General features: G+C 42.8%; 2 protein-coding genes across 4 annotated transcripts; both read left to right on the top strand.

Moving 5' to 3' along the window:
- Positions 1–285: 285 nt before the first annotated feature.
- On the top strand, positions 286–28,955 carry LOC139464321 (glycoprotein-N-acetylgalactosamine 3-beta-galactosyltransferase 1-like). 3 transcript variants are annotated; one of them, XM_071245842.1, is made up of 4 exons: positions 286–342; positions 22,445–23,292; positions 25,893–26,545; positions 28,079–28,955. In XM_071245842.1, exons 2-4 carry the CDS (start codon positions 23,076–23,078, stop codon positions 28,208–28,210), a joined length of 1,002 nt encoding a protein of 333 aa, XP_071101943.1. In that variant the 5' UTR covers positions 286–342; positions 22,445–23,075; the 3' UTR covers positions 28,211–28,955. The 3 variants fall into 3 exon arrangements, with proteins under 3 accessions (XP_071101943.1, XP_071101942.1, XP_071101944.1); XM_071245841.1 differs by lacking the exon at positions 286–342 and adding an exon at positions 418–614; XM_071245843.1 differs by lacking the exon at positions 286–342 and adding an exon at positions 21,589–21,638.
- Positions 28,956–40,035: 11,080 nt separating this feature from the next.
- LOC139464320 (lanosterol 14-alpha demethylase-like) lies at positions 40,036–52,605 on the top strand. Its single transcript, XM_071245839.1, has 11 exons — positions 40,036–40,294; positions 40,762–40,863; positions 41,713–41,889; positions 42,156–42,282; positions 43,926–43,982; positions 45,383–45,500; positions 45,776–45,895; positions 46,497–46,626; positions 47,256–47,417; positions 49,345–49,454; positions 50,320–52,605. The coding sequence occupies exons 1-11, from the start codon at positions 40,151–40,153 to the stop codon at positions 50,555–50,557; spliced, it is 1,485 nt and encodes a 494-aa protein (XP_071101940.1). The 5' UTR covers positions 40,036–40,150; the 3' UTR covers positions 50,558–52,605.
- Positions 52,606–60,948: the final 8,343 nt, after the last annotated feature.

Below are 60,948 nucleotides of genomic sequence, written 5' to 3'. Positions count from 1 at the left end.
CTCGAGGCAAGCTGATGAATTTTCATCGTACTGTAATAAATCTCATGTACATAAACATATTGATAACGAACTGCCTCTACTAGCTGTACACAGGCAACACAGGGGGGATAATGTTTGATAAATGTTTAACTACTTGTGTAAATCTATGGGATGCCATATGGTCAAAAGTAAATCAACCGATGTATAATTTGTCATTATCATCCTTAGGTGGCCATTTTATCACGCGTTGTAAATACCCTCCGTGGCAATAAGCAGCGATGTTATCAGCGCGCGGATCAATACTCAGTCAGCGTTCTTAGTAGGATGGTCCCCTCACCTGGTCGGATATACGCCTAACTACAGGTGAGACAATAAAGGAAAGGTATACTACTTAATTACAAGCGTACCTGCTGTCACTGTCGTTATCCGCAACACATGTTGCCCGTGTAAGTGCATTCAGATTTACTCGGGTTTTTACGCCACGTTTTAATATGCCGGCCCCTTTCGTGGAGGACGGTGTGCAGCGTGTGAGGGACATTCATCTCGGAATTTATTGCGTGCACTCGCATGGCACTCCCTGTGAAGCGATTTGAAAAGTGTGGTTTATAGCTGGAATAGTCAGGGCAACAGTCAAGGTGAGTTGTCTTGGGACTTTATGTTAGAGTCTATAAAAGTGACAGTTATATCTAAACTGTCGGGCAAAAGAAAGTATACACCCATGGTTGATGGTCGCTAAAATGAAACAAACAAGAAATGGTTTCTAGTATTCGATAGAACACACACACACACACACACACACACACACACACACACACACACACACACACACACACTCACACACACACACACACACACACACACACACACACACACACACACACACACACACACACACACACACGCACACACACACACACACACACACACACTCACACACACACACACTCACACACACACACACACACACACACACACACTCACACACACACACACACACACACTCACACACACACACACACACACACACACTCACACACACACACTCACACACACACACTCACACACACACACACACACTCACACACACACACACTCACACACACTCACACACACACACACACACACACACACACACACACACTCACACACACACACACACACACACACACACACACACACACACACACACACACACACTCACACACACACACACACACACACACACACACACACACACGCACACACACACACACACACACATATATCTATCTTTCTTATATGTGGCCACGAGGCCAATAGTAAAATAACATTTCGTTGCAGGAAAATTCGTCGTGGAGCACCTCTTGTATATTGTAGCTGAACAGATGGACAGATTTTATTAATATTCAATGTAACATCTTTTTTTCAAATATCTTACAAGGACGTATACCATTGTATTGATTAAAAGACTATTTGATATTGTCTCCCAAATCGTTTTGATATCGCCCCCTTTTGTTCACGTTGTATGTTGAGTGAATGGGTATGAAATCAAAAATATTTTAGGGGGCCGTATCAAATTGCAAAGTGTTTTGAAACAAGATCCAGAGGGCAACAATCCCGAAGTTGTGTAACAATAAACACTGGGTTTAACTTTTGTGACGCAACCCGAGGTGCACGTTATTGTATACCTGTTGTATTCTATCTACCTATGAAAACCCGTGTCCCGACCACGTCGGCTCCTTATCAGCGACCTCATAACTCAGATATCGCAGGCCGTGGTAATATCCCACACTGGAAACGCCCCGCTACCTATATCATATTATTCATAACTTCCAGACCTCAACAAATTAATCATTTTCTAGCCGGGTCATGTTTCGCAGGGCCATTTTCCAAATGGAAAAATAAGAACTATGAATGTCAGTGCGTCTGTGCATATACGTCTGTCCATCTAGTTGTCAGTCAGACAAACCTGTGATAAATGCATATGTGATGCGTGTGCAAGAATAGACAGGGATCTGTCTTCGTAATCAGAATGAGTGAGTGAGTTTGGTTTTACGCCGCTTTTAGCAATATTCCAGCAATATCACGGCGGGGGACACCAGAAATGGGCTTCACACATTGTACCCATGTCGGGAATCGAACCCGGGTCTTCGGCGTGACGAGCGAACGCTTTAACCACTAGGTATATTCTCTTCACCGTTGATGTGTTCTGAATGCATGAATATACCCAATATGGCATTTTTTATATTATACAGTTGGTCCCTTGGGAGGGTAGATATATAGGTATAACAGAATTAATATTACCAGAGTAAATTACTAGGGCTGGAACGGGTAACTCGGGTACTCGGGTCGGTTGGGTACTGAGTAGGCCTCGGGTACCCACAGGACTACCCGGGCCCGTGGCTAGTCACGTTATATATATTGTTTAATGACAAAAATTATCTGAAACTCAATGGTTACAGTACAAGTCACTCATGTTCCCATTTCTTTCTGACAATGCACCCATTCCTTCTGACTTTTATAGGTTTGAATACAGATAAGACTTCACGCAGTAAACTTAAGTGTTTGCATGACCAAATCGTTTTACACGTGTATCTAAATACATTTTGCCAGGGCTGCGGTCAATTTTTTCCAAATCGGACACTTTGTACCTATCTCTAAATATCTACAGTGGGTACCCGGGTAGGGTCGGGTAATAGGGTGGTGGGTACCAGGGTAGTAAATTTGGACTCGTCCCAGGGTAAAAATTACCTTGTGACACACCATAGCCGTGTCACCCCCTGGACGCTATGACTGCATTACAAACTGACATTCTTCAGTTGTAGATAGGATTTCAATACGTCCTGCAATCTGGCTGCAACTTGCGCAGACGCTATGTCTGAGTTGCAAAATCCCCGAGAGTCTTGAACGCTATTTTCTTACACATACAATGGTGTACATGGATACATAACATGGACCCCACCCAGGAACAATATACTGACTCCGTACCCACCAGTTTTCATTTTATCCCCTTAGGCAGGGCAACAACAAGTGCCATACTTTAACGTCTTTTTGTATAACGCGGCCGGGGATCGAGCCACCGACACCTTACGCTATCCTATCCAGCTGAGAAAGGAATAAGCATATACTCCGAAACGTTGTGTTCCTCATTCTACAGAAGTTGACATTCTTAATTGCTCTCTCTTAAGACTAATGCTTATTGTTATGTACTGTGAATTTGAACATGATTTTGGGACTGGACATTTATTTATGATAGGGGAGAAGGGTTGGTTGGGGTGGGGTCGGGTGGGGTGTCATGGGAAAATGTTACATGTATTTGTTGGAGGCGGTGGTGGTAGGGAGGGAGTGCATGACAAAACGTTACGTAAAATGGGGCAAAGTCGGCAAAATATGATACAGTCTTAAAAACAATCCCATCAACCCCACATGAATCGATGATAATTATTAAATATAAATACACATTAATTAATATAAACAAGTTGAATGTTTTCTCCACAAAGACTTCCTTTGTTATTGCCTTTTGAAACAAATTGATAACTCATATACTGATGTACGTACACGCACATGCCTCGCGCACACACAGATAGCTATGAAGTCAGCTGAATGTGTCAGCTAAATACGATTTCCGTACATGGTCAAATTGGGTTCATGTGCAGAGAAATAATCATATTATTGCCCAGGTTCACGTTCAGTCACGAGCACCAGTACAGGCATCGACATACACACACGCACTTACCTACGTACGCGCACGCATACATCCACGTACGCGCATGCATACATCCACGTACGCACACGCATACATCCACATACACGCACGCATTCATAAGCACATACCTAATTGTATGCACGCACTCGAACACACAAGGTCGCTACATCCATAGATACTCAACATGACACCGTGTCATTAGCGCCGGGGAAATCTACACGAGGTATCTTCATCAAATCACAGGGGCGGTCGGGTAGCCTAGTGGTTAAAGCGTTGGCTCGTCACGCCGAAGACCCGGGTTCGATTCCCGACATGGGTACAATGTGTGAAGCCCATTTCTGATGTCCCCCGCCGTGATATTGCTGGAATATTGCTAAAAGCGGCGTAAAACTATACTCACTCACTCACTCACTCATCAAACCACACAGCAAGTCTTTGGTACGTACATACTTCGTACAGGCATGTTCTCCATTGTTAAACAACAGCGAATCCTCCATAGTGGAGTGTGACCACTAATTGCACAATGGTATTCTAATAATAATACAGTAAACTACGTCTCTAACGAGCATACTTATATCGAACTGATGGATATAACGAACTTATTTTAGTCCCGGTCATTTGCTGCATATATACTATATATATACTTATAGCGAACTACGGTTAAACGAACGGAAATTAGCCGTCCCTTTGAGTTCGTTATAACCGTAGTTAACTGTATATATAAATTCGTGAGAAGCGAAGGATTACATCAGGAGATGATGATATACCTATAAAAGCCAGTAATGAGCGACATCCTGCAACAATGAGATGGAAGATGCGGAGACGATAGTGTGGGAGGGCGCGACATCTGGCTTGCAGCAGGGCGTTCTATGCGGACAACGCAACGGCCATTGCCATTCTGGAAATGGCTTGAATATCCGGTAAATCCTGGAACAAATAACTTGACCCAGGTGTCACAAGAATGTTAAATAGTTGCGCGCCAAGACCACGTCGAAATGTATATTTCTGAAATTATTGTTTCTTTAAATCACACCGTGTATTCCACATGACACCCTGTTCCTCCTGGACTAGCTGACAAAGATAAACAGGATTAGCCTCTTAAGCCTTGTTTTGGATTTCAGATATGTCAAGGCTACTCCGGAAAATTATTATTTGTACCATGCTAGGTTGTTTTTAAAATTGTAAGCTGACATGGCAGGTTTTTGTTTGGGTCTGTTTGTTGTTCAACGCCGCACTCAGGAATATTTCAGCTATATGACGGTAATATTTAATTAATCGAGTCTCGATCGATGACATACATCAACCAAGTCAGCGAGCCTGACCATCCGATCCCGTTAGTCGCCTTTTACGACAAGCGTAGACACACATTTACAAGCATCCTAATGTTGACGTATACTTTTTTTTAAATATATAGAACTAAATCATTTGTTGACATATTTTCAACAAATTTAGTGACTTTTTTGCTGACAATTGTATTGTTTTGTTTTGTCCAACCTTCATATTTTCCTGACATACAAAATAATTATAGATTTGTCTGTGTGTTAACTTATGACGTCACATAGTTTTTAGTTCACTTCCGGCATTGTGATTCGAGGTTTGCCCCATAACTTCTGAGCCACTCATAGAAAAACCTGACCTAAAGACATTAAAATGACTCATTTTTCAACATAATCCCCTTCCACATTGATACACTTTTGCCAACGATGTTGGAGGGATTTTATCCAAATTTCGTAAAAGTCCTTCTCGTTGTTGTCCAAAAAAGGTTCTTCACAGCTGCTATGACGTCATCGTTCTAGTTGAAATGTGTAGGTTAGAGTTTTCTTCATGTTTGGGAACAGATGGAAGTCACGGAGATCAGAAGAATAAGACTGGTGCTCAAGGAGTGTTCAGAGCCAAAGTGGATTGTAGGCATGGCAACGACTGGTTTTCGCACAGGTTCATTGTCCCGATGAAAGAGAAGCTTCTCACGTCCCCTAGTTTTAATTTTATCCAGTAATTGCCCCAGTAGTGCAGCATATTACGATCTGTTTTTGTCTGGCCTTTTGTTAGATAGTCCACCGTGATGACACCCTCGGCATCACAGAACACAGAGGCCATAAGCTTTCAGCTTATCAGACAGTTTTTGACTTCTTCTTTGGTGGTGACGTCAAATGGTTCCAGTGTGGGTATAGGTGTCTGGCTAGAGCAAGAACCTTTCTGGATCAGCTTCAACCAGAGGTAGATTATTACGAAGCAAGTTATACCTGCACGTCGGTATATTAGTGAAATCTATGACGCGACGTTAAACCCAATTTCAGATCAGCTGAAAAAGTGACAGGACCACCTAAACGGAATCCCAGATCAAATGCAAAACTGACCAGGTTTCTAACCGTGATGACCATGAGTGTTGAGCAATGTTATAACTACACACCAATGTCTTACCAAATGCAAAAATACATATTGTTATCCAGGAGCACAGAGGTTGAAACGACAAGATTTCACTGAAAGTTCTGCATTGCGTTTAATGCAGATATGTGTTCATATCATACAAACACCCACTCATAGGTTAAGACGCATCATTTTGTATGTTTTTGACAATTATGAGTGAGTGGTTTTATGCCCCTTTTGATACTATTCCAGCAATACCAGCATTTACACCAGAAATGGATTTCACACATTGTGCCCATGTGGAGAATCGAACCCGGGAATCGAACCACTAGGCTAACCCTCCGCTCCTGACAATAAGGATGCAATGATGGTCGACATACTAATACTATTTGTGTGCGTTAAAACCTTGTTTGATAGAGCAAGGGATAATATGTTTTGAATGTTAAACCTTCAATATATCTGTTTTGTATCAAGACTAGAACTGTGTTAAAAGGGGGACTGCATGTACCTACCACTGGACTTCCTATAAGTCATGCCGAGGCGACGTTAGACTATAACTCACTCACTCTTATCAGTCTTTACAATGGTGACAGCTCAGTTAGGTTTTTTTCTGAAGATGTGTGGCAGGCAATTTCTTTTTTCAGCGGTCTGAAGCATAATAATTATTTCAAGAATTTTCGGGGACAATTTATTTTATAACATCCCTACACCCCCTCCCCACCCATACCCCTACCCCCACCCCCAGTTTGAAATTCGGTCCCTTAGACGGTTGATACGATATTGAAATATAAAAGTATGTTTTTCAACTTTGAGAGAAATTATGTAGGCATATTAAAAGAACTTTTATTCTCTTTCTTTCTTCTCACTTCTCTCGGCTTCTAACTTCTCTCTTCTTTTCACTCGGAAACAGTGAGTTGATTTTTTTGTGTATTGTTGCTTAGCGATATACGTCTGTCTTTGGAAATACGTTTCTGTGATTGATATAAAAAAACCTAATTGTCTCAACACATTTCAGTATCAAATAGGGGACACGTGTGGCCCAGTCGTCTAGGGCGCCGCGGTTCGCTGTGCAGAGTTGTGTCCCTTGGGCACACCAGAAACCTACGATTGTGGGTTCGAATCCCGGTTCGCCCCAAATATGTTTCTAGGTTTGTCAGCACCATACCCGTGCTCATGGGTTTCACCGAAGTGGTAAATGTCTGAGACCTGCATCATTTCGGGCTTTCCTCCCACATTAAGCTGACACGCCGCGATATAACGTGTTAAAAGCGGCGTTAAACCCAATTCACTCACTCACTCAATATCAAATATGCATATTGTACATTTGTATAATTATTTTTGTTGTTCGTTTGTTGTTTAACGCCACATTTAGCAATATTCCAGCTCTATGACGACGGTCTGTAAATAATCAAGTCTGAGTCAGACAATCCCGTGATTGACATCATGAGCATCGATCCACGCAATTGGGATACGATGACATGTGTCAACCAAGTCAGCGAGCCTGACCACCCGATCCCGTTAGTCGCCTCTTACGACAATACAGCAAGCAGTATATTCAGAAACATTAACCATTGTGTAACCCGCGTTAATGTAATTGCTGAACTTTTACGAACGTTTAACCACACAGACTAATAAACTGTTAATGTCTTTACAAGTAGTTTATGCTGTAGTTATTTGTTTACATTGTCGAGAGCGTATTATTGAGAGCGTCTAGCAGAGTCATAGACGAGCAACACTCAGATCCGGGTCAACTGGCTTCGTGGCAACCCATGTAAACAGACCGACCGTCATGTAGACGTGTGCTTTCTATATAATGTATCACCCTCGCTTAACCAGACTACCGCTTAGTCGCTGAAAATATATTTTTTTTGCAGATACAATCAACTACATTTAGATTGAAAAGGAGCCGGGGCGGTGGGGTAGCCTAGTGGTTAAAACGTTTGCTCGTCACGCCGAAGACCCAGGTTCGATTCCCGACATGTGTACAACGTGTGAAGCCCATTTCTGGTGTCCCCCGCCGTGATATGGCTGGAATATTGCTAAAAGCGGCGTAAAACAATACTCACTCACTCAAAAGGCGCCCCAATGAGTTGGGGGATTCCGAGCCTATAGAGAATCTAGACTTGCTTCATTTAAGGCTGTTGCATTACAGTTAGGGCTGGACGGAAGGGAAATAATATGGTTCGGGGACTGTGCGGCAGGCTAGCGTTTAACATTCGACCTCTTTCCAGATGAGTGAGAGTGATTGAGTGAGTGAGTGAGTGAGTGAGTGAGTGAGTTTGACTTGTCTTACTCACTGAAAATAAGCTGCACCCGCGAACAGACATGATTCTTCTTTATTTGGCAATCCCTCCACTCCTACTTCCTGACTAATAGATATTTCTTCAATCTCATGTATTAATAACGCGTTATAAAGAGGTATCTCCTTTATCCAAACATCATCGTCTCTACTCCTGGGGTTTGTGTACAATACGTTTCTCTTTGATTTTCCACTTAAGAAAAAACAGGTGTTTGCATTTTTGTTATAAAGTTTTTCCACCAACGACGTGCCAAATGTTTGGGCACGTGGTGAATGCCCCGTGAAGTATTGCCGATCACAGGTGCTCGTATCGTTGCTCTATGGTACCGCCAGCACCTACCGATTATATAACCTTAGACACATCCGAACCCTCCGATCGTTTTCATCGCTTGCACGGTACTTTGATAGCCTAGTGGTTACAGTGTTCGCTCGTCACGCCGGAGGCCCGGGTTCGATTCCCCACGTTGGTTAAATATGTGAAGCCATTTCTGGTGTCCTCCGCCGTGATATTGCTGGAATAATGCTAAAAGCGGCGTAAAACAATACTCTCTGACCATCGCCACAATAAACCCCTGTATGTATGGTATCCTTTATGATTCTGTTACCTTTCGTGTACATTATATATCTTGAAAATGAGCATATGTATTTCCAAGCCATGTCGGAACAAATGGTTGTCAAGTCTTTGATAGGTTGCCGCGACCCCGCACCAAATGAACGAAATCAAGCCGTATAGCCGATATCCGCACAGCTGTTTCCAGGCAATTTGTCCCGAATTTTTCTTGTCTGGGTTAACGAAACAAATTAATAATTCAACATGCGGGTGATGAGGTACGTCCAGCTGAACGTGTCACTTCCGGGCTGACGAGCTGTTGTATATCGTGTTTTCCCAATCCGGGATCCTCGGCATATGAGGTACAAATTTGTAAACAGTATATACATAAGATGGGCGGGTGGTTTACAGGGAATTTTTTAACAGTTTTCATGAAGACATTACAATTTTTTTTGTCAATAACATTTATTTTTTTTTACAATAAAAAAGTTCTTTAAATTTATACATATTTGGGTTTTTAGCATATGAAATGGGAACATATATTTTCCGTTGGTGTTTAAAAAAAAGGCAAAGAAAAAAAATATAATGGAACTCATCACCAACATCGCTCATGTAGCAGAGTTTACACGTTCGTTCATTGACAGGACGTTTGTGTCACCTACCTAGTTCAATAGGTACTTTGCACATTCGCAGCTCTGTCTCGTGATATGTCAAAGTTCAGCAATAAATCGTTAATTAACCACTATAGTATGCATGACGTGAAGGTGTTTGTTTTAGGCACAGTAGTGAGAATCAATGGCAATATCTCATAAATCAATTGTCTACGTGTCCAAACAACGGTTTATAATGTCGGTGACATTGTATCCCATAGCGTCTAGGTGTGCTTGCTAATCATAAATGGATTATTATAGAATGAACTGAACTACCAGGGTCAGCAAAAGTATGCCGTTTGAGATTTTGAACTCGATACAACACAAGTTGCCGAATAGTAACATGCACCCGTCCGTTTCGGTGGACACACAAGGTCCGGTTAACTCCGTTGAAAACACACACAATGTCCGGTTATCTTCGCCGGACATACAAACAATGACCGGTTATCTTCGGTGAACTTACAAACAGTCTTCGGTTATCTTCGGTGAACATACAATCTTCGGTTATCTTCGGTGAACATACACAGAATATTCGGTTATCTTCGGTGAACATGCAAACAATCTTCGTTTATCTTCATTGAAAATACCATCTATAATTGGTTATCTTCGTTAAATACACAAGCAATATGCGGTTATCTTCGCCGAACACACAAACAATCATCTGTTATATTTGCTGAAAAAAATAAAAATCTTCGGTTATCTTCGCTGAACATACAAACAGTCTTCGGTTATCTTCGCTGAACATACAAACAATCTCCGGTTATCTTCCCTGAACAGGCAAACGTTTCTACCAAACACTCTGTTCCAGTTGTAGCCATTCCCTTATTTCTTTCCGCCAGTATATAACTGATATAAAGACATATTCATGTCTAGCACAGCCGCGTTATAATAACACCTAGTAAAAATCATTATCATTCATAAGCATGGGAGTAACAGCCAGCCAGCTTGGAATAAATTAAACAAACCAGAAATTGACCGGTTTATTACCTTGTTTGCCTGTGTTCTATGTGAACAGCTTTATGATCCATACTGTTTCTGTTTAAGCCTATTTGAATAACAGACAAACAAACACCAGTAACGCCTAATGGAGACGGGTACACAGAGAGAACTTGTTTCTTTGTCAGCATTGGGACATACTGGGGGGTGAGGGTGGGGGTGGGGGTGGGGGTGGGGGGCATGTTTTACTGTTATACCTCGGACAGACAGGCCTTTTTTTGAGATTAATCAATATTTTCTCCGAAAATGCTGCAATATTAAATTGTCTTTCTCCAAATGATAGATCCTGGTTATAATCAGGTGTGTCGTATGTGGAGATACGTACGGAATAATGTGGATAACAACTTCTTTGTTATATATTACTCGAAAGAAGTTAAGAACACCCGATTCTTTTCATATTATCATTTTTATTGCACGTGGATCGAAACGCGGACACCAATGGGAGTACTAAAGAGGGATTATATTCTTTGATATTGAATGGCGTAGGGAGGCGGCCGGGGATCGAACATCGACCTTACGCTCACCAGGCAGGCGCAGTATCCACTGGACCAGGGAGGCGATCCGTGAAGTGGAAGGACCCGTGTCTAATTGTTGAAATGGTTACTTGGACCCATGTTATGTTTTGTTTGTTTGTTGTTTAACGCCGCACTCAGCAATATTCCAGCTGTATGACGGCGGTCTGTAAATAATCGAGTCTGGACCAGACAATCCAGTGAGTGACATTATGACCATTAACCAAGTCAGTGAGCCTGACCATCCGAGCACGTTAGTTGCCTCTTACAAGAAGCATAGCTGCCTCTTAAAACAAGCATGGGTTGCTATAGATCGTATTCTAACCATGTAAGCTAGCCTGACCAACCAATCCCGTAAGTCGCCTTTCACGACAAGAAACGTCTCCTTTCACGACTCGCCGCGGGTTGCTTAAGACCTATTCTAACCCGGATCTTCACGGGTGAGGACCCATTTCAACTAGATCAGGTCTATATGTCACCATGGACCCATGGGGAATCCAGGCTAGAATGGGGCCCCAACCTATACTGGGTGTAAGAGGCGACCAAAGGGATCGGGTGGTCAGACTTACTTACTTGGTTGATGCATATCATCGTACCCCGACGTCATGGATCGATGTTCACAATATCAATCACTAGGTTGTCTGGTCCAAGCTCGATTAATTACAGACTCGTCTTATAGCTGGGATATTGTTTAGTAAAGCGGTGAACAAGAACCTCACAAACTAAAAGGTCTGATATTCAACGAAGATATACTAATCGTGGATCATTCACGTGGACATTTAATCTTGATTCTCTACGTCGCCATTCAACAAATATACTAAACGTGATAGTAATGCTAAGAGTAGATTTGGGTTTGAATGTGGAGCTGAAACGTTGCGACTTCACGTGAGTCTGTATTGACTCTCACAAATGTTATATTTGGGATAACACTTGCTAAGTAAAGTACAGATTCTATTACTTTTTGGTGGGTTGGGTCCATGCGGGATTCGAATCCACACTGCCAGAGTGAAGTACCTGATCGCCAGCTGTTTCTAAACGTTCTAAACGTGTACCTTCAGCAGGTAAGCAGTTTAGTAAAGCACGTGCTTAAAAGAAAGCCAAATTTTGTCTCACAGCAGACTGTTTGTCCATACCTTAATGTCTGTTCCATAATAACACTACTCCGGTCTGTTTAGTAGAGAGCGTAGTAGGTCAAGGGTTCGATCCCCGTCATACCAAGCGACGTTGCAATATCAAACTTCTTGTTACCCTGCCTGGCGCTCGGCATGAAAGGGATAATTAATCTAGTTGAAAATGCTGGTTGGTAACAGTCATTTCAAGACGTATATGTATTCATGATTGATGCCCACTGAGAAGGGCTGATTAAGTAGCGAAGATAGACATCCATGAAGTACTATTCCTTAATGATATATGATATTCCAATATTCTTAGTCAAGAGACATTGGGATTCTATCATACCCGCCCATATAGTAACTAACCATACTCTTTACACCGTTCCAATCATTAGGGGGCCATGGTTGGCCCAGTCGTCTAAGGCGCCGGGATTCTCTGTGCATAGTTGCGTCCCTTGGGCACACCAGAAACCTATGATTGCGACTTCGAATCCCGGTTCGCCCCGATTATGTTTCTAGGTTTGTCAGCACCATACCCGTGTTCTTGGGTTTTACCGAAGTGGTATACGTGTGAGACCTGCATCACTTGGGGCTTTCCTCCCACATTAAGCTGACACGCCGCGATATAACTGGAATACTGTTAAAAGCGGCGTTAAACCCAACTCACTCACTCGCTCCATTAGGCTGTAAGGGATAAGGATGATTCACGTTTTCGTTTGGAAACCTGACGTCAGTCAGGAGGACTTAGTTCACGTTCCAAACGATGCGTCCCTCGGGTAATGTGAAAAGCATGGCGATGTTTGTTCACACACTGTTGTCACAACGATGTAAAGGTACCTCACAGCCAGATTTGGGTGTATTCTGTTACTCTGGTAAAACTATGTTGGGAATTGACTTTTTATTGACTTCAGTGTTGGACACAGCGTTTTGTAAATGTCATGTCAGACTCTTTGTGTGACAAATCGGTGCTGCTGGCGTTGTATAACCTTTATTATTGATTTTCTGAATAATTGTAAACAGAATTTCCGTTACATTACATTTTGATTTGTTACAATTAATATTTTTTTATACATGTAAAGTGTATTTTGGCCCTGTGTCTGTGTGTGTGTGTGTGGTGCGTGCGTGCGTGCGTACGTGCGTACGTGTGTTTGCGTGCGTGTGTGTGTGTGTGTAGATTGTTTTCGGAATACATATTTTTCAGAAGCCATTTTCAGAACATAAGTTTCAGCTGCCAAGCGAACAACTGTTTTGTGTATTTAAAACATGGGGTAAATTGTCCAGTATTACATTTTTAATATCAGTCAAGTTATACTTTTCAAAATGCACGTAATACTATCGGATGAGGATGAATGACGTTTTTGTTTGTTTGTAGTGAGACGCTGACGGTGCACACCCCGGCTGTTATCGATATAAAAAGCAAACCTACGCTTGTTCTTCCAACATGTATATATTATAATGTAAAGGCACACAGCCAGATTTGGCCCGCTGGGTTTCTGGGTAAGAATATACATCCCACGCAACCTATGCTTCTCGTAAGAGGCCATTAAATGGATCGGGTGGTCAGACTTCAACTTCGTTGATTACAAGTCATCGGATCCCAGTTATGTGAATCTAAGTCAATTATGTCAATCACTGGATTATCTGGTCCAGACTCGACTATTTACAGACAGGCGACATACAGCTGAAATATTGCTGAGTGCAGCAAAAAACAAACAAACAAACAAACAAAAAACACACACCCAGGCTGGATAACGATAAGTGCGTACCACTACCAGTGCTGTTGTCAGTTTTTGTCGAGAGTCATCTACACGTTAACTTATATCAGACTAGAGTTTCTACTTATTTTTAGGTCATTGTATACTTGTTTTCGCAAGGACGTTGGGTTATTGCGATGTCTTTTCAACAGACTCGGTACTATAATTCGACACTATTCCCCAATCAAGAATTTTGTTTCTCAACCGTAAATGGATAAAATCGACCATCATAGCATATAATATGTCATTTCGCCATGACGCTGTGCTCGATTCGGAAAACAGTTTTCAAGATATTGAAATATATCGTAAATCAATATATGCAACAGGTGCGACCTGTTAAGACAGAATACTTACAGAACTGTTTTCTCTTTCTGTTTTCTCTGTTTTCCTGAATATATTATATTGTGAAATGTAGGAAAAACACCGGAGTAGGTAATTGTAGTTTTATGGGGAAAGAAATATAGAGTTCTACAATTTCGCAAAATGATTCAATATTTTGAAGATCTATCCTGAACTAATGGTCAGGTGACAGTCTGACATTTATTCCGTGTGCTTCTTTTCCGAAACTTACTTATCTTTCATGGCATTTACTTATTTCAATTGCGATCAAACAAATTCAGACTATTTTAAGGAACTTGGCGTTCGGTGGTCAAATGACTACTAAAATTTGTAGACGTACAAAAGAGCGGATTCTTGAGAACAAGGACCCCATCACTGGTAAATCTGCAAATAAGAATATTTAAGAGATTCCCATTTGAAATGGTGGTCCAAGTTGAACTACACCTGTATATTAAAGTCCAAAAGAAAATTTATGAAAAAACACAGAAACACATTATTTAGGAGATCCAAACACATAAATATAACAACGCAACCGCATGTATAAACAATCCAACAAACACAACATTTCAACACTTGCAACGTAACGTCTTATTATCATAACGTCTCCGATCTTGCCAGGCCGTCTTCTGACGGTTACGGAATTAGCCAATCATGTGAGTCGACAGAAAGTAACAAGAAGACCACGTGCTGCTGGTATCAGAGCCCACAGGCACGGCTACAATGGCGTTGGCGGTTACGCGATTGGCGAAGGGTCCTGTTCTCGAGATGGGAGTAGGCTCTGCCTCTCCAATAATGACGACAGGGCAAGAATCTACAGACGAAGAGAGGAAAGCATAGCTCGTTGTCACATTCAAGAAAGTGAGTCCTAGGGAGGTGGCAGCTTGACGTTGACGGAAACTGTGACGACAGGACAACCGGAATCGTCAATATTAATGGTAAACGAACTGTTGTGAGATACTGGGATGACATGACTGGACCAGTTGCGCTCCCCTCCATTCCTTCGACAATAGCCACAGAAGAGACTTCAAGCCTTTCCAACAGGATAAGGTCAAGACTTCCTGAGCCAGAATTACGTCAACGTCTTGCCATAGCCTGCACGCTCTCCAGACATGTCACGTGTGACGTGTCACATATCAAGCATCTTCGGGACCACCAGATTCAAGTTCAAGGTCGCCAGTCACAGACAGCATCTGGCACAAACTCAGACAGAGATATGGCAACGATTCCTAAAGCAGGGGCGGATCCAGCATTTTTAAAAAGGAGGGTTCCAAAATGTAATTTTTTTCTCTCAGATAATCTTACTGCCCCCCAGCATATTAAATTTGGTTGGTTTTCAAAGAGGGGTGGGGGAAAGGCGCGGACCCCTAGACCCCCCCTCTCAACCCCCCCCCCCCCCCCCCCCCCCCCACCGGCTTATATATGAGGCTGGGTTGGTCAAATTGTTGCCAGATTGATCGTGTGTCACCGTACTCAAATAGTGTTATTCGTTCATGCAATAAGCCAGTGGTTTTTTTCTGGATTTCTATATAAACGAGCAGATTAACTCGAACAAGGATAAGTACTTTACTAAGACAAAAAGACGCTTAATGATGGGTACAACTTGTAATTAGATCCGGGGTCTAGTGGTAGAGCGTCCTCCCGGAAAGCAGAAGGTCCGGAGTTCAATCCCTGGCCGCGTCATACCAAAAGGCGTGAAAAGATGGTACTTGTTGTTACCCTGTCTGGTGCTCGGCATTAAGGGGCTAAAACAAGGACTGGTCGGCTCGGAGTCGGTACACTGTGTCTGAGTGGGGTAGTCATGTTAAACTGCGGTATGGTATCTCAGTGTGCTAGCACTATAAATCGGCATCAGTCAGGACTAGTACAAGCAGACACACACACGTGCATGCACGTCACTATATAAGTGCAATAATCTTGGACGCGACGTTAAATCCCATATTCACCTCACCTCACTTTACTAAGATGCCTCTCTGGTCACGCAGATAGGGGTAGTCAACTCAATATGGTATTGTTACGTTTCGGGAACAAGCGCCCGAATACACTAATATCTTCACGTGGAAGCACGTGTAAAACATGATCTTGTTAATTTCATGGTCGAAACTCACAACTCGCGAGCCCATGCAAACATATGGACCGTTATGACCGTGGTAAGTGACAATGTAGTGTGTTGCACGCTGTGATGTTTTGTGATATTCTTTGCTATTCCACATCAGAATGGGATCGATGGTCATAATGCAAGAAATGTCATATTTTGTGCCATTGTACGCCACGACAGGAATAGTTGTTCGTACTATCAACGGCTGGTTTTTGTGGTCCTGATCTGGTTTTCTGCCCACAGATTTAAGGCAGCTGCTAACCTCGCCACAAGACACATTTAGCTACTGTAGTTATTACAAACCCGACATTGATGTAAGGCCTGTTGATGTCCCCGAGGGGGCATGTGTGGCCCAGTCGTCTAAGGCGCCGCGATTCGCTGTGGAGTGTTGCGTCCCTTGGGCACGCCAGAAACCTATGATTGTGACTTCGAATCCCGGTTCGCCCCGATTATGTTTCTAGATTTGTCAGCACCATACCCGTGTTCGTGGGTTTCACCGAAGTGGTAAACGTCTGAGACCTGCATCACTTCGGATTTTCCTCCCACATCAAGCTGACACGCCGTGATATAACTGGAATACTGTTAAAAGCGGCGTTAAACCTAACTCACTCACTTACTCAGTGGTCTAGTGGATAGAGCGTCTGCCCGGGGAGCGGAAGGTCGGTGGTTCGATCCCCCGTATAGTAATATAAAAGAATCGGATGGTACCTCATTCCATGACAGATTAACTATAGTATTATGAAAAAATGGATGGTCCTTAACTTCTTTTGAGTTGTATATAATTGGAACCTTGCTGACTTAGGCGTCAACGTTATACTCTTTGTTTGTTTGTTTGTTTGTTGTTTAACGCCGCACTTACGGCGGTCTGTAAAAAATCGAGTCTGGACAATCCAGGGATTGACACCATGAACATAAATCCACGCAATTGGGATCGATGAGATGCATCAACCAAGTCAGCGAGCCTGACCACCCGATCCCGTTAGTCGCCCCTTACGACAAGCATAGTGATCAGTATCATGAGATAAGACATGCACAAAAAGCCCTGCACATCCACAAATGTATCTGAGTGTATTACTTACTAAAACGACCATTTATTGATTAATAACATTGAGAAAAGGTGCAGTTATGACTGTTTATCCAAGTGCTGTCTAAACACTGATATGCGGTATGTCAGCATATGTTCCATGGTGAAGGCTATTGATGTTGAATCGACGTGGATGTCTCATTTTACCACATAACTCTCAAAACAACGTTGGGGGTATTCGAAAATGACAGATGATTACAGAAATACAAAGAGGTATCGAGTGAGAGTAATGGTAAACAAAAACACGAAGGACTAGAGGTAACATGGCAGTCTGGTCCAGCCGCGATTATTTACAGGCCTGGAATAGCTGGAACACGGACGCACGCACACGCGCGCGCACACACACGCGCGCTCAAGCTCGGTACCAGTAAACTCAATTCCACTGATGGCATGAACGGGATATGAAATGGGGATCTCGTTTAATATCCTGTAGCCCTAGTCGATTTTATTTTGCGCGGCAGTATGATAAATTGTAATAACCAAAATTAAAATATGTTATTGACGTATTAACAGATAGTTTGCACAGGTGTGTCTCAACGCGTGCCTACGGGCAATTAGATGTTGCTCCAGGATACGCAGCTGCGCACAATGGCCATACTTGGAATCTGAAACCTGTCTTATTGTGTGGTTATTATTACACCTATATATCAAACATTGAAATAGACCGCGTAAACACAGGAGACACTGCATGGTTCAATCGGAAGGTAGTGAAGCTTACCTTCATTGTTGTGGAGCTATCTCCAAAATCGGCTACATTGACAAAATGACTTCAAAAGACAGAGTATGCCATGATAAATTGACTACAGTAATATGGTAAATCTATTCAGTCTTTAGGGAATAGGGCCAATGTGTCCCTTGTTTTCCGCCAGAACCCCGTGTTTGTTCCCAGTACCCCGTCTCTGTCTCCAGTACCCCATGTTTGCCCCCAGTACCCCGTGTTTGTCCCCAGTACCCCGTGTTTGCCCCCAGTACCCCGTGTTCGCCTCTAGTACCCCGTGTTTGCCCCCAGTACTCCGTGTTTGCCCCCAGTACCCCGTGTTTGCCCCCAGTACCCCGTGTTTGCCCCAGTACCCCGTGTTTGTCCCCAGTACCCCGTGTTTGCCCCCAGTACCCTGTGTTTGTCCCCAGTACCCCGTGTTTGTCCCCAGTACCCCGTGTTTGCCCCAGTACCCCGTGTTTGCCCCCAGTACCCTGTGTTTGTCCCCAGTACCCCGTGTTTGCCCCCAGTACCCCGTGTTCGCCTCTAGTACCCCGTGTTTGCCCCCAGTACTCCGTGTTTGCCCCCAGTACCCCGTGTTTACCCCCAGTACCCCGTGTTTGCCCCCAGTACCACGTGTTTGCCCCAGTACCCCGTGTTTGTCCCCAGTACCCCGTGTTTGCCCCCAGTACCCTGTGTTTGTCCCCAGTACCCCGTGTTTGCCCCCAGTACCCTGTGTTTGTCTCCAGTACCCCGTGGATGTCCCCAGTACCCCATGCTTGTCTCCAGTACCCCGTGTTTGTCCCCAGTACCCCGTGGATGTCCCCAGTACCCCATGCTTGTCTCCAGTACCCCGTGTGTGTCCCCAGTACCCCGTGGATGTCCCCAGTACCCCATGCTTGTCTCCAGTACCTCGTGTTTGTCCCCAGTACCCCGTGGATGTCCCCAGCACCCCGTGGATGTCCCCAGTACCCCATGCTTGTCTCCAGTACCCCGTGTGTGTCCCCAGTACCCCGTGGATGTCCCCAGTACCCCATGCTTGTCTCCAGTACCTCGTGTTTGTCCCCAGTACCCCGTGGATGTCCCCAGCACCCCGTGCTTGTCTCCAGTACCCCGTGTTTGTCCCCAGTACCCTGTGGATGTCCCCAGTACCCCATGCTTGTCTCCAGTACCCCGTGTTTGTCCCCAGTAGCCCGTGGATGTCCCCAGTACCCCATGCTTGTCTCCAGTACCCCGTGTCTGTCTCCAGTACCCCGTGGATGTCCCCAGTACCCCATGCTTGTCTCCAGTACCCTGTGTTTGTCTCCAGTACCCCGTGTTTGTCCCCAGTACCCCGTGTTTGACTCCAGTACCCCATGTTTGTCTCCAGTACCCCGTGTTTGACTCCAGTACCACGTGTTTGTCCCCAGTACCCTGTGTTTGACAGCGGTACCACGTGTTTGTTCCTACTACCGCGTGTTTGTTCCTAGTACCCCATGGTTGTCTCCAGTACCCCGTGTTTGACCCCAGTACCACGTGCCTGTCCCCGGTACTAGTGCTTGTCCCCAGTACCTCGTGATTGTCCCCAGTACCCCGTGTTTGACAGCGGTACCACGTGTTTGTTCCCACTACCACGTACGTGTTTGCTCCCAGTACCCCGTGTTTGTCCCCCGTACCCTGTGTCTGTCCACAGTACCCAGTGCTTGTCCCCGGTACCCCGTTTTGACACCTGTACCGCGTGTTTGTTCCCAGTACCCCATGTTTGTTCCCTTCTGTCTGTCCCTTGTATCACGTGTTTGTTCCCAGTACCCCATGTTTGTTCCCAGTACCCCATGTTTGTTCCCAGTACCCCATGTTTGTTCCCTTGTGTTTGTCCCCAGTACCCCGTGTTTGTTCCCAGTACCCCATGTTTGTTCCCAGTACCCCGTGTCTGTCCCTTGTACCACGTCTTTGTTCCCAGTACCACGTGTTTCTCCCAGTACCGCCTGTTTGTCCGTAGTGGTCCGTGATTGGCCTGTCGGTGCACTGTCTGTGTCTGTTTATAGTTTCGCTGGGTAAAACACGGTGAAACGCCAATGGCCTCCTGATATCTTTCTATTGAGCTTACTAGCTTACTTTTAGACTTACAGGATGGGCTTGGGTGTACCTGTAGGGTGTACCTGTAGGCGTCCTAACGAGCGTCATGTAAACGTCAACGTAAGGCAACATGGCAGATTTGGGGATGGGTCTGTGATGATATGGTTGGATCAGTATGACTGCCAGAACGCAGAACGTCAATGGAAGAGTCACTGGACAGTACTACCGAGAAAACATACTGGCGTCAATACTAACTGTTGCGTCAATAGTTGTGGACTACGTTTTGTCTTCAAAGATGATAATGCTCGTTCCCAGTGTAACTGACATCCTCCAGCATGCAATGGTCAGCCATGTGTCCTGACCTTTCCCCCACAGAGCATGTCTGGTGAATGACGGGGATGTGTGTACGCCGATGTCAAAGGTTACCCGAACAGGGTCAGGCGCAGCAAGAGCAGTGTGGGAATGATGTGTGAACCCCGTTTCTGGTGTCCCCAGAAACACGTCTTCAAACACGTGTACAACATGTCTTCCCGGGTCAAGGGAGTTAACTGACTTTAAGTCCCAGTTTCCACCCTTGCCGAACTAGGCTGAAATGTCTTGGCTCGATAGTAGCGCCACCAGTGGCTATTACGAGTTATGTCCCTTCTATGTTCTCCCTACTGACCAATCAAGTTCCACCGGTCAGATCTCTTGCACTTGCTTCCAATCTCATTAAAATCAGACCTTAGTTTTCGCTACCGCTAAACAAAGATCTGAAGACATCCTATTAGGGGTCACGTCAGAACGACCTTTCATCCGACTAATCAGAGCGTCGCTTACCAGGTTATGAAAGTGACAGTCGGAATGTGATTTCTATTCATGCAAACTCGAAAACTTTAACATGGGGTATTCCGAACGATAGTTACAGGTTTAACGACTGAATCCTTACAATCTCGACCATCTATCAGCCATTCCAGAATGTTGTTTTGTTCAGGTTTCAAATATATAATCGAGAATTTGTCAAAATATGTTTCGGAGCGTAGTCACCAACTTGAAATTAGTGCCGTAAAGCACGAGAAAGCTGCCTTCTGATTGGTCATTCCATTGGTCGGTCAAAGTTCGATGTGACCCGTAATATGTCCTCAGATCTTTGTTTAGCGGTAGCGAGAACTAAGATCTGATTTTAATGAGATTGACTTGCTTCAGACAAGATTGCGTCACCCAGTCAAGACGATTTCATCGATAATAAAGAGAAAAACGTTGACGTCTTGAATTGTAATCGCCGCTCACTGATATTCCCGCAACATGGGCGGCCTGTCAAGACCAGAAAAGCAATTTATTGGTAACTATAGCAGCGTACGACTTCTGGGTACCGTGACACGCCCTATCAACGGGATCCATTAAGTCGCACCTTACGGAAAGCATAGGGATTCATTCATTTTAACCTGAATTCGCCACCATGTGTTTTCCATGATCAGGTGTCATGTAGGTGGTATTTTCTTATATCTACCAACCCGAGGCAAGGGAGGTTACTGGAATATGGAGTTATATTTTGGCTGGACTAACGAGTTTATGCATTGTCCAGACGAAATCGCGAAACGAAATCGACATCCGGTTCGTAAAGAACATGGCGGGTGCCGTGCAGATTTCGGTCGATTGTAGGATTTGCAAAACTTGTCAACTGGGCGTCGACGGATATTTTCCAAATCTTTTCGCGTTTTTAATCCACGTGCTCAAGTCATTTAATGCATTTCTCGAGGTAAGACCCGTTTTGACATGGCGCCTACATTTCTTTAAACAGAAGGGGCATAACTCGTAATGCCCACTCCTGGCGCTTCGATCGTGCCACGAAATTCCTGCCAAGCTCGGCATTGGTCGAAACAGGACCATTCTGGGCAGGTAACTCCCTTGCCCCGAGAAGATGCTTGTGTGTGTGATCAGGTTCTCTGTATGTGATAATATGTTATATCTACCTACTTGTGTCTTTGCAGCAACCCATGCTGTAAAAGAAGACCATGCTTGTCGTAAGAGGCAACTAACGGAATCGGAAGGTCAGGCTCGCTGACTTGGTTGATGCATGTCATCGTATCCCAATTACATGGATCGATGCTCATGTCTTCAATCACTGGATTGTCTGGTCCAGACCTGATTATTTACAGACCGCCGTTATATGGATAGAATATTGCTGAGTGCGGCGTTAAACAACAAACAAACAAACAAACAAACAAAACTTGTGTCTTTGATCTGAGTGAGTGAGACTACATTTTGACCATATCTGTCTTTCGTTTCAGATAACCATCACTACCAACATTCGATGACAAATAACTAGCTGGCCACGAGCAACCTTCTCACCCACAGACTTGCTCCTAGAGACTCAAGACGACTTTCCGGAACCGGAAATGCATAAGCAACGACACATGTTGTAGCTGTGGTGAAATAACACTGTCACGTGTTTTGATATAGAGCCCATGTACCATTGACGGTGATAGGTAGTGTACCAAGAGACGTTCTAGAAATATAAGCGAATCTGTGTAAATAAAACATCGTGCACTGACTGCAGCCGAGAGACCTTCTGCAGTTGTACGCGAACCTGTGTGTGAAAAACACCGTAGACTGCAGTCTCCGGGTATGATACGGTCGTGCAGAAGAAGGCATCGTGAAAACCCTTGATAAAACCCGACGCACAATAAAACACCGAAAGTCTATGTTGGAGGTAATATAGTTATTCGCTGCTCAAAGAACCAAAAGACCAAAACAACATTTCGTTGGAGGAAGGCAGTAAAGGTACACCCCATGTGAACTCTCCTTAATCATTTTTGGCAGATAAACGTTAAAGAATTAATTCAAGAGAGAATTGGTCGATGGATATGTTTTTTTCCTTTTACCGACGTCTGTGATTGTGAAGAAAACCATCTCTCCACGATGAAGTACATTAAACGTTCCAAACTCCAGTTCGGTGTGGGCCTGACATTAGGTTTTGTTATATCAATAATATTCTTTCAATCTGGGATTGTCTACAAACCACATGTGCGAATACCTCTTGAGGTGGACACTGGTCACGTGATCGGGATGTCCGGCTTGGACCTTGCGAAACAAGGACCCCACGGGGGACAGATGAACGACTCCCGCGTCCACCATGGTAAGCAATCCATCACGTCTTATCGGGACTGCATGTTTGTAAGCCCTGTGCTAAATAACAGATTTTGCCTATTTTGATTTAGTAACATTTCATCCAAATTTAATCCCAGGCAAAAAAAGGAGAAACACATGCTAGGTAGAATGAATATGGATAAGTGTAATGAAACAAAAGTCACAAGAGAGAGAAACACTTTGACATAAGACATGCTTTTGTTTTTCAGCTTGAAAATTTTTAGCCAAGGACACGTTTAAAATTGAAATTATAGCTGTCCAAAAACTTAACAACAAACCAAGTTCGTTTAAAAAACCACATATACGTTTAAAACGTCACACTGAGTATCCAGAATATCGGCAAAGTTTGGGCTCCAATAACTTGCGGTAGCTTGTGGGGCCTTTACACAGGAGGGCGACCTTTGTGCCTCCCTTGTGCGACCATAAAATGTGCCAGGTCGTCGTTGGAGGCTCAAAGGAGGCAGAATTGTTGCCTAGGTCGTTCCAAGGTGGTACACGGGAGGTTCAGACATCGCCATGGACGCCGTGGTCGCCTTGAATTTTTTAACATGTTCAAAACAGTCGCACAAGGGTCGCCGAGGAGGTTGCATCCTCAAAGGAGGCAGAATGGAGGCACAAGCATTGCCGTTGTTGCAGAATAAAGGCACGGTGGTCGTCGAATGGTCGCCAGGTAAAAGATGCGTTCTGTTGCAAATTTTTCCCGTCAATCTAGGCGATGCTTCTGCCTCCCTTGTGCCTCCTTTGGGCGACCAACAGCGTGCATTGAACGATGACTGTGGCGACCTCTGTGCCTCCATTCGGCGACCACGACAACCCTTGAGACACCATGGCAATGCTTCTGCCTCCTTTGAGCTACCTGTAATGCCTCCACAGTCTGCCTATAAATAGAGGGTTTGTACCTGCAGTGTTTCACTGTGGTTGCAGACGCTGAACAACTGCTGGAGCAGTTACATAGAAACATGATTTTCTGTGTTCAGGCGACCATTGAGCGTCCTGGCCAGTTTTTGATCGCTCAAAGGAGACACAAAGGTCGCAGCCCTGTGTAAAGGGGGCTTTGTCGCAGTTTAACATGAACAGCCCACTCGGAGCAGTATACAGTCTTTGTTTTATCCCCTTAATGCCGAGTGCAAGGCAGGGTAACAACAAGTACCATCTTTTAACGTATTTTTGGTATATTGGGACCAGGAGATCGAACCACCCTCCTTCCGCTCTCCGGGCAAACGCCCTGTCCACTACACCAAGAAGGAGGTCCTCAAAGCTTTAAATCACAGGGGCATTCTTGTGGTCATTGTGGTTTCGGCTCATGCTCCTCAGGTCTATCCTTGGAGCCACTGGCTCCCTTTGTTTGTCATCACCGTGCTTGTAGGTAAGCACGTGATTTCGAACCTCTCCCCAAGAAGCGAACATTCTGTGACGGAACTGAAATACTGTTCACAGATGCATGTACGTCGCTATGTAAGTGTGTTAGTGAGTTAGTGAGTGAGTGAATAGCTGTAGTCACATCGGCAATAGTTCAGCCATATCGTGACTAAATCAAGATATACAGTAATAATACATACAGTTTGATTATAAAACCTGTCGACAAAGGACAGTATTACAACTAGATTATCACAGATTCTAAAACTAGTATGGAACCATTAAAACATATCACGATAAATACCAGTACATCATAAAAACGGGCTGTAGATCGCCAGCAACCAAAGTAAGGACATCATACAAGGGACCACGGGGACTTGCGGTACATCTGCTTCCTGCATGGTACCCCAGCAGGATTTACACCATCCTTTAGCGGCGATAATCGTCAAGTTTAGCCAATATTAAAACAAACTACGACTAAAAAGGTAGAGGGAATAAACTTACTTCGAATGATGTGGTCCTGCATATCCTCTCAGGGGGACAGTAATGTTACAGTACTTCATCCCCCTTTGAGGATACAGCCACTAACAATCTCAGTTACAAGTTAAACACTACTGATACAGTAAAATGGTTACTGTACACAGATTCAAAATTTATCTGTCAGTTTAATTTTTTTTAAAAAGCAATGATCATGCACGCGACGTTAACCCAATTTCACCATCAATATATAAATGAAATGTTTAAAGCCGCGTTAAACCAAACACACTCACTCACCAAAGGAGATATAACTGTTATCATTCATTCATTCAAAGGGGAAAGGGTGGCCCAGTCTTCTGAGGCGCCGCAATTCGCTGTGCATAGTTGCGTCCCTTGGGTACGCCAGAAACCTATGATTGTGAGTTCGAAATCCGGTTCGCCCCGATTATGTTTCCTGGTTTGTCAGCATCATACCCGTGTTCTTGGGTTTCACCAAAGTGGTAAGCGTATGAGACCTGCATCACTTCGGGCTTTCCTCCCCAGTAAGCTGACACGCTGTGATATAACCGGAATACTGTTAAAAGCGGCCTTAAATCTAATTCATTCACTCACTATCCTACATTATTTAACAGGATTTTAAATCCAACGATAAGAAACAGGTAGTATCTGAATATGACTTGTTTCACTTTCCGAAGATAATTACATACTTTTTCCTCACACCAGATACGATTTATTTTAACACCCATTCTCTTGCAGACGACACTTCGATAGCCGATAACATGGCCAAAAAAGTCCGCGTGCTCTGTTGGGTGATGACTTCACCGACCAACTTCCGGACCAAAGCGGATGTTGTCAAGGAAACATGGGGACACCGCTGCAACATCCTCTTATTCTTTAGCTCCGTGGTCGACCCCCACCTCCCGACGATCGCGCTCAACGTGTCGGAAGGCCGGAAACATCTCACAGCCAAGACGATGCAAGGTTTCAAATACGTCTACGACCACTACTACGACCAAGCCGACTGGTTTATGAAATGCGACGATGACACGTACGTCATTGTGGAAAATCTGCGATATTTTCTGTCCACCAGGAACACGTCTGAACCGATATACTATGGTCACCATTTCCACACCATAGTAAAGCAAGGGTACTACAGCGGAGGTGCTGGCTACGTATTGAGCAAAGAGGCCCTGACAAGGTTTGCTAAACGGGACCCAAACATATGCCGGGAGGATGGAGGGTCGGAAGACGCCGAGATAGGGAAATGCATGGAAAAAATAGGAATCAGTACCGGTAACTCCACCGACGCTCTTGGAAGATCCCGTTTCCACTGTTTCTCGCCAGATACGCACGTGAACGGCGGGTTCCCCAAGTGGTACTACAACTACGTGAAGGGTGGGCCTAAGCAGGTCAGTAGGTCATTGATCTTTTCGTGTCAGATTATTACACCATATATGTCTTCGGGTTTTGGGGGAACGGGTGGCTTAGTGTTTTAAGCCCCACAATTCGCTGTGCAGAGTTGCATCCCTTGGGTTCGACAGAAACCTATGATTATGTTTCTAGGTTTGTCTGCACCATATGCTTGCCCGTTGGGTTCATTATGGACTCTAAATATATCGTATTAAGTGTCCATGGTTTCACCAAAGTGTTAAATGTTCGAGACCAGCTCGTCGGGTTTCCTTCCCTCATTAAGCGGACACGACGTCTGGAACCATGTTTAAAGCGGCGTTAAAGTCAACACACTCACTCATAGAGGAGGGGTCATGTGAAAACTGTGAAAGTACTCTTTCCGTTACGGCAATGCTGGGAACATGGATATATGATTAAAGGGAGACCATTATGTATACTAAGATTCGATTGGCATTCTGGGTATGATAAGGGTGACGTGAACCTGTTCTCTGGCTCATCATCTCTACGTGAATCTTGATGTGACCAGGGGCATTGTACGATCCTGCATTTAGACATTTTTTCTGAGTTTAGATCTGTGTACTTTCAACATGTTATTGAGTAACATTCGAAATGTTTAGTGTTTGTTTTCATCTTTAGATCTCCAATGTTAACAAAAGTCTTTTATCTGCCCTTGTTAAACTTCAGTCGTGAATCGAGAGGAATCGTGTATATATCCTCGCGTGGTTCCAAGGCAGATTATGTTTCTAGGTTCGTCAGCACCGGGTTTCACCGTAGTAGTAATTTAAAGGTCTGAGACCTGCATCACTTCGGGCTTACCTCCCACATTAAGCTGACACGCCGTGATATAACTGGAATACTGTTAAAAGTGGCGTTAAACCCAACTCACTCACTCACTATAAGCCTCGATCTGATTGGCTGGGTTGAAAGATCACCTGACGCGACCTCCTTTGAAATTCACGCAGATAGGTATCGTATAGCAGTAAAAGATTTGATTTTAATATGATTTGGGGCAGGGTTATCTTGACCCGTCGCAAGCACCGGTCTGAAAATAATGTGGGATGGTCTAACAGCTAACCATAGTTCACGTCTACGAACCCACACACAGGTATAATGTTGTTCTCACCGGGATAGTGTTAAGTAATACTCACCCCCTCCTATCACCTAAATAGGCATTGTAGAGGTATACTGACCCAATGTTTAATTAGTCCTCAAATCGACCTGTGAAGTTCCGGGTAGGGAATAGGTCTTCAACAACCCATGCTTGCCGCACGAGGCGACTATGCTTGTCGCAAGAGGCGTCTAACGGGATCGGATCGCCAGGCTTGCTGGCTTGGTTGATGCGTGTCATCGTATCTCATTTGAGTAGATCGATACTCTTGATGTCAATCACTGGGTTGTCTGGTCCAGACTCAATTACAAACCGCCGACATACAGCTGGAATGTTGCAAAGTGCGACGTTAAACAACAAACAAAATAAGCTTATATTATATTCAAACATAATTTCTTAAAATGATTGATGATTTGTGTTTCAGGGTATAGAAAATATCAGCGACTACGCAATTTCATTCCATTACGTCTCTCCGAAGAAAATGGCGAGCCTGGAGTTCTTCGTCTACCATCTCCGACCGTATGGGATCATAACACAAAACCAGGCCTTGAACTAGAGCCCCACATTCCCGGCTTCCTTCCAAGTGTTGGCAGCCACAAAGAACCGCTGGGAGTTATCGCCCTTGTTGCCATGACGCTAGGGCCTGTTGAAAGGTTGGGGTGTTGAATATGCCGTGAAGGAATATACTACAGGAGAGCATCATGAAGGAATGGGTGTCTTGACACTACGCAATTTGACAGCCCACCCATTCAGAAAGACTCGCCGGCTTTTCCGAATCTGACGTCTTGAGATATCGAGGTCAAGGACATTGTATCTGTTATTTATTAATGATTACTTAAATGCGTGTCGTGTGATGCTTCGTCGTGTTTGTGGCGGTATTCGATTGTGTGAAGAGTGTTTGCTTTGAGAGGTATGCTATGGTTTCCTGTGTCAAAGGGAGACAACCGTCTGTGCATGTAACTCATTAGTGTCGTCAGGTGGCGCTCGTGCCTCGCTACCTGACGTATCAATCAATGGCAAAGGCGTGAAAATGAGGAACTTTGCATGTAACTGTGCATATTGATAATATTGAACATAAACTGGTGGATACAGCTCGCGTTATCAACGACTTCCTGGTGCTGTGGTACTGTCATGTGTATTGAAATGTGTGCTCGTTGAAGTAACACCTGGTTACACGACAACGTGAATGGAAATGGATGTTGATACCATGGCAAGCAGGGATTTATAAAGTCTTTATGTGTACGATGTATTCCCCGGAAATCAAAGTTGTTACATTTACTGTTATTTAAGTCTGTGGGTTGATAAAGGTGGAAATACATCTGTGTTTTTGTTCATATAATACTCTTTGAAATCAATTTCAAACAGATGACACGCCCAGGATGGAGCTGAAATACCGTACACAGTGGTGTTAAACCAACCCCACTTATGACTGGGTACGGTTGGCCCAGTCATGCAAATCAGAGTTGCCCGGACCGGGTTCGAATCCCATATTCGTCCTGATATGTTTCTATATTTGTACGCACCATGTCCGTGCCCACCACACACACACACACACACACACACACACACACACACACACTTAGCTGGCACACCGTGGTGATGCAACACTGGACTACTGTTAAAAGCGGCGTTAAACCCAATCCACACACACACAAACACACACACAGCTGGCACACCGTGGTGATACAACACTGGACTACTGTTAAAAGCGGCGTTAAACCCAATCCACACACTCACTGACTTAGTGTCATCCTGACCCTACAAAGGTGATTTTCAGCAGACATTACTATTCAGTGAATTACCTGTATATATTAACTGCAGAATAGCAAATGTTTTTTTCTTTGAATGGACAGTTTTAAACTTATATTTTGTTTCTTTCATTAATGCAACCATTCACGGAGAGCGTGAGCGTGAGTCGATACACACTGCTCCTGTGTATACATGACAGGACCTATATGAGAAAATGTTATATCCACCGTGCCCAAAGCCCCGTGAAGATCCGGGTTAGAATTGGTCTTTAGCAACCGGCACTTGTGGTTCGGGGCGGATAACAGGATCGGATGGTGAGGCGACTGTGCTTGTCGCAAGAGGCGCAAGGCTCGCTGACTTGGTTGTAGCCTGCCATCGTACATCTTCCCGAGGCAAGAGAGTTAAATGACTTTATAAGTCCAGTTTCCACCCTTGCCGAACTAGGGTGGAATTACTGGGCTCGATCGTAGCGCCACCAGTGGCTATTACCGGTTATGTCCCTTCTAAGCCTCTCCTATGGACCGATCAGATTCCACCTCTCGTATCACTTGCGTTTGCTTCACACAAAATGGTAGCACCCGGTCAGTTCGATCTGATCGCCAATCAAGATCTATATTCAATCTCATTAAAATCAGGTCTTAGTTCTCGCTGTCGCTAAACAAAGCTTAGCGGTAGCGTGAACTAAGATCTGATTTTAATAAGATTGGATCTATATTGTGATAAAACGGGTCTTACGTCACGTGAGCACCTTGATTAAAAACATGAAAACATTTGGAAAATATCTGCTGACAACGAGTTGGCGGTGAACATGCTTTGCAAATCCTGCCATCAACCGAAATCTGCACGACAGTTTACGATCCGGATTTCGATTTCGGTTCGCGATTTTGATTGGACTATGCCCAGACTCGTTAGTCAAGCCCAAATGTAACTCCTTAATACTAGCCTAGTTCTGCAAGGGTAGTAACTAGACTTTTATAGTCAGTTAACTCACTTGCCTCGGGCCATCGTATCACAATTGCATCCTTGATCGATGCTCTTGATGTCAAAAACTGGATTGTCTGGTCGAAACCCGATTATTTACAACAGCTGGTATATTGCTGAATGTGGCGTTAAACAATACAGAACAGACAGGGATGTATAGATATTTGGATTTCTAAATATACTAGAGGAAAAAAGTAATTGTTCTTCATATAAAGTGGTGTAAATGTTATATTATTTAAACTAACAACATACAATTTGGTCCTTCGTCAGATCAATGTTTCATTGTAACAAATTTATTGACAAAACCCATACCTTGTAACAGGTGACAGAGTGACACACCCTTAAAGAGGGATGGTGTAACAACTCCCTTAACAATGGCAATATCGGATGTGACCACCATTTGCGTTGATACAGGCGAGGCAGTGGGTGGTGCATTGATGACACCAGATGAATGAAAACAGCCTGGGGGTAATATTCCAAATGTCAACCAAAGATTGTTCCAACTGAGCTAGCGTCACCGGCTGTTTCTTGTTTCGTCGAAGTCGTCGTTCCGAGCAGTATACCAATGCGATGCTGACTCAAAAGGTCTGTTACAACACGTGCAACATGTGGGCGGGCATCACCCTGCTGCAACGTGACGTTACGTCCTTATAATTGCACAAAGGGTAGGACATGCTCTCGAATGATATCGTCACGGTAGCGTTCGCGATTCACATTGTCATTAACAATGATGTGTTGTGTTTGCCCAAGAGGTGTGATGCCACCCTATACCATTACAATTCCACCCCAAAACTGACGACGTTGAGGAACGTAAGCGTCGCTAATACGTTCTCTCCTGGAGGCATGTGTCCCCTTGCACGTCAACCAGAGCAATCCAGATGAACCTGGCCTCATCTGTGTCCCAGCCATGTCTTTTGAACCGGCGATACTGTCTTCACCAAGCTAGGCATGTCTGACGGTGACGGTAATGTGAAAGCAAAATTAGGCGTATATTTGGACGCCAGATGTTGTGCCCCCTCAACCTGTTGCGTATCGTTCTGTCACTAACTGGTCTCAACCCAGGATCGTCACGATATGGCTGAAATATTGCCGATGTGATGTTACACCTAAACTTTAAACTTTAACTCACTCAACCCAGGATCGTCACGATATGGCTGAAATATTGCCGATGTGATGTTACACCTAAACTTTAAACTTTAACTCACTCAACCCAGGATCGTCACGATATGGCTGAAATATTGCCGATGTGATGTTACACCTAAACTTTAAACTTTAACTCACTCAACCCAGGATCGTCACGATATGGCTGAAATATTGCCGATGTGATGTTACACCTAAACTTTAAACTTTAACTCACTCAACCCAGGATCGTCACGATATGGCTGAAATATTGCCGATGTGATGTTACACCTAAACTTTAAACTTTAACTCACTCAACCCAGGATCGTCACGATATGGCTGAAATATTGCCGATGTGATGTTACACCTAAACTTTAAACTTTAACTCACTCAACCCAGGATCGTCACGATATGGCTGAAATATTGCCGATGTGATGTTACACCTAAACTTTAAACTTTAACTCACTCAACCCAGGATCGTCACGATATGGCTGAAATATTGCCGATGTGATGTTACACCTAAACTTTAAACTTTAACTCACTCAACCCAGGATCGTCACGATATGGCTGAAATATTGCCGATGTGATGTTACACCTAAACTTTAAACTTTAACTCACTCAACCCAGGATCGTCACGATATGGCTGAAATATTGCCGATGTGATGTTACACCTAAACTTTAAACTTTAACTCACTCAACCCAGGATCGTCATGATATGGCTGAAATATTGCCGATGTGATGTTACACCTAAACTTTAAACTTTAACTCACTCAACCCAGGATCGTCACGATATGACTGAAATATTGCCGATGTGATGTTACACCTAAACTTTAAACTTTAACTCACTCAACCCAGGATCGTCACGATATGGCTGAAATATTGCCGATGTGATGTTACACCTAAACTTTAAACTTTAACTCACTCAACCCAGGATCGTCACGATATGGCTGAAATATTGCCGATGTGATGTTACACCTAAACTTTAAACTTTAACTCACTCAACCCAGGATCGTCACGATATGGCTGAAATATTGCCGATGTGATGTTACACCTAAACTTTAAACTTTAACTCACTCAACCCAGGATCGTCACGATATGGCTGAAATATTGCCGATGTGATGTTACACCTAAACTTTAAACTTTAACTCACTCAACCCAGGATCGTCACGATATGGCTGAAATATTGCCGGTGTGATGTTACACCTAAACTTTAAACTTTAACTCACTCAACCCAGGATCGTCACGATATGGCTGAAATATTGCCGGTGTGATGTTACACCTAAACTTTAAACTTTAACTCACTCAACCCAGGTTCGTCACGATATGGCTGAAATATTGCCGGTGTGATGTTACACCTAAACTTTAAACTTTAACTCACTCAACCCAGGATCGTCACGATATGGCTGAAATATTGCCGATGTGATGTTACACCTAAACTTTAAACTTTAACTCACTCAACCCAGGATCGTCACGATATGGCTGAAATATTGCCGATGTGATGTTACACCTAAACTTTAAACTTTAACTCACTCAACCCAGGATCGTCACGATAAGGCTGAAATATTGCCGATGTGATGTTACACCTAAACTTTAAACTTTAACTCACTCAACCCAGGAATTGTTCGAGCTGTTAATGTGGCAGTTTCGTATCGATTCCTTAGATGCACCAACCGAATATGTTGTCTTGTTGACGTTACGTCATACGTGGACGACCGGCCCATGGCAAGTCATGAGTGTAGGGAGATCTGTACAAGATGTTACTTTGTTTTGATTGATGTGCCGGAGGTTTGATCCAGGTAAACTCTCTCACTCCCTAACACAACATTGCTCAGTTGGCAGGAGTCGTTGCCCTTGGGCGTCCAGAGCGGCGTCGATCATCGACGTTACGTGCCTGTTAGTCTCGGGCCCATAATCTGCTAATGACAGATCGAGAAACATGCAGGGTTTGGGCAACAATATTCTGACGTGTGCCCACCTGCAACATGCCTATAGCACGTACATGTTCAGCACGTTGCAAACGTCAATGCTGTTGCTTCCTGAATGATTAAATGTGTTAAATAAAGTGTCTTTGAGCGTTTGGTTCCAAGCAAACAATTTGCATCTGCTCATAACCGAGTCTGGGTGACAATGGTAAATCATGCATATCACCCCTTGCACGTGCTGTTCGAGGTCACGCGCTTCATGACTGTCACAATGTTGCGTTAGGGTGCCATATACTTACTATGATTTCCAGAATACAGTCTCGATCTCACCAAGTTATCGGAGTTCGGTTTTGACTGCCGTCGAGTTCGGACGTCTTTTGCTTCTCAGCAACTTGTCTAGTGTTATACAACACACTTGACTGTTTATGGTATTTCATCTTTGGTTCTTTTGGCTTTTGATTTCTCTTGTGTTGGAGTGCATTCAACCTTTTAATTTCTATTTGGTGTTTGCTGATTGTTACAGTCAGTTGTTGGGGATTGTCCTCGGCAATGGATGACAACAGAATGGAATGTGAGGGAGGATTTAAAGTGGTGGCTTCAGGGAGGAAGCGAATCGGTCGTATTCCAGATGGTACTTCTAAAAAAGCCTGTGTTGCCAAGCAACCAAATACTGTTCCTCCTACTGCAAGGTCTGATCTTACTTTTGTCTTTGATGAGCCAGCGCGGGTCAAATCAACCACTGTTATCTTCAAAGCCGATGTAGAATATGATGATGGTTCAAAGACCCTCTGTCAACTTATGACACAGCGTGCTTTGGCTAGAGCCTTGGCTAAGGTCACTACAGAAATAGTCAGTTTTAAGCGGATGGCCAGGGGAGATGTTAGTGTCAATGCAAAAACCGTGGAGGCTGCCAAAACACTTTTGCAAGTCACAGAACTTGATGAACATTTTGTCACCCCTCATGAGCGTGAATCCTTAATGAGAACACGTGGAGTCATCTATGGTATTGATGAATGAAATTGAGGACGAGTTGAAACCTGTGTTACCTCTAATGTGCTCTGCTGTGCGTCTGACTCGTGGGCCTGATAAAGTTCCCTCCAAATCTGTTTTTCTTACATTTACTGGCCAGTCTTTACCAGATCATGTTGTCATTTTCTTCCAGAGATTTCCAATCCGGATGTATGTTCCTCCTGCTCTGCGATGCTTCAAGTGTCAGTCCTTTGGGCATGTCTCTGCTAAGTGTAGGAGCACTCATCATGTGTGCGCTAAATGTGGAGGGAAGCTCAAATACGAGGAATGCAATGAAAGTTCACTTAAATGTAAGAACTGTGGTGGTGCACACTCTGCGGCATACAAAGGTTGCATTAAATACCAGGAAGCTGTCCAGATTCAGAAAGTCCGAGTGGAGGGTAAGTTGTCTTATTCTCAGGCTGTTCGACAGGTGCGTGGAGATTTAGATGTCGCTCAGGTTCCAGCAGTCCCTAAACCACCTGCTGCAGCTAAACCACTGTCTCAGGTTGTTACAATTTCAGATGTTGTGTCTTCTCCATTCATGGTGACTGCTAGTACTGAGACTGAAACTTTGGAAGTTGAATGTCAGACTGATCCTGTTGTTGACATCATGCCTGAATCATCTTGCAAACCTCTATTTAACAATGTCTCTCCTGTTGATTTTCTCAACTTTGTTATTTGTATAGTTGCTAATCTTGTCACTACTCGTGCATTCAAGTCTGATGGTCTCCAGACGATAGCGTTAGCTGCCCAGTCCCTCTTGGGGTTAAGATTGTCCCCTGATGATCTGACGAGCATGGTTAAGGGTCAACAATGGAAGTCTTAATCCATCCTTCTTATGGCTCTCTTGATGCTAGATCACTAAGTGCTATCGGTCCAGGATTTAAAGTTTGTATTAACAGTCTTGACCCAAAGCCAGATGTTTTGTCTTCAGGAGACATTCTTAACTCCTAACCAGCAATTCCGTTGGGAAGGTTATGTCTGCCTACGTAAAGATCGTCAGTTTGGTTTTACAGGTGGTAGTGCTAAACTCACTCACTCACTGTCGTTTAGTGAAATAAGGTTCCACCATCCCAATTACAAGGGAATGAAGTCCATATTCATTTGAAGGATAAAAAAAATCAGTCTCCATTTTTAATGTCTATAATAATGCTTTTGCTATCTATGATGACCATAGGTCTCTGTTGAATATATCAATATATATGTTGAATATGTAAATAATCGAGTCTGGTCCAATCCAGTGATCATGAGCATCGATCCACGCAATTGGGATACGATGACATGCATCAACCAAGTCAGCGAGCCTGACTACACGATCCCGTTAGTCGCCTCTTACGACAAGCCTAGTCGCCTTTTGAATGTAGATCTATGTCGAACTCAGAAGAGGCATTTTGATTGGTTGTTTATTTCCAGCTCTTGAGAGAGAGATTAGTCTATGTGCTGGGTTGGAGACGCACGGGACCCTTCAGCGAAATTCCTGCATAACCATGGTTTATGAATATAAATTTGCACTGATTTTCGCCGAAGGGGGGATTGGTCCATGAATATGCACGAATTACGCCGGAATGTGTTTTAGGGCATGAATATGGATGCTTTCGCTAAAAGGTTGCGTAGGTGACGTCACTTCCAAACGGTAGCGATATAGGCGAATGCGTCCAGGGTATTGATGGAATAGAATTGAGATATGTCTCTCAGAAAATGTCTCGTCGCCCCATTCACTCAATATTTCATCAAAATCTCTGATGTGGAAGTCCATCTGTTCCTCCATATTGATGATTTCAAAAATAGTTCCATTAATTAATGTTTACATACACGGTGATGAGACCCAAAAAATTCAGTGATGTTATGCTCATTCGACAACACATTTTAACCAATCAGATCAGGGAACATACCTACTTATATGTTACAATGGATAATCGAAAATGCCCTTAGGCAGGAGGGTGGATATTTCCAATATCCTGCATCTGTAGAAGACTCCTCTCTGTATCAGCAACACGTGTTGTGATGTACGTAGCAGCTAGTGGTCCTGATTATCCCTCGGCTACGCCAATGTGTAATTTATACCGAAACAAATGACAATGTCGTTGGTGGATGATGTACGTGTCTCCTCACTAACCCAGATGCTGCGTTTCAAAGACTTTCCTTATCTTTTGATCGAATATGTTTTACATAATAACTTATGTGGCACGAGTTATCGTATGTAATGGATAATAAACTGACAGGAAAACATAAGGGATTGCATGAGCTGAGGGTGAAATCGATCGTCATTACTTGTTTGTTTAACAGCTACGAGTATGTAACATGGCGTGTTAATTTTAATAACGATTGTGACCCCTGTGACAACTGTAGAACCGCACAGCCGACTGACATGGCAGGGGAAAGCTCTGGCTGTGGATCCTTAAGCCGGGGAAAGATCTGGATGTGGATCCTGGTGGCAAGGGAAAGCTCTGGTTCTGGATCCTTAAGCCGGGGAAAGATCTGGATGTGGATCCTGGTGGCAAGGGAAAGATCTGGATGTCGATCCTGATGGCAAAGGAAAGCTCGGGGTGTGGAACCTGATGCCGGGGAAAGCTCTGGATGTGGATCCTGATGGCAAAGGAAAGCTCGGGGTGTGAAACCTGATGCCGGGGAAAGCTCTGGATGTCAATCCTGATGGCAAAGGAAAGCTCAGGGTGTGGAACCTGATGCCGGGGTAAGCTCTGGATGTGGATCTTGATGGCAGGAGGAAGCTCTTGATGTGGATCCTGGAGGCAAAGGAAAGCAGCTCTGGATGTGGATCCTGATGGCGAGGGAAAGCTCTGGATGCGGATCCTGATGGCAAGGGAAAGCTCTGGGTGTGAAACCTGATGCCGGGGAAAGCTGTGGATGTGGATCCTGATGCCGGGGAAAGCTCGATCTGGATGTGGATCCTCAAGGCAGGAGAAAGCTGTGGATGTGGATCCTGATGCCAGGGAAAGCTCTTGATGTGGATCCTGATGCCAGGGAAAGCTCTGGATGTGGATCCTGATGGCAAAGGAAAGCTCGGGGTGTGAAACCTGATGCCGGGGAAAGCTCTGGATGTCGATCCTGATGGCAAAGGAAAGCTCGGGGTGTGAAACCTGATGACGGGGAAAGCTCTGGATGTCGATCCTGATGGCAAAGGAAAGCTCGGGGTGTGGAACCTGATGCCGGGGAAAGCTCTGGATGTGGATCCTGATGGCAAAGGAAAGCTCGGGGTGTGAAACCTGATGCCGGGGAAAGCTCTGGATGTCAATCCTGATGGCAAAGGAAAGCTCAGGGTGTGGAACCTGATGCCGGGGTAAGCTCTGGATGTGGATCCTGATGGCAGGAGGAAGCTCTTGATGTGGATCCTGGAGGCAAAGGAAAGCAGCTCTGGATGTGGATCCTGATGGCGAGGGAAAGCTCTGGATGCGGATCCTGATGGCAAGGGAAAGCTCTGGGTGTGAAACCAGATGCCGGGGAAAGCTGTGGATGTGGATCCTGATGCCGGGGAAAGCTCGATCTGGATATGGATCTTGAAGGCAGGAGAAAGCTGTGGATGTGGATCCTGATGCCAGGGAAAGCTCTTGATGTGGATCCTGATGCCAGGGAAAGCTCTGGATGTGGATCCTGATGGCAAAGGAAAGCTCTTGGTGTGAAACCTGATGCCAGGGAAAGCTCTGGATTTCGATGCTGATGCAGGGGAAAGCTCGATCTGGATGTGGATCCTGAAGGCAGGAGAAAGCTGTGGATGTGGATCCTGATGCCGGGGAAAGCTCTTGATGTGGATCCTGATGGCAAAGGAAAGCTCTGGGTGTGAAACCTGATGCCGGGGAAAGCTCTGGGTGTGGATCCTGATGCCGGGGAAAGCTCTGGGTGTGGATCCTGATGCCGGGGAAAGCTCTTCATGTGGATCCTGATGGCAAAGGAAAGCTCTGGGTGTGAAACCTGATGCTGGGGAAAGCTCAGGATGTGGATCCTGATGGCAAAGGAAAGCTCTTGGTGTGAAACCTGATGCCGGGGAAAGCTCTGGGTGTGGATCCTGATGCCGGGGAAAGCTCTGGGTGTGGATCCTGATGGCAAAGGAAAGCTCTGGGTGTGAAACCTGATGCCGGGGAAAGCTCTGGATGTGGATCCTGATGGCGAGGAAAGCTCTGGGTGTGGATCCTGATGGCGAAGGAAAGTTCTGGGTGTGAAACCTGATGCCAGGGAAAGCTCGTGATGTCGATCCTGGTGGCAGGGGAAAGCTCTGGATGTGGATCCTGATGGCAGGGGGAAGCTCTGGATGTGGATCCTGATGGCGAAGGAAAGCTCAGGGTGTGGAACCTGATGCCGGGGTAAGCTCTGGATGTGGAACCTGATGGCAAGGGAAAGCTCTAGTGGAATCTGATGCCGGGGAAGGCTCTGGATGTTGATCCTGATGCCGTGGAAAGCTCTGGATGTGGATCCCGATGTTAGGGGAAAGCCTTTTTTAGAAACCTATCAAGTAAATGATAAATGCAGGTATCATTGAATGTGACAAATATATATTTTTCCATTCGTGTATATTTCACATTTGTGTAAACACACACAACCCCATTTTTGGCGGTTAAACAAATCACAGTAAATTTGAGGTAGGCATATAGATCAGTATGTCACAAGGAACCGGCCATTAATATCTATTGCGAGGCGGAAGAGTATCTGGAACTTTTGTTGCAGAGGGAATAATCAGTCTCATTAAAATCTTAGTTCTCATTTCGGCAAAACAAAGATTTGAAGACATCTCATTACGGGTCACGCCAGAACGACCTGCATGCACACTAACCCAATGACCTAATCACTATCTTTGACGCGAAGTCCTGCGCGATATTATATAGAAAATGAACTAGATATTATAAAGGAGATTACATGTACATTTTATTATCCACTGCATATATAACACGTACAGGCTACAGTCCCTGAACCAGTATTGACATTATCCCTTCCGCTCAGCCCTCACTACATGACGCTATATATGGCTCTAAATGAATCAAGTATTGCTTTAAATGGACTTGTTTGTTTCTATCGAATTCATATATTTCCAGACGCTATTAGCGTAGGTCTAAACACGGGCCTAAATTATAGTTGATCATTCGTGGTACAACATTGATATGTCGGTATATTGACCGTGTACAAACACAGTATTATATAGGCTATGACATAACGTTTTGTGATTAATAATGGAGGTTATTGTTTAACATGATCAGAATCTCAATATTTTAAAATATGAAGTCAACTTATTGCGAAGTCTACGTGCTTCGTGGAGCCTATGAGAAATCAGCTGATCTGATAACAAACTCTGGTGATAGTTTCAATCCGAAATGAGGAGAGAACTATTGACCAATCAAAATAGTTGTCAGTGTTTACGGATCGTCTGCTAGAAGCGTAGTAATTCTAGAAAGTGGAGTTCTAAAAGTTACGAAACAAAAATGTGATCATTGAACAGACATGTACTCAAATATCATTTATATCAGAGAAAACAATGTTATTTCTATATTGTGAAATATCTAATATAAAGTTTGATGTCGAGTTTGAAATGAACACATCCATCAATAGGGGACTACTTTGTCGGAAGCGTATCCGGGTCCGGTGTTGTCAGGCACTCGCCTGTTCCAAACATGCTGGGTAAAGAACCTTTCTGTTGATGTGACATCTCATCCGACTATCTGTCAATACATAGAGGCAGACAGCCTCAAGACAACTGAAATATTACAACGATGGCGACCGAGGACACAGTATCGATGGTTGGCAGTGTCATAGAACACATGATGGAACTCAACGCGGCGACGACCGCTCTGGTGACAACCACGGTCGTACTGAGTGCTGTGATGGCAATGAGAGCTTTAATCGAAAAGAAACAGGTAATGTAGAGCATTTGAAAAAAATCAAGTCGTCGCTTTCGATCTCAATAGTAGGGGCCTATCACTGTCATCTGTGATAGTTTTAGTAAGCAAGCAGTGTCCCCATTCTGACGATGTATCATTCGTGTCGTAGGCTTCAGAGTTCACGTTTCACACATCTAAAGGAAGACAGTGCAAATAGACAGTCCCAGCAAGTATATCTTAATAGGTGAATGTAAACCTTTTCAAAATATAGATTGGTATGAGCACATGTGACATCTTTTACTGTAAACTATATCATATATTGACAAATGTCATCATTCATGCCGATACTGTATCAATACAAATTTATCAATATGGATGATAAATTAATACCTTGCTTCATCAGATTTTTTAAGATTACCATGAAAATGTACAATACATGATGTGACATGATTGAATTGTACCTTGTCATAGTCTGATAACATTCCTGCATGTTATGGTTTCAGGAGAACCTACCACCACATATACCTTCAGTAATACCATTCCTGGGTCAAGCCATCAGCTTCGGACAAAGTCCTATAGAGTTTCTTGTAGCAGCCTACAAACAAGTAAGTTATGTGGTCATAGATTCCTCTACCCATTTCTCTGCGCTTTGGCAGATTCAATTCCTCACGAGGTACAAAGTTTGAAGCCTATTTCTAGCGGCCCCTAAAAATATTTTAAAAAACTCACTTCCATCCTTTAATATGTTTTAACTTGATATTTGAGTGAAAATCTAAAAGAGCATCTCAGATTGAAAAACAAACCTCACAAGCCATTGACACGATTAATGACAGCAGACAAGTTTTGTCTCTTGTTTGCCCAATTATGTTGGACAATATGCCAAGGGGAATCTCTTATGGATGAGTGAATGTTGCATAAGTCTGCAGTCCGCAATATTCCAGCTTTAGCACAGCAGCCTGTAATGATCAGGTCTTGATCAGACAAATGTGTGACTGAAAGCTTGAGCAATGATCCACGTCATCAGGGCGAGATGAAACTCGGTCAGCCAAGTCACATGATTGAGTCTGCCAGCCTGACCCCCATTTAAGCTGGCTCCTATTAAACGCATACAGTGCTGGGGACCAATTCTGACTCAGAATCCCCAAAAGGGTTTGTTACAGTGGGTATTCTTGGTTAGAATTGGTCCTCAGCAATATATGCTGACCATCAAAGGCAACCAAATGGATCAGGTGGTCAGACTTGGTGACATGGTTCATGGCATGGGTTGTTGCTCACAATATCAATCACTGGATTGTCTGGTCCAGAATCGTCGTATAGCTGGAATATTGCTGAGTGGAGAGTTAGACAAACACAAAAAGCTGCAGGATCTATCATCGATTAATTGTGGTTGTTATGGAGTTATGTTGTCAAATGTTATAATAGCAGGAGTAATGGTTGTTGATGTGATGTTTCAGTACGGGCCTGTGTTTAGCTTCACCATGGTGGGAAAGACCTTCACATACCTCATCGGCTCCGAGTCGTCAGCCCTGTTCTTCAACAGCCGCAATGAAAACCTCAATGCCGAGGAAGTTTACAGTCGACTGACAACGCCAGTGTTTGGGAAAGGTGTTGCCTATGATTGTTCTAATGCTGTAAGTTCTTCAGATATTATTTATTTTATCAGAAATTGCTGTTCACTTCGATCTACAAAATTTGACCCTGTAAATATGGTAAATATTCAAGTCTGGACCAGCTAACCAGTGATTGAGATTAAATTTTGAGCAATACCTGGCACTGTCAGACATGATGACATGCAATCAGTTAAGTTCGACTCTGACCACCCGATTCAATGCTATCTATCAGCTCATCAGTTCTTTGTATGCCTGTATGAATGTTTATCAATACTTTCTGTTGTCAGAGGTTTCTGGAACAGAAGAAAATGTTTAAGACTGGACTGAATATTGCAAGGTTTAGGGAACACATTCCCATGATTGAAGAAGAGACGATCAAGTATTTTGAGAGATGGGGAGACAAGGGCGAGCGTGGTAAGTTTTGATTGTGTACCATGGCGAGGAGGGGATTGCTTGGATTATAGAAAATATTGGAAAAAATGCTTTGCCTCACAGAGATCCAGATAAGCTGCGTATCTGCGTAAAAAACGCATCAGAAGTGCAGAAATACGCAGTAAAATAATATCCAAACGTATCAAATACGCAACGGACATTACAGATACGCTAAAAAAATAAAACTTGTGCGTATATTCAAAATATTGTGAAGTAACCCTGCGTATTCGATTGGCAAAACAGCAACTTATTTTGAAATTATAAACGGGCATTCCGTCAACCTTGCCAAACTCCACGATGACAGTTACATCATGATCATTTGCCATTACACTTTCTTGTGGAAGTATCGTGGTATTTTTGAGTCCTATAAAGCTCTCGAACCCACACAACACCAGTTTGCAGGGACTAAATGAATAGTGTTTTTAAATATTTAACTTAAATACCCACATGTGTAAAAACTAGTGGGTAACAGAAATTTGAATACCCAGATAGAATAGCTGATACGCAGTGATTTTAAAATGCATGGGTAAAATACCCACAACACCAAAAGCTTATCTGGAGCTCTGGCCTCCGGCTTACAAAAAGGGGAAAATATTGCTTTTCTTAAAAAAATGTATGGCAAAAAGAAAACGTTAAGTTCCTAATTCCATTGTAAAGATTTGTTTTGAAGCAGTGGGGGTCACGGGTGGCCCAGTCGTCAGCAATGCAGTAATGTTCAATGCAGAGTTGCGTCCTTTGGGCACTCCGGAAACCTAACCAATGATTGTGGGATCAAACCCTGGTTCGCCCTGCTTATGTTTCTAGGTTTGTCAGCACCAATTCCATGCTTGTGATTTCACTAAAGTGGTAACCATCTGAAACCGGCATCACTTCGAGCTTTCCTTCCACATTACTAGAATACTGTTAAAAGCGGAGTTAAAACATACTCACTCACTCACTTTTAAAGCAGTGACCGAAAAAATATTCAGTAAAACAATCCCATCAGACTGATCAAACAAACATAAATTCATCTGGATAACAGGAAGTGAGTTGTAAACATTTTTCAAGTTCGATCAAATTCTCTCATTCACAAAAATATACAAAGATTCTTGTAATGTCTGTTTAGACACTGGTGGCAGTCACGGGCCGATATTGGTCCCCAAGGCTGCAGTAAATGTCAGTAAAACTTTTTAATTGGAATTAAGCACTTTCCAATCCATGCTGTTTCAGTTAAGACCTGACCCATGAAGTTTCAGTGTAGAATATGTCTTCTGCAACCCATGCTTGCTGTAAAAGGCAACTAAGCATGTCGTAAAAGGCGACTAATGGGATCAGATGGTCAGGCTTGCTGACTTAGTTGATGCATGTCTTTGTATCCTGATTGCGTGGATAGATGCTCATGATGTCAATCACTGGATTGTCTCGTCCAGACTTGATTGTTTACGGTCCGCTGTCATATAGCTGTAATATTGCTGAATGCGGCGTTAAACAAGAAACAAAACCAAAAAAGAGGAGGTGGCTGTTATGCTTCGTTTAACATTAATGCTGAATGCAATGTTAAAAGTCAGTGTTAAAATATCTCTGAAATTAGGAAAATAAGACCTAATGATGAACCATGTTTACCATGCTGACTATTAATTTTGCAGATTTTTTCATGGCTCTGTCCGAGTTGATCATATTGACTGCAAGCAGGTGCCTCCATGGTAAGTGTTGTATATCACTGAGAGTCTGAGACATGACACTGATCAGGTTGCATCAAAGTCTCCCATCCCCAGGTCTCCATGCTTGTAAGGTCTACAAAAGAGGATCAGGTGGTTATTAGCGCTGAGTTTTGCCTGGTATCTTGCGATACGATGCGTATCTTGATACGGACTGATGATACCACTGGTATCGTGATACGCGGTGACAATTAGTAAGAAATGATGAAATCGCTGAAATACATCTCTAAAACCTCTTGCTTCATACATTTATTTATTATCTCAAAAACCTTAACTCAAAAAGTTGAAAAACACATAAACAAAACAGTTTAAAATGAAGGGATGGTTATTAAATGTAATAGTTACTGGGCGCGTCCTCTACCACCACGTCCTTGTGTTCCCCATGCTTACATGTTGCACTATGGTACTTCTGCCATTACAGGAGGTTGCCCTTATCAGTTCCTGTTCTATTTATAGCACATCACGATCTCATCAACTAGTGATTGAAGTATCATCTGTACCTTAGTATCGATGGTGTTGTAGGTATCAGTGAATCGTTACAGAACCTAGTGGTTATTTTTCTGTGTGACCTGGCTGATAGTGTGTTGTATAATGATGATTATCAGCTTATGATTTATGAAAATATTGTTCCTGGTGTTTAATTGTTGGGGGTGTCACATAGTGATAATTATCTGAACACTGTAGTCAAGATATGACACAGGCCGTGAATATCCGGGGTAGAATAGGTCTTCAGCAACCCATGCTTGTCGTAAGAGGCGACATACGGGATCAGGTGGTCAGGCACGCTGACTTTGTTAATGTATGTCATCTTATCCCAATTGGGTGGATCAATGCTCATGTTGTCATCACTGGATTGTCTGGTCCAGACTTGATTATTTAGAGACCGCCGTCAAATGGCTAGAATATTGCTGAGTGCGGCGTTACACAACAAACAAACAAAACAAAAACGATATGACACAGTCCCGATTCTTAATTTTCGTCATTTTTGCATGGAATTGACCAGGCATGAGCATCGATCCACGCAATTGGGATCGATGACATGCATCAACCAAGTCAGCGAGCCTGACCACTCGATCTCCTTAGTCGCTTCTTACGACAAGCAGGGGTGTGAAATCTCCGCGGAAACGCGGAAACGCGGAAAATCGCGTTTTTTAATACAGTAGTCCTCGGAAAAAATCATCTTCCGCGTAAAAATTAAATAAAAAAATTGGGGAAAAAACACTCTGAAAAATATTGTCACAAGCATAATCGCCTTTTACTGCAAGCTTGGGTTGCTGTAGACATATTTACCCCGGATCTTCATGGGGCACTTTGGCTTGTCATGATGGTGATGAAGGTGGATGTGGTGATGATGATGATGATGATGATGATGATGACTGTTCCAGGTGAGGAGATCCGGTCTATCCTGGATGAGAAGGTGGCCCAGCTGTACTGGGACCTGGACGGAGGGTTCTCACATCTCGCCTGGCTTCTCCCTGGATGGTTACCATTCCCCAGTTTCAGGTACAGACTTGTGCCCTTTTGCCCATGCTGATAACGAATAAGTCACCAACTGTGATGAATCCTATCTTATGTAGACTGGTTCCTAAGTATTAAATAATGTGTTGTGCATTTTACATGAGGAATATGTTGAAACTTTATACCCTTGTACAGGGGGCTACACTCTCATGTGAGTTTGGTTTCACGTAGGACAAAGTCACCCTGCCATGCTTGTTAAATTGTTCCTAATGTTCCAGTTGTTGAAGAAAGATGTCGTTGATTGTAAGTTCTGCTTTTAGGAAACGGGACCGAGCACACATGGAGGTGAAGAAGATGTTCTACAAGGTGATCCAGGCTCGGCGCCAGTCCGAAGAGACGCACGACGACATGCTGCAGACTCTCATTGACTCCCCATACAAGTAAGGCAACATCAGGCAGAGCTCCAGATAAGCTGCGTATCTGCCTGAAATACGCTTCAGAAATGCAGAAAAACGCAGTAAAATATAATCCAAGCATATGAAATACGAACATTACAGATATGCTACAAAAATAAAACTTGTGCGTATCATCAAAATATTGTGAAGTAATCCTGCGTATTCGATAAGCAAATCAGCAACTTATTTTGAAATTATAAACGGGCATTCCGTCAACCTTGCCAAACTCCACGATGATAGTTACATCATGATCATTTGCCATCACACTTTCTTGTGGAAGTATTGTGGTATTTTTGAGTCGGACTGTCCTATAAAGCTCTCAATTATACAACCCCTGATATTGAGTGTTATGTTCTGAAAGTATTTGTATGTCCCTTCAGAAGACTGAATCATAAAGTACTTTCGATTAGTGTTGCAAATTATCATTCTTGGTCTCTTACTTATGTTAAAACTGAATAGAATAGAATATTAGAAAATAAGTGTCAGTGACTGAGTTGTTTTGGGTTGGTATCAATGCGTTACCAATCGGTCTGTGAACAGTGCCTATGTACAATGTATGACTAGTTGGACCGTTGTCTGTGTGTAGAGACGGCAGCTATCCGACGGATGACGAGGTTGCTGGGATGTGCATTGGGCTTCTTCTGGCCGGGCAGCACACGTCCTCCACCACCACTGCCTGGCTCAGCTTCTTCCTTGCTAAAGACAAACAACTGCAGGTAAGGAGGAGAGTGTCTGTATTGGATGTCATATCTAAGGCAGTAGGCTCATGAGACCCGTGAAGATTCCGGGGTAGAATAGGTCTTCAGCAACCCATGCTTGCCGTAAAAGGTGACTATGCTTGTCGTAAAAGGCGACTAACGGGATCGGGTGGTCAGGCTCGCAGACTTGGTTGATGCATGTCATCGATCCCAATTGCGTGGATCTATGCTCATGATATCAATCATTGGATTGTCTGGTACAGACTCTATTATTTACAGACTGCCGTCATATAGCTGGAATATTGCTGAGTGCGGCGTTAAACAACAAACGAACCAACCAACCAACAGCAGTCTCACGATCATTTCGGGGGCTGTGGGAAAGCCTACTCAGGGATGTATCTAGCGGTCCATGTTAGGCCCCAAGTCTGCAGTAAATGTCAGTAAAAAGTTCCAATTTGAATTTTGGCGTTTTAAATCATTACTGCATTGAATGATATTATGTCTTTAACATCGATTATGTTAAGAATAGAATTATATGATAAAGAGATTATTACCCATTTGTGTTCCCGAATTGTGAATATCAAATATTTGTAATAAAAAATATGTATTATGTATGATGGTTCACCTGATAAGGTTTGGTCTTTCAGAATCGAGTTTATGAGGAGCAGAAGAAGGTGTGTGGTGATGATTTACCTCCCCTGACTTACGAAGACACGAAGGACCTGCAGCTGATGGACCGATGTCTGAAGGAAACGCTCCGACTCCGACCACCCATTATGACCATGATGAGGATGTGCAAGTCACCACAGGTTGGAACGAGTCGATACTGATTATCCCCCTCCCACATCACCATTTGCAGGGAATAGAGAAACAGGCTCTGTTTGGGGGTCTGTCATGCTTGTTTCCAGAGAATAAACTTTGTCTTGTTTATATATATTGAGGGGCTTGTGGTTAAAGAGTTTGTTCATCATGACGAAGACCTGGGTTCAATTCCTGACATGGGCACAATGTGTGAAGCCCATTTCTGGTGTCCCCCGCCGTGATATTGCTGGAATATTGCTAAAAGTGGCGAAAAACCAAACACACTCACTCTTGTTATATTTTGGGTTAAGATCCATGATCCAAAAATAGATATGATAATCAGTAAGAATTTATCCAGTTATCTGTTAGCCAAATTGGACTAGATTGAAATATAAATGTTGTTCTATTTTATTATTTTGTACTGGGTTACACAAAGCTTTAGAGACCGTACACAAAAATACATATATCAGGCCTCAAAGTTTATTTTTTATCCTAAGGAGCTATTGGCTTCTAGTAAAATTCAAGAAGTCAGGTGAAAAATTAAGGAGCCAAACTTCGAGATCATAGTCAGTAATACACAATACTGTTAAAGTATACGTAATCTCCCTTAGTGCAGCAACATCGATTCCTACAAGCTTTTTTGTTATTTACGTTGTTGTAAATACTTGACAATATTTTTGAGTAAATTTTATCTTACATATTCCAATGTTAATTTTTAGATTTCTTAAAATGTAATTTTACTTCAGTCGATCAGTGTTTATTAATGCATTGTATTTCTGTACTATGCAGTTAAACAAATCAGCTGGTGCCCTAATATTACTTAGTAGCCAAGTGGCTACTGATTTAAAAATATTGGTCGGCAAGCGGCAATTTCAATCACTATGGTGACCAAATTAGTAGCAACTTTGAGGCCTGTGTATATATCACATATATATATATATATATATATATATATATATATATATATACATATGTACAGAAATCTGAAAGATTTGTCATGTTGGATAATGTTTCATTTATGTTAATGTTTCATGCAAGGTTTGCTTGAACTTGTTTTCATCATTTTCACATATGTGAGTAAGTGTTTGCGGGATGCAAGACATTACATCCTGTGTGCTTATTAAAAACAATGGACACAAATAATAACCACTGCGAGCCCCATTGAACACCAAATATGCAAGCCAGCATTAAAAGTGTATTGGGTTATTATGGCAATGTCATCTTCTGTGTGGGTGCTTTAGATGATTGAAACTAATTAGACTGACACATACTTAAGATTTATGTGGTATTTCAATTTTGATGAAAAATGCAATCAGTGTTCGGACAATCCATGTCAAATTTCCTTCACTCAGCATACGGAATCACTATGTTTCGATTTAAACAAGAAATTCTCATCTATCGTATGCTTAAGCATGTTAAGGTTTGACACATTCTTTCATTAACACCTGGGACCTCCAAAAGGTCCCGAGGACTGCAAATATATAAACCAAGGTTCATCCGCCTCTGTGGTCTAGTGGTAGAGCATCTGCCCGGAGAGCGAAAGGTCGGGGGTTCAATCCCCAGCAACGTCATACTAAAAGACTTTAAAACATTTTACTAATTGTTACCCTGCCTGGTGCTCAGCTGTATGGGGCTAAAACAAACTTGTCTGCTCTGTCAGTATACCGTGTCTGAACGGAGTACTCATGTTAAACTGTGGGATGTTATCTCAGTGGACTAGCACTATATAATCAGCATTGGTCCATGTGTGCATGCATGTCGCTATGTAAGTGCAATAATCTTGAACATGACGTAAAACCCCATTTCACCTCACCTCTTCTTTGTGTCTCTGAATCTATATATCAGTGAAATGTGTTGTATATTTGTGCAATAATTGGGAATACTGTAAGGTGAAGGCTTGCTTGAACCTGTTTCTGATATTCTTAATTGTTTCAGAACATCCTTGGTTATACAATACCACCGGGCCACCAGATCTGTGTCTCCCCGACGACCAACCACAAGCTCCCCGATACCTGGACAGACTTTGCCGTCTATGACCCAGATAGGTACGTCGGGAGGGTTTGTTCATATCTTGACGTTTGCTGAATATTGTACCCAAATAATTTCCTATTAACATTATCATATATATGTTACTGCTCACCTGGACATACCAACAAAGGTTTAGGAGATAAACCCTGTTTATGCAGCCATTAGCATGATTAGTCGAGTCGTTCGCTTGTCACGTTGTGTGCACAAAATATATGGGTATATAGTTGTGGTGCCGTTAACCATTAATAATTAATGTTACAGGGGCATAAAACCACACTCAATCATTTGACCTCATACAAAGGACAAGGATTTATCTGCGCCTGATTTAAGGCTGATATTCAGCCATGAGTCTGCAGCACATGTCAGAAAAAAATCCCAAATTGGATTGCACATTCCCAAATGATGCTGTTATGTTTGTACCTAATGTTATGGTTTTGTGAGGTGACTTTTCATTGATTACAGACCAAAGTATAGAGGAAAGGCTTCAATTCTGGGTGTCGCATTATTTTATTAGATTCAATGTTAAAATACATCTGAATTTGGAAAATATGAACTTTTAAAAAATCCCAATTTTAAACAAAATGATTATATTTTTAACTTATCCTGCATTACATTATCGCACATTGCTCTCACGAAGGAAGTCCTCACTGGTAATGAATGATGACCTGGCAGTGTCTTCTTGCCCAACATGACCTCAGTGACCTCCATGTCAGAAGACACGCCCCTTTTTTGTCATTATTGACTAAGCAGAATGTGAGAAACGATATCTGGCCCGGAATTTAGGATTTTTTCAAATTTGTCTGCCAAGGACACATAGTTTGGAATCCTAGAAAAATCACTCATCCTACTCTAGGTATTAATGGACTAATGCCTTGTTGACAGATTCCTGGACCCAGATGTGGCTAACAGTGAGAAGTTTGCCTATATTCCCTTCGGTGCCGGCCGGCACCGATGTATCGGAGAATCCTTCGCCTATGTCCAGATCAAGACAATCCTATCCACCGTTTTACGCAAATATGAACTTGACCTCGTGGATGGCTACTTCCCTGAGGTGGACTTCTCCACAATGATCCACACACCCAAGAACCCCGTCATCAGATACAAGCTGAGGACATCATAAGTGTGTGCCTGATCATCGTGATATTGTCATGTGTGTCTGTGATCATATCGGAACTTCTAGACGGCAGTGTGTTGACATGTGGGTCCAGTGTGATCTGGTGGAACATCCTGGTGATGAAGCAGTGTTAGAAATTGGCACAAGTCCTGTAATCCTTGCCACACTGCCCAATAGTTAAAGTATCATAAGGAAAAGTAGACGTTTGCCATGATTAAGGATTTTGCAATATGTTATCATTGATAGGACTAGTGAACTAAAAAGTTCTATGGTTGTGAAGTCAGTGTTTGGTCTTGAAGTTCACAGAATATGTAATTGTATTTATGTATCAGGTACTGTTAGATCCTTGAATGGTGTTTGCAGGATTAGAAATTGGCACTAGTCCTGTAGTCCTTGCCAAACTGCCTCATAATTAAGATATCATAAGGACTTGTATAAATATGACATTTTCAAGTGTTTTGCTATTTGTTATCATTGTAAGGACTAACGGACTAAAAATGTTAGTTTCTACCGCTGGTTTGGAAGTTGCATCTGTGACTTATGACAAGATGGTATGGAAGATCAATTTCTGTTTTTAGCCATCTTTCAATATGGATTCTACCTTCTCACTCATGTTACTTATTAACCATGTTAAAGGTCTTAGAATCTACATTCAAACACAGTTCCAACCATAATACAGAGGTTGAATATCCGTACTTAAAATTAAAATTGGTCACAATAATTTTCAGACCCAAAATTAAATGGTCAACTGACAAAATCTTTTGACTACACACAACTAGATTGTGAACAGGACTGTTATCAACCAATCCGGCTGAAATTTGTTTTACTAGAATCTGGCTTCAGACATGAACGTAAGTTAATCACTATGTGGAGATCAGATGGTCACAATGGCTGACCTTTTTTTGCTGGATCCTGATGGCATGGAGCATTGCTCATGATATCATCCACTGGTCTGCCAGGACCAAACTTGATTACTTACAGGCTGCTGGGATAAAACTGAAAACTTGATTTATCCAGGAGCCCAGCATTGACATGAACATCACCCCCAGCCTATGCTGGTCGTGAGAACTGACCAAATGGATCGATGGTCAGGATTGGTGACTTGGTTGATAGCGTGGATCGTTCTTCAAAGTATCAATCAATGGATTGTCTGGTCCAGACTCGATTATGTACAGGCTGCCATCATATAGCTGAAATATTGTCTTGTGGTGTTAAACAAACATGAAGATGACAAGTATTGGGGGGTTACTGCCATCTAGTCACTCACCTAAACCTCAATAACTTTTAGAACTGTTTGTGACTTCAGTGAAAATTTGTTCATCGTATATTATTCATGTTGAATTGAATTATTGAACACAGTACTGTTACTTTGTATACAGGGTAGATACTCTATAGAAATGGAAGATTTGCATGTGGAAATGGTCGTCTATCCGAGAAAACAAAAAGGAGACCCATGAAGATCCGGGGTAGAATAGGTCTTCAGCAACCCATTCTTGCTGTAAAAGGCAAAGAGGGGGCTAATGGGATCGCTGACTTGGTTGATGCAGGTCATTGTATCCCAATTGCGTGGGTAGATGCTCATGATGTCAATCACTGGATTGTCTGGTCCAGACTTTATTATTTACATATAGCTGTAATATTGCTGAGAGCGGCGTTAAACAACAAACAAACAAACAAATGAAAGAAAAAAAGTCTAAAATGAGTTTCTGCTGTTTGTGCCGTGTCCAGGTCAGTTAAAAGATAAATGTTTTTGTGTTACAGTTGCCCTTGATTATGAGGAGCAGAGCAGGGTGGATACATTATCCCCATGTTGAGCTGAACGGGATTGTGTGCATGTTAGAGGTTGTGAAAACTATACATTTGTCTCAGGTATACATTCATGAAACTAAAAATTTGATGTGACAAATGTGCCCCTCTCTAGCCGTAACTTGGCAAGTCTTCCAAGGAAGTTGGTAGTTGTGCTGTCAATGCCTGTCTTGGCTTGAGTTCAACCTGTGCCTTATCAATATATCGCTCAGTTTGAATTCTTTGGAGGACTTGTCTCGCATGTTTAAGATATGTTAATGAATGATTAATGTATAATTGAAATAAATTATTGTGTAAATAAATATCAAACTTACAAATGTGAAACTCCTTGTTGTTCTTGCAATATTTTCATATTTCAAATCATTGCCTGACCACATGTATGTTAGCTGGACCAGTGATCCCCAGTCTCATTAAGATGAGATAGTTAACTCCGATGTTATACCTGTATGCATGAAGATCTGAGGACACCTCAGGTCCAACCTCAGTAGAAAGTTTTGTGTCAGTGAACCTTTTTATCAGCCAATCAGAGCCCTGGCTTCTTAGTTACCGGTCCGAGTAAACTTTCAGACCAGCTCGTATGATTTCTGCACCTGTGTAGATCCAGGGATAAAATAGGTCTTCAGCAACCCATTCTTGTCATAAAAGGCGACTATGGTTGTCGTAAGAGGCGACTAACAGGATCGGATGGTCAGGCTTGCTGACTTGGTTGATCCATGTCATCGGATTCCAATTGTGTGGATCGATGCTCATGATGTCCATCACTGGATTGTCCGGTTCAGACTCGATTATTTACAGACTGACGTCATACAGCTGTAATATTGCTGAGTGGGTTAAACAACAACAACAAAAATATATTATTTCTGTATCTTGAAAAAACCCAACTTGACCTGTTCTGAATGTAAATCATAGTTCCCAGTTAAGGGAGTTTACTGACTATATTCGTCCACATTACAAGGCACGAATTTCTGTGCGTGATCGTAGAGCCACCAGTGGCAATTACGAGTTATGTCCCGTCTACATCCCTCATATTGACCAATCAGATTCCGCCTCTCACATCACTCACATTTATTCAAACAAAATGGCGGCTTCCAGTCAAGACGATCTCATCGATAATCAAAATCTCTATTGTCAAAAAAAGGGTCTTTCTTCGCGAATTGCATCAAATCATGTGAGCACCTTGATTAAAAACATGAAAATATTTGGAAAATATCTGTTGACTTCGATTTCGTACGCGATTTTGATTGGACTATGCACAGAATCCTTAGTCCAGCCAAAATATAACTCCAAAATCCCAGCCTAGTTCTGCAAGGGTGGAAACTGGACTTTTATAGTCAGTTAACTGCCTTACCTCCGGAAGATGAGTGTAGATAACTAGGCCCGTGATATTATATAATTGTAGATACTGTATAGGCCCTATCTTTCCTATGTGCCATGGAATCTACCCCCAAACAAGAGCACCTTAATAGATATATGTTCCCTGGGTTTGTACAAATTGGAAGTTCTGATTCAAGGCGGTAAAGATATGAAGCTGAATCTTCACCTGATGCGAACTTCTATTGAGGAATCCTCAGATTTCTTTCGTAGATGGGTATATATGGTACTATAGTAAAACATCTGAAGTTAGGTACTGGTAATTTATTATGGGGTGGGGAAGGTCGGGTAAACTTTAGTATAAAATAATAAAGCATTTTGTCTTTTCAGGGGGTTCATGAAAGATGTTCATGGACATGGGGAGGGTTGTCCAAAATTATAACAAGCATTAGGGGTGAGACATTTTAAGGGCATTAGTGCATCCAAAACCTCTGATACCCACCATCCCTGTACTTAATGACCAGTCCCTTACTGAGATTGAGTGATCCCAAGTATCCTTGCCCTTGGGTAGTTTTATATTGAAAACAATTTGATATCGATTGCGACTGTGGAATTAAACCAGGATAAAAACTAAATGAATTATATTCAGACATTGTGTATTTAATTAACTTAATTGACAATAAACTTGATTCTAGGTCAGTAAATAATCGTTGCTACCTTGAGCAGTTAGTACGGCGATGTACGGATCACGGCAGACCTTACGTGTACCTCATCTGGTCCAGAATACGATAACGCTTTTCAGACCTCTTATATTTAGAGTACAGTGTGGAATTTTACGACGCTTCAGAGATATTTCCAACTTCGCCCGACACGTCATGACACCCGGAGGTCTGCCTGTCCATGCGTGTATACTGAAAATGACCAACCCGATAAAGCCTATGTCACTTCTTTATACGGCCAGTGAAGGCCATTAATGTCGTAATATCGAAAACAATATCAACATTTTGATAGTAATATAAATGCTATTTCAACGTCATTTGTAAGTTGTGAGAACTGTTTCATAGAATCATTTATGAATATCCAATATCAACTACGACAATACATATATAGGACTGCATATCAACTTGAAGTCATTGTCGGCAAGTAATCATGCGTATAGTCTGGTATGAATTCTTATATATTCGTACATATTCTTAATCATTTGTTAAGAATCTTAAATATATCTTATTTGATTCCCAAACATTCTTGTTTTTCGTGGGATTCGTGAGAAAAAAATTGTTTATCAAAGAATTTCTAGGAATCGTCGACCAATTTCAGGTTCGTGCTTTGTAGAACATGTCGTAATCGGATCTTATCCACTTTGTGCAATTCTTGGCTCAGAATTTGATTCTCTTTCACCTGAAACAGCCCCGAAAGTCTCGAATCATCTACGAAAATATTAAAATATTTTCTTCGAAACCATAAAGCAATGATTTGTCTAAATGAATAATTACGTATGATATATTACACCTAATAACATGATGCATGAAATATAATAATGCGGCAAGGAATGATACATTCAAGTCAATAACACTGACCTGAAAATGAATGCAAAAATATTTGGATAAATATTATTAAATAGGTGCTTGAGATTCCCGTGCAACCTTTCGAGTTGAGTTGATCGGTTCAACTGTGTCATATGGCCCAGTGACGCAGGGGTAGCATTATGCAGAAGGCTGTTTCAGTGAATGCTCGTTCCACCCGTGACAAACAGGTCTGGTTGTTGGTGAAATATAGTGATAGCTAAATAGACAGATTTTTTATTCATGCATCGATTGTCTTTAAATGTAATATCCAGTTATGTATGACTGTTTAACAATCTGATACCAACTTTGACTGGAGTAGGTGCAATAGTTTTTCAGATATTGTAGTAAACGTCGGTACCTTAAATTAACTTCCAGATTTATTTTTTTTTATAGTTGCCTTCCCTTGGGCACGCTAGAAACCTATGATAGTGGGTTTGAAGCTTTGATTTGGAACTCTCCTTTCATACAATAAAACAATTTGTGAGAAATATTCTACCCAAATTGTTATCGATCTGCCCAATGAAATGATAAGCGATAGTGCATTTGAACCCGACTCCGAGTACGCGCTGCCAGGTCTACAGATAGATTTAGATAATCGATCAACTCCTCGCCTCCAGTGTTTGAACTCCCCCTCATAGGGTGATTACGCGAGATGGGATTAACTATTAGTAAATCAGTTACTAGTGGACCGCCTCCGTGGTCTAGTGGTAGAGCATCCGCCCGGTCGCGTCATACAAAAAGACGTTAAAAGATGGTACTTGTTGTTACCCTGTCTGGCGCTCGGCATTAAGGGGCTTAAACAAGGACTGGTCGGCTCGGATTCAGTATACTGTGTCTGAGTGGGGTATTCATGTTAAACTGCGGCATGGTATCTCAGTGGGCTAGCACTATAGATCGGCATCAGTCCGGACTAGTACAAGCAGCCACACATACACACACACACGTGCATGCACGTCGCTATATAAGTGCAATAATCTTAGACGGGACGTTAAACCCCATTTCACCTCACCAGTTACTAGTGTATTGCGGTATGACATGCGTTTGTTGAAATCGCCATCAGGTACGTATACAGGGTACACCGGCGCTGACAGACAAAAAATCGATGTTCGAACACCCGGGTCCTTCAGCAAAGGGACACAACTCGATCTGCGGCTCCTTCCATCACTGGACCAACCACTACCACCACCCCACCTACCCTCGTTTCGAGTAAAGGGACTGAAGATCTAAAATCTTTGAAAAAAATATTCACCAACTTAAAATTGCATTTCGGACCCATGCAGTGGCAGGGGTTTCCAATAAACGCAACACCATGAGACCATACATTCTTTGCAATAGTGAGTGAGTGAGTGAGATGGGTTTTACGCCGCTTTAGCAATATTTAAGCAGTATCACGGCGAGGGACACCGGAAATGAGATTCACACATTGTACCCATGTTGGGAATCGAACCTGGGTCTTCGGCGTTAAGTTCGTGGCAAAGTACATGTTGTTTTCTGAGAAAGTTCACCTTTGAGCGAAGCCTTTCTAGTTTCACCAATAACCATTGTTTGTTTTTTGTTTAACTCCGCACTCAGGAATATTGCAGCTATATGACGGCGGCCTGTAAATAATCGAGTCTGTACCAGACAATCCAGTGACTGATATCATGAGCATCGATCCACATACGATGACATGTATCAACCAAGTCAGCGAGCCTGACTCCCGATCCCGTTAGTCGCCTCTTACGACAAGCATATTCGCCATTTACGGCAAGCATGGGTTGCCGAAGACCTTCTCTAACCCGGATCTTCACCGGTCACCAATAACGTATCTAAAACAACAACCAACAAGTGTTGCTATACCGGTTTTGTATGCGAATTTATAAGTTAAGTTGCGAATCTGAATGCAAGTTCGTTGCAAGAACATAGTTTCCCCTCGTCTGTGAGACTCGTACGAAGTTTTACAACTTGTAATAACGTGGTCTATAGTGGTAGAGCGTCCGCCCGGAGAGCGGAAGGTCCGGGGTTCGATGCCCGGCCGCGGCATACCAAAAGACGTTCAAAAATGGTACTTGTTGTTACCCTGTCTGGCCATCGACACTAAGGGACTAAAACAAGGACTGGTCGGCTCGCAGTCCGTATACTGTGTCTGAGTGGGGTATTCATGTTAAACTGCGGCATGGTGTCTAAGTGAGCTAGCACTATAAATCGGCATCAGTCCGGACTAGTACAAGCAGCCACACACACGTGCATGCACGTCGCTGCATAAGTGCAATAATCTTGGACGCGACGTTAAAACCCATTTCACCTCACCTGTAATCACGTAGGGAGATAAACATAAATCTGATATCTCAATGGAATTAAAACTGAATATTAGATTTCGTTCAGGGGATGAGGGTTTCACAACATTACCTTTGGTAGACATAGTATGGATGTTTAAAACGTACGAGTCATTTGTGGTGTAGGGCAAATGCCCCCACTATTCATTGAGATAGGCGTTAAATACACACCCAATGAGTCTCTGCAGCCACTATTTGTATTGTACGTATAGCGTATACACATGTCGGGTCCTGCCTGGGGGTAATTCAGTCCTGGAACACCCCGGGACACACAAAGAACGTTAATTGCTGCTTTGTATCCAATAGTTTGTAAGCTGGGCATGTTTAGTGGAGCGCTACATGTTCAGTGTAACAATCGCCAATAATCGATCGGCTCAATCAATCTGGCTGGAGTGATAATGAAGTATTTTACAAGAGCGCTCGCGCGTGTAGGATGTATGTATTGTTTGGTCTGGCGGAGTGATTGACTTCATTTATACACCACATATTCACGAATCTCCAAATACATACCACCGACGAGTTACGTGAAACATTATGGTCTCTGCCGTTAGATCGTCTTGGTGTTAAAAAAATTACTTTTACTTCAGTTTGTAAAGAGGTACTCGGGATACAAATCCGGAATAGACTAATTGTTTATTTTCCCCAGCCCCAACGAAGTTTGCGGGGGATATAGAAACCATAAAAGATTATTTCCCAAAGTGCACACACTCACCATATGATGTAGATATTCCTTTTGCTATTTAAGTGTCCCCTGTATTTTTAAAATATTTTATATTTAAAAAAATGGACTTATTCTCTGAGCTGAATTAAATCAATGGGTTTCAATCCCGGAGCAGAACTCGAAAACTATTTGAGATATCTTGATGAAACTTGGTACACACATTCACCATATGGTGTAGATGTGCCTTTTGCTGTTTATGATTCCTCCGAATTTTTCTTTTCTATTACATGCATATTATAAATTTCGACTTAGTCAGTGAACTTAATGAAAGCAGTGAGAACTCGGAAATAAGAAATTAAATTGTGAAATGAGCGAGTTCTTCCAATTAGTTGTATGTTCCACTATGCAAAACGACTCCCTGTTGTAAAATCAGTCAGCATTATTCAGTGATTTCCCTTGACTGCATTTTGCACACTTTTAACGTGATGTTCAAGATTGCTCGAAATACGTTTGAATGCACTCGCATAAATTCTTTCCATAGTTTGACGCAATATCGCGAATATTGTGAACAGGTCTTGCATTTCAAACGGAAGTGGTTATTCGTGTTGACTGTTGTCAAAAACCTAGCAGACGATTTCTCAGGGCCAAATAGAACAGTCAAAAAAGTAAAACTGCACTCTTTTATATTTCTTCAAGCCTACTGCTGTAATATCTAATAATAACCTTGTTAGAAATAAAAGCAGACAATGAGCAAGGAAACTAACATTGAAACTGAAAAAAACCACCGAAAAGCGAAAATATAGTGCAGACACCACTGATAGTACAGATGAACCTGAGACCAGGTTATCTCAATGTAAATCAAGGCGTGGTAATCCCAGTATATGGCCTCTTAAGTACAAATCATGATTAATATGTGATACAGATAAAAATTAATATTGTGCAATATGTGCAAATAGTATGGTCAACCAGTTGGAAAAGATGGGAAAATGCTTTTCTTCAATGGCTCAAGGAATTTGAGAACAATCAACTTTTACACATTTACAATCCAGTGATATAGCCCAGGCACACCTGGAACAGGTCCTGTTCCCATGGACATACCTGGTGTTTTCTAATTTCGAGCCCCTACGTGCCTTTTGCTAGTCATGCCTTCCCCGATTATTTAGTTTCTATATAAATTTTATTAATTTGGGCAGCAACTTTAATACTTTTGCGGGGGCACGGGTGGCCCAGTGGTCTAAGGCGCCGCGATTCGCTGTGCAGAGTTGCGTTCCTTGAGCACGCCAGAAACCTATGATTGTGGGTTCGAATCCTGGTTCGCCCCGATTATGTTTCGAGGTTTGTCAGTACCATACCCGTGCTCATGGGTTTCCACGAAAGAGCAAACGTCTGAGACCTGCATCATTTCGGGCTTTCCTCCCACATTAAGCTAACACTCCGCGATGGAACTGGAATACTGTTAAAAGCAGCGTTAAACCCAACTCACTCACTTAAATACTTTTGCCTCAGCTCCGCAGTGTACTTCTCCATGAAACTTTGTACAATGTCAGTCTAAGGCTGTTATAGAGTCTTTGTTCTTTTAAGATTATAAAATTATGTTTTACTTTCTTATTTCAAATAAATGACACACCAGTAGACACTGCAACGAACAATACCATCACAGGATTCACAGTAGATATATTGAAATTCACCATGTTTGCTTTATCTTTACTCAAACATATACAAATATGATAAATATAAGTAAAAAAGAGTATGTGCATCATAAAGAAATGGGAACATTAGCGACTTGTAGTGTAACCAGTGAGCTCTAGTGAGTTTTTGTCATTAAACAATATGTCAAATGACTAACCACGGGTCCGGGTAGTCCTGTGGGTACCCGGGTCCTACTCAGGACCTACCCGACCCGAGTACCCGAGTTACCCGTCCCTACCCTAGATGATGACCTATACAGATGACTTTATCTTCTTTGTTGTATTCTTATTTGTTTTTTATGTTCTTTATTACAGGCGCTCGCGCAGAATATTGTAGTGAAATGATTTTTGTTGTTGTAGTTTATCACAAGTTTTATAAAAAGGTTAATCAAAGAGTAATTAAGGTGTTATTTATTATATGATACTTATATTAGTTTGTTTGTTTGTGGTTTAAGGCCGTACTCAACAATAGTCAAGCTAAATGATGGCGGTCTGTAAATAATCGAATCTGGACCAGACAATCCGGTGATTCATCGATCTACGCAAATTGGGATACAGTGACATCCATCAACCAAGTCAGCGAACCTGACCACCTGATCCCGTTACAAGTATGGGTTGCTGAAGACCAATTCTAACCGGATCTTCACGGGTCGGGACTTATAACAAATGATTACCATCGACAAAAAAATTAGAATAGATATATATATATATATATATATATATATATATATATATATATAATAAACAAACTAACAATTATGTTTATTTATTATATCATTGGACTTTGAACTGTTCTTTTAGATATTATTCTAAACTAGTCTTCTATCGCCTTAAATGTTATACAAACATGACCATAAAAATTCCATTTCATCGTCACGCGATTTGATGGCCACGCCCACTGGATTGTTGCCCGGAAGTCATGGTAACCGTAGGTTTGTCCCCCTTTTGTTGACGGAAGTCGATCTTGTGCCGTCATGTGTTGTCATTATAGCATTTAGCCCGAAACAATTGAATGCCCGGGACTTCACACGACAGCCTGTCTCACTGTCGC

This window comes from Haliotis cracherodii, unplaced genomic scaffold (assembly GCF_022045235.1).
Source record: "Haliotis cracherodii isolate W230 unplaced genomic scaffold, xgHalCrac1.p SCAF_17, whole genome shotgun sequence".
Classification (NCBI taxonomy): domain Eukaryota; kingdom Metazoa; phylum Mollusca; class Gastropoda; order Lepetellida; family Haliotidae; genus Haliotis; species Haliotis cracherodii.
Note: the sequence above shows the minus strand (reverse complement) of the source record. Positions and strands in the feature narration are given on the sequence as shown.

Coding starts and splice junctions, on each gene's coding strand:
- LOC139464321 (XM_071245842.1), top strand. CDS start 23,076: ATGAAGTACATTAAACGTTCCAAACTCCAGTTCGGTGTGGGCCTGACA. Junction 23,293..25,892: donor CGACTCCCGCGTCCACCATG/GTAAGCAATCCA, acceptor ATTCTCTTGCAG/ACGACACTTCGATAGCCGAT. Junction 26,546..28,078: donor TGAAGGGTGGGCCTAAGCAG/GTCAGTAGGTCA, acceptor TTTGTGTTTCAG/GGTATAGAAAATATCAGCGA.
- LOC139464320 (XM_071245839.1), top strand. CDS start 40,151: ATGGCGACCGAGGACACAGTATCGATGGTTGGCAGTGTCATAGAACAC. Junction 40,295..40,761: donor CTTTAATCGAAAAGAAACAG/GTAATGTAGAGC, acceptor TTATGGTTTCAG/GAGAACCTACCACCACATAT. Junction 46,627..47,255: donor CTAAAGACAAACAACTGCAG/GTAAGGAGGAGA, acceptor TTGGTCTTTCAG/AATCGAGTTTATGAGGAGCA.